The 72,089-nt window shown below is 40.6% G+C and overlaps 2 protein-coding genes and 1 non-coding gene across 3 annotated transcripts; 1 reads left to right on the top strand and 2 right to left on the bottom strand.

Moving 5' to 3' along the window:
• Positions 1-21,634: 21,634 nt before the first annotated feature.
• Positions 21,635-31,334, bottom strand: LOC139364482 (zinc finger protein 436-like). The gene is made up of 2 exons (XM_071101269.1): positions 30,741-31,334; positions 21,635-24,035 (listed from the first exon to the last, which is right to left on the bottom strand). The coding sequence occupies exons 1-2, from the start codon at positions 31,066-31,068 to the stop codon at positions 23,158-23,160; spliced, it is 1,206 nt and encodes a 401-aa protein (XP_070957370.1). The 5' UTR covers positions 31,069-31,334; the 3' UTR covers positions 21,635-23,157.
• Positions 30,138-30,210, top strand: trnak-uuu (transfer RNA lysine (anticodon UUU)). Its single transcript has one exon. It is a non-coding gene; the product is annotated as a tRNA-Lys (tRNA).
• A 6,601-nt stretch (positions 31,335-37,935) lies between the features above and the next one.
• Positions 37,936-66,607, bottom strand: LOC139364473 (zinc finger protein 180-like). Its single transcript, XM_071101258.1, has 2 exons — positions 66,081-66,607; positions 37,936-41,137 (listed from the first exon to the last, which is right to left on the bottom strand). The coding sequence occupies exons 1-2, from the start codon at positions 66,400-66,402 to the stop codon at positions 40,092-40,094; spliced, it is 1,368 nt and encodes a 455-aa protein (XP_070957359.1). The 5' UTR covers positions 66,403-66,607; the 3' UTR covers positions 37,936-40,091.
• Between the last annotated feature and the right edge of the window lie 5,482 nt (positions 66,608-72,089).

Raw genomic sequence — 72,089 nt, 5'->3', positions numbered from 1 at the left:
CTTAGTCAGTGAATATGGGGCTGAACCTCCCATTTTCCCTGACTAAGGAGGTGCAAGATTTGGGGCCGAATGTAGACCACTTAGGTCGGTTCTGACTTCCGTCAGTGTGCGGGAAGGGGTTGGAGCTGGTGTACAATGTGTGAGGTGGTGCCAAGGTGCGCCCAATTTACCTTTGACCTGGACTGAGTGTGAAGTAACCTCCTTCACTTCGTACGGACCAGTCCACCTGGGTTCCAGCCACTTTCTCTTGTGGACCTTTCCCCTTACACAGTCTCCAACTTTTACCTTCAGTGGTGGCGTGTCCCCCGGCAGCTCCCCCTCCTGGACCTTGTGAACCTGGGTAGAGAGTGCTGCAGAGAGAACCGTCAGTTTTTTCACATAATTAGACATTACAATTTATTGCACATCAAGGGCGGGCATATGACCTCCCTCCCTTGGTGGGCCAGGCATGACTCTACCAGTCATTATCTCATGAGGAGAGAGATGGGTGCCTGACCCTGGTGAGGCTCTCATGGCCATCAACGCCAGGGGCAGGGCTTCGACCCATTTCAACTTCGACCCGGCACATACGTTTGACTTGCGCGTTCCATGAGACCTTGGGACTGTGGCCTATAACCGACTTCGCATCCTCCCCCGCCGTTGGAATTGCCTCTACCCATTTGGAAAACCTATCCACCATCACTAATAGGTATTGTTTCCCATTAACCACCTTATTTGTCCCCATGTCAGTGTAATCTATGTTAATATCCTGAAATCATGCATTAGGTAATGGGTATGAGCCCATTGGTGTTCAATATGGTTTCTTTGGGTTGTGTCTGTCACAAACATTGCATTCATCACAAAATAAATCATCGCCATGAAATAAGTCAGTCATATATTTTTGTATGTGAGGGTGCCACCAGATGTGCGAGGCCTTTTGGAGGGTCTTTAGTCTGCCTTCGTGTGTGGGGCCATGTGCTTCTCATAAAAGTTCTGGGTCCATCAGTGTGGACTGCTTTATGGGCATAGGCTGAGTCTCTATAGATATTCACAGTCTTTCCTTTTCCTCTGATGAGGGCCTGCGTCAATCCGATGATTTCAGCTAATTTGGCCGATGCTGGTTGAGGGATGATGGCTGATTCAAGGGTGACATCACGAGGTGAGCTGTTTTTTCAATAGCTTTTGCTACTGCAGCAACGTATCTGGAGCATGTTGTCTGTTCTACCTCAATGTGGTCAAGTTTGAAAGAGTAGTACATCAAGACCCTTCTCTCCCCCTCTTGTTTCTGGAATAGGACGGATGAGGTGCATCCTTCCCTTTCAGAAACATCCAAATGGAACTTGTTCTTGTAGTCAGGTGCAGTCAGAGCTGCTGCCGCTGATAGATCTGTTTTCAGGAGTGCTATGGCTGTTGATGCTTCAGCCGTCCAGGCCAGGGGTGCATGGAGGTTCCTTGATCGTAAGATGACCGGTGCTGCCAACCCCTCTGGGCCACACACAATGGTACAACACCTGATAGGTGGGGTCAGGTGCATCATGTCTTCGTCCCAGTCTGCAGTGTAGAGGCAGTCATCAGTTTCTGTTGCATTGAGTGTGCAATGGATCTCAGCCTGGGGAGTCTTATATGGGTGCAGAGTGTAGAGTTGAGCTTTCAGTTGGTTGAACTTAAACTGGATGTGAGGGGTGGAAGGCCCTGTGGGTAGGCATTTTAGCCAGTACACTTCTGGGGTTTCAGACAGTGTGGGCATCTTTTATGGCCAGGGCATGGTGTTCCCTGCCATACCTTGAAACTGTGGTTGGTTGTAATCTTGCTGTTGCTGCTGCATGTGGCTGGGTCCTGGGTGGTTGTATTGTAGAGGAGGGGGTCCTCTTCTTCCTCCTCCTCATCCTGTGTTCATGGCTTTGGGTAGTAGTGTTTTCATTGCAGTTGGTGTAGCCATGTAGAGGCTCCTCCATGTAGGCTGGGCATCTGTCCCATCAAAGCGGTCTTCCAAGGCTGGTACTCAACGAAGCGTGGTTCAGCTGCTGGGCGTAGGGGAAGTTGGTAGGCCCCTTCCTGCTCCTTTCAGTGCTTGTGTCAAGCCTATAATTTCAGCTAATTGTCTGTGTTTGGAGTAGAGGAGAACTGAATAAGATCGTGGCCTTCTCTCTTTAGGAGGCCCGGTTGAGATCCACCTTCCCTTCCTTGTGGGTAGTTCGGCAGGGACCCACCTGGGCCTTGTACTGCTGTGGGGCTTGAGCAATCGGGCCTTTCTTCACAGACGAGGAGGCCTTTTTGAATCCCCACAGTCATGTTCCCTTTTAGCTGTCCTCCCTGCACCATGAAGACCGGGGCCTGTATGGCTGCTGGTGTGGTGTGGGTTTTAAATGGGTTGTGTGGGAGGTGTGAATAGGGAGGTGGCATTTCAGTCTTCTCTTCCTGTGGCAGTGGCGGGTGGGTATAGAGAGAGCGGGGCCGATGGGGTGGTCACGGTGGGCGGTGGTGTGTTGTGGTTGTTGATTGTGCCTTCTCTGACGTCATCTGAGGCCCCAGCAAGCACCCCCATCATATCAGGTTTCTTTTGTGGGCGTGTCCTTTTTGTCTCCTCTATTGCCCATGTCCCTATTTTCAGCTCCGCCTCCGCTCTCTCTCTCTCTCTCCTTCGTTCCTTTCTTCTTGAAAAAATGGCTGCTATTCCTTTCTGCCTCACTCTCTTTCCCGTGCCTGACTGCCTCCTCTAATTCTCTTTCCATAGCGCTGAGTTGTTCCCTGGATGGGGCAACTCCACTAATGTAACCTGCCTGGGTCCATCTTAGCCTAATTTCCCCCCATATCTTCTTTATTGATTTATACTCCTGTTTTCCTCCTGCCCTTTCCTGTATTCTCTGATCTAAATATTCATTGAATTTGAGTTTGGGAACGGTAATTGAGGCCATATTGACGATTCACTATGTCTGGGTCCGATAAAAAATTATGTAAAACAATTAAAAAACAACTAAATGTGCTAACAAGACATTGCACTATGGCCCTCAGCAACTATGTGCACTTAGCCCGTCACTTGGTCGAAACCAGCGATGTATCCCTGGTGCCAACACAGACTTATCTCTCGTGTCTCACCCTCGTGCACACAGAGTTTTGTAGAATTACTGTACTATACTATCGAAAAGGGATATTCGCGAGATAATTATGCGTCTAGGGTATTTTACTGGAGTAATTTTACAGGTTCACACATTTCTACTGCCTGGCGAAATGTTAGTGTCCCAAACGCCTACTTTTGGGTCAATGTCAATGCATTCAGATGCCTTCTATAATATTTGTCAAATTAATTCTAGGCAACCCCAACAGCACAAAGAGAACAGAAATCAATTCGTTACACGGCACGGCGGCCGCACAACCCCGCCCAAACTTTTGACTCGGCGGTCAAATTTAGAGCCGGTGGTCAGTATCCCTCGGTCTCATGGAACGGTGAATCAGTGACATTAATCTGGAGAGATCAGGTTTAATTCCTTCACTCCTAGTCCAATTATTTAGCTTATTAACTGATGCTCCTAGTGGGATACCTACTCCACTAGTTCCAGTCTTAAATATACGTCTCGATCAATTAACAAAACATTTCATCATCTCATTCATATTTCATTTCACTGAGTTATCGAATCCCTCACCGTAACACCTAAACGATTGCCACATCGAAAATTGCCAGACTATTTGGACCCGATTAAAACAGTGCATCACATTCCATCAAATTCTGTTATTAAATCCTTCACATCATATCACATTCTGTCCTCCAATTCCTCACCATTACACCCAGTAGATTTACATATCAACTGTTGCTGGACTATTTGAATTAGATTTTAAACAATATATCACATTCTGTCCTCCAATTCCTCACCATTACACCCAGTAGATTTACATATCAACTGTTGCTGGACTATTTGAATTAGATTTGAACAATATATTTACACAGATATCATTATGCAAATGCCTTTGGTTATCGGAACATTTTTCATAAATTTAACGGCAATTCATACTCACGCTCTCAGTACTTCTGATCATAATTTGGATACTGACTATAATATAATATGCAGATTTCGATTAAACAGGTTCTGCTTACCTTTATAGTGTCGAGCTCTTTGATCAGTTTCCTGAGGCGAGTTGAATCCCCGATGGCTCCTGTAAACAGGTCGCCCGTCCTTCTAGAATCTGTCGTCAACTTGTCTTTTCTCTCATCAAATCTATGGACCGAATTCATGGGTTTCAACCATCCTCTGGCTACCAATTTGTTAATGATTAGTTATTGGAGAAACAAGACCAAGATGAGACTCTGGACAAGGCGGATACGGTATATTAAAGGCCGTTTATTCAAGCGTAATAATATCTGGCAAAACGTGCTGCACGGCTCCTATTCGTCCACCTCTTAGGGAGATATCGGAAGAAGAGGGCTACAACATATTTGGGCAGTTCATTTATACATTGAAATGACGTAGGTAGATTCTGGTAGTCCTGGCTCCTGGTAGGTTGTTCGTAGGTGATAGACAGTCCTCTCCAGCCTGGTGTCAGTATCCCATTGGTTCTCGACAGAGTTCTTTGTCTTTGGAGCCCATCCCAAAGGGTTTTGAGTGTGTGTATATTTATGAGTTTTCAGTGTGTTCATCTTATTCCGCCACCCTGTGGGGGTTTCCCGTGCAGTTAGTATATTGAGAAACAGAGAGATGAGGAAGGTATAACACAGAGTACAAGCCAAAATTCCATGGTTAAGCCCAGGCAGACAACAGTCAGTGAATGCGTCATTACATGTTTTAATATGTTATTACAGTTTCCATAAAGCCAACATGGCTTTATGCTCATTAACGTAAGTTTCCAATCTAGAGCAGTTCTCACTTTTGTGATAATGAACTAGCTAACGTTAACTAACTAACTAAGGACGGTGACCTGTCCAGACGAGATGTTACAACGAACTGAATCGTCAATGGAGGTCTTCCTCTTTATATAGCCCGCTGCAGCATGCAATACTATTAACTCACAAGGGGGCATAACGTTACATGTACAATACTATCCTATTTTGGAAATGTTACATGTACAATACTATCGCATTTTGGAAACATTACATGTACAATACTATCCCATTTTGGAAACATTACATGGACAATACTATCCCATTTTGGAAACGTTACATGTACTCCCTCTTGTGGAGGGAAATTAATATCTTAGATGGTAGCTGTAGATGGGATTACAATGCTTAATGGTATTAATACAGTGTCTACACTACCTCTTTTGTATAAATGCCCTTCAGAATCCAAACACAGTATTGCCACGTATAATCTTTCAAGTCAGCCTGATAAAATATTGAACAATTTGTGTACCAAGATATCTTGAAATGTGATATTAGGTCTGTATGTAAGCAATTCTTCCTTTGGCCGCCTCTCCTTCCAGTTCTCTGCTGTTAATGACTGGAACGAACTACAAAAATCTCTGAAACTGGAAAAACTTATCTCCCTCACTAGCTTTAAGCACCAGCTGTCAGAGCAGCTCACAGATTACTGCACCTGTACATAGCCATCTATAATTTAGCCCAAACAACTACCTCTTCCCCTACTGTATTTATTTTGCTCCTTTGCACCCCATTATTTCTATTTCTACTTTGCACATTATTCCACTGCAAATCTACCATTCCAGTGTTTTACTTGCTATATTGTATTTACTTCGCCACCATGGCCTTTTTTTTGCCTTTACCTCCCTTATCTCACCTCACTTGCTCACATTGTATATAGACTTATTTTTCTACTATATTATTGACTGTGTGGTTGTTTTACTCCATGTGTAACTCAGTGTTGTTGTATGTGTCGTGCTATAAATTCACAGATAACACAAAGATTCCTTGATGTCCTTCCAGACTCCCTCTGTCTACCCAAGGACGCCAGAGGAACTGAGGAACTCAATATAACCTTGCGCAATACCCTAGATGCAGTTGCACCCCTAAAAACGAAAAACATTTCTCATAAGAAACTAGCTCCCTGGTATACAGAAAATACCCGAGCTCTGAAGCAAGCTTCCAGAAAATTGAAACAGAAATGGTGCCACACCAAACTGTAAGTCTTCCGACTAGCTTGGAAAGACAGTACCGTGCAGTATCGAAGAGCCCTTACTGCTGCTCGATCATCCTATTTTTCCAACTTGATTGAGGAAAATAAGAGCAATCCGAAATTCCTTTTTGATACTGTCGCAAAGCTAACTAAAAAGCAGCATTCCCCAAGAGAGGATGGCTTTCACTTCAGCAGTAATAAATTCATGAACTTCTTTGAGGAAAAGATCACGATTATTAGAAAGCAAATTACGGACTCCTCTTTAAATCTGCAGATTCCTTCAAAGCTCAGTTGTCCTGAGTCTGCACAACTCTGCCAGGACCTAGGATAAAGAGAGACACTCAAGTGTTTTAGTACTATATCTCTTGACAAATGATGAAAATAATCATGGCCTCTAAACCTTCAAGCTGCATACTGGACCCTATTCCAACTAAACTACTGAAAGAGCTGCTTCCTGTGCTTGGCCCTCCTATGTTGAACATAATAAACGACTCTCTATCCACCGGATGTGTACCAAACTCACTAAAAGTGGCAGTAAAGCCTCTCGAGGCCAAACCTTGACCCAGAAAATATAAAAAACTATCGGCCTATATCGAATCTTCCATTCCTCTCAACATTTTTAGAAAAGGCTGTTGCGCAGCAACTCACTGCCTTCCTGAAGACAAACAATGTATACGAAATGCTTCAGTCTGGTTTTAGACCACATCATAGCACTGAGACTGCACTTGTGAAGGTGGTAAAATACCTTTTAATGGCATCAGACCGAGGCTCTGCATCTGTCCTCGTGCTCCTAGACCTTAGTGCTGCTTTTGATACCATCGATCACCACATTCTTTTGGAGAGATTGGAAACCCAAATTGGTCTACACGGATAAGTTCTGGCCTGGTTTAGATCTTATCTGTCGGAAAGATATCAGTTTGTTTCTGTGAATGGTTTGTCCTCTGACAAATCAACTGTAAATTTCGGTGTTCCTCAAGGTTCCGTTTTAGGACCACTATTGTTTTCACTATATATTTTACCTCTTGGGGATGTCATTCGAAAACATAATGTTAACTTTCACTGCTATGCGGATGACACACAGCTGTACATTTCAATGAAACATGGTGAAGCCCCAAAATTGCCCTCGCTAGAAGCATGTGTTTCAGACATAAGGAAGTGGATGGCTGCAAATGTTCTACTTTTAAACTCGGACAAAACAGAGATGCTTGTTCTAGGTGCCAAGAAACAAAGAGATCTTCTGTTGAATCTGACAATTATTCTTAATGGTTGTACAGTCGTCTCAAATAAAACTGTGAAGGACCTCGACGTTACTCTGGACCTTGATCTCTCTTTTGAAGAACATATCAAGACTGTTTCAAGGACAGCTTTTTTCCATCTACGAAACATTGCGAAAATCAGAAACCGTCTGTCCAAAAATGATGCAGAAAAATTAATCCATGCTTTTGTTACTTCTAGGATAGACTACTGCAATGCTCTACTTTCTGGCTACCCGGATAAAGCACTAAATAAACTTCAGTTAGTGCTAAATACGGCTGCTAGAATCCTGACTGGAACCAAAAAATGTGATCATATTACTCCAATGCTAGCCTCTCTACACTGGCTTCATGTCAAGACAAGGGCTGATTTCAAGGTTTTACTGCTAACCTACAAAGCATTACATGGGCTTGCTCCTACCTATCTCTCTGATTTGGTCCTGCCGTACATACCTACACATACACATACAAGATGCAGGCCTCCTAATTGTCCCTAGAATTTCTAAGCAAACAGCTGGAGGCAGGGCTTTCTCCTATAGAGCTCCATTTTTATGGAACGGTCTGCCTACCCATGTCAGAGACGCAAACTCGGTCTCAACCTTTAAGTCTTTACTGAAGACTCATCTCTTCAGTGGGTCATATGATTGAGTGTAGTCTGGCCCAGGAATGTGAACGTGAACGGAAAGGCTCTGGAGCAATGAACCGCCCTTGCTGTCTCTGCCTGGCCAGTTCCCGTCTTTCCACTGGGATTCTCTGCCTCTAACCCTATTACAGGGGCTGAGTCACTGGATTACTAGGGCTCTTTCATACCGTCCCTAGGAGGGGTGCATCACTTGAGTGGGTTGAGTCACTGATGCGATCTTCCTGTCTGGGTTGGCGTTCCCCCTTGGGTTGTGCCGTGGCGGAGATCTTTGTGGGCTATACTCAGCCTTGTCTCAGGATGGTAAGTTGGTGGTTGAAGATATCCCTCTAATGGTGTGGGGGCTGTGCTTTGGCAAAGTGGGTGGGGTTATATCCTTCCTGTTTGGCCCTGTCCGGGGGTGTCATCGGATGGGGCCAGTGTCTCCTGACCCCTCCTGTCTCAGCATCCAGTATTTATGCTGCAGTAGTTTATGTGTCGGGGGGCTAGGGTCAGTTTGTTATATCTGGAATACTTCTCCTGTCCTATCCGGTGTCCTGTGTGAATTTAAGTATGCTCTCCCTAATTCTCTCTTTCTCTCTCTCGGAGGCCCTGAGCCCTAGGACCATGCCTCAGGACTACCTGACATGATGACTTATTGCTGTCCCCAGTCCACCTGGCCGTGCTGCTGCTCCAGTTTCAACTGTTCTCCCTGTGATTATTATTATTTGACCATGCTGGTCATTTATGAACATTTGAACATCTTGGCCATGTTCTGTTATAATCTACACCCGGCACAGCCAGAAGAGGACTGGCCACACCACATAGCCTGGTTCCTCTCTAGGTTTCTTCCTAGGTTTTGGCCTTTCTAGGGAGCTTTTCCTTAACACCGTGCTTCTACACCTGCATTGCTTGCTGTTTGGGGTTTTAGGCTGGGTTTCTGTACAGCACTTTGAGATATCAGCTGATGTACAAAGGGCTATATAAATACATTTGATTTGAGTCGAACTGCTTTGCTTTATCCTGGCCAGGTTAAATAAAATGTCAGTACTGTTATTGTATTGGCTATTGCTTTCTCCAATATGTTCTTCTATTTTGCATTACATTGTTGTCACGAATCCCGCTTCCTGAGTCTGTGTTTGCCTGTGTTTCTGTCCTGGAGTGTGTTTCCGGTGTCCTGGAACGCACCCTGTCTGGTTGCCGGGCGAATTAGCTTGTTGGGAGATCGATGTTCACCCGCACCTGTATCCCATTAGTAATCTGCACACCTGTCCTGATCATCACCTCTCCCCTTCAAAAGCTCTGACCTGACATCCATTCCCTGCCATGAACAGTATGTTGTGCCATAGTATCAGCCTCAAGTTGGATAGAATTTGTTTTGTTGTTTTTTTTACGTATTGCTTGCCTTAAACTTACCTCCGTTTGTTCTATCTTCAGTTACTCACCCGGATCATTTACCCCATTCCCGCCTGGTCGGAGGAGGATTCCGCTACCCCATTGGATCCACCTATTTACTCCCATCAACTCACCACCGCTGCCCGCTACGCCACCTGGATATATCTGCCCATTCACATTCACTTGTAAATAAATACTCACCTTCTTCCTACTCTCCTTGTCCTGGTCTGCTTCTGGGTTCGATTTTGAAAGAACGTGACAATTGTATGTCGATGCCATTTATCTTTCAATATTTATATAATATATATATATATATATATATATGTGTGTGTATGTGTGTGTTTTAATGCTTGTAAGACTATTCTTTGACACATTTTCTCTAACTTTGAAATTCTTATAGGACAGAACATGGACACAATGCAATTGGGATCAAGAAGAAGGTACAGATATGTTGTAGGACATCTGCATTTGAAGTGTACATTTAACCTACATAGCAGTCAATACAAACTGAAATCTATTAGCAAACAAATGTGTGCAAATTATGTTCTCAGAAATTAATCAAGTCCATGGAATGGATATAGACAAATATAATTCAAAGACTATCAGAGGTAGCGAGGCAGGGGAGAGGACATCACCCTGCTATTTTGACAGTCCCTGAAGGACAATACAGAAAAGGTATTTGCTCTTATTCCTTCCCTTTCTCTAATGTATTTTGTCCTAAACTTAGCAAGTGTAGCAAGATCATTGCTTTACTTTACTAGGACTGGAGACCACCGCAGTGATTCTGCTCTTGCCCTATCACTTCAAAGAGGACCCGAGTGGCCTTTATGTCCGTGACAAGGTATGCCTATGCACAAATCATCTGCTTCTTCATTAACATAGGTGTTCATGATTATATAAAACTACAGCTTAACATTTGTTCTTTATTAATTGTATGTGTATTAATCTTTTTTTACTTTTGTTGACACAGATTTCATCGCTCTTCACTCCTTTGCTGCACATCGGCGGAAATCCATTTCTCCATGAGAGTGAAATCTCGCTGGCCTTTGATGGGGAGAACATCCACGCCCTCGAGGACGTCCCCATGGGACTTTGGGCTCTGCTACGGCTGGATTTTTTTTTTTTTTCCCTTAAATGTCAGAAACACTTATGTTAAGTTACTGTGTTCTGGGGATAAGAGAAGTTGGGGTGAAGTTACCAGGGCCGGTCATAAAGATGGCAAACTTCCTAACATAACTAAGTGAATATGATATACACACTAAAGCTTAAAAATCTGTATTTAGCATCAAGTCTACAATATTGTTAGTTTACCTATGATTCATTTTTAATGTATGTTGTTTTTAATGTACATCATTTTTAAAAGTCATGAAAAGCACTATACAAAGTACATGTATTATTCGGTATGGTCTGACATGTCTGCAGAAATGTTGCAATTTGGTAATGTGTTTTGTTAATATTAATTCACATTTGTGGTGCCACTAAATAAATTATTATTTAAGTCAATATTGTTATTAAAATATGTTTTATAATGGAGGGTGGACAGGGAGTTTAAAAAATGAACCCCAAAAGGTTCTTCAAAGAACTTTTAAGGATACTCCAGGAACCTTTACTCTTTAGAGTGTATATTGATAAGTCACCTTGTCCGAGAGACATTTACATAATTATGCACAGCCCAATTTGGGATGACTATTTTGGGGTGAAATAGTGGCCACAACAGACAGACCTGATATCGCCCCATAATTCAATGTCCTTGGACATCACGTGCTGAGTGGGTATGATCAAAGTTATTCTATTTAGCTACACTTTGTAGTACATTTTTACACTATAATAAATGTTTCTGGTGCCACATCGCCCGTTTTCAAAGAGAGTCGTTGGTTTTTAAGGGCAGTCGCTTTTGAGTGTTTTCTCAACTGCAATACAAACTCCAGTCAGCAGATGGCGATGTGCGTCTTTCAGGTGATTCTGCCACTTTGACGTATAATCTAGTGGACGGGACGCTTGTTCAACATCAACAGCTAGTCAGCCACCTCGGTTCACTCTAACTTTATGGAAAAAGGTTTATTCAATAAGTCTAGCAACTCCTCTCATACTGGGAAGAACCCCCTAGGCATTAAGGGCAGTTTTATTTCAAATGTAGTAACCGGATAGAGAAAGTCCAATAAGCGTTTTATAGTTACATCGTTAGGGTAACTTACCCTAAAGTGGACACACTCCCATCAGTTTCTGAGACAACTGCCCAGACTTTGTAGACTGTTTAATAATGCTTAAACCCTCATCTTTATCAAATTATCCATTTAAGATACCAACTCAAAACCTACTTTTGTCTACATATGGGTTGTTTAATTTGTATCTAATTATATTCCCAGTATTACTTTGTCATATCACTAGTAATCATTATGCACACATACAATTCATCATGTTTTCATATATTCACAGAATCCATATAAAACGTAAAACATTCTCAGGTACTCACGACAACCATTCCATTTGCTTTTTCAAGGACTCTCCATAGCTACGAAACAGCTCTCCAAACATACTCCCAGCAGAACCAAAATAAACTTTTGTTTCCCGGACAATGACCATGGGATCCTCAACGGTTCTCTAACCTCCTAGAGACCACGGCAAAATCAAGCCTCCCAGCTACTTTCTAAAATATCATCCAAATTTCAATCTGATTTAGCATATTTCTATATGTTCCTATCCAAACGTCAGATTAAGACTCATTTCCACAGTCACACAACTCTCATATCAGTCACACAATGCTATTCCCAAACATACCTAATCAATTAGTTATTTTTCAACAATATTTTAACCTGCAGGAATAATTTCAAATTTCTATCTCATGGTTAGTTCCTAGGATAATGTAACTCATACATTTACATCTTTCAATACCTCTAAAATGGGGTCCAGGTTTAAAACAATTACAGGTGCACCTTTCTATCTTCTACTATATCATAAATGGTCTTAACTAGTAAACACAGATTCTAGTTTTCATCCAGTTCACACAGATAGCTGACTGGGTCCTGTTTACACCTCCACACAGGAATACACACTTCGAGCCTACGAGGCTTTTCTAAAAACTCCACTTTGCGTGTTTCGCGCACCTCTTTCTTTAAAAAAAAAACTACGTTCGAGATGTTGTATCCACTCGGCTCGCTGCCTCTCAGATCAAAGGTAGGTCCATCTGCTCCATTCCCAAAGTGTGGTCTCCCTGAGATCCCAAGTTAAAGGGATCCCTCGTGCACCATTTACCCAGGTCGTCAGGAGCGGTCGCCAAATGTGGTTAATTCCTTTAATATCAAATGAGACAAACTTATCACACAAGTCAGAGTTATTCTGAAACTAAATATTTATTCACTTATTAATAAGGGAGCAGGTCAATACAACACACACAAAGTGAATCAATTGAGTCTCTATGATAATGATGGCTGGTTGACAAATCACCCCCAGATGATTAATTGAGAGCCCCGAGACAAAAGTACAATGGTCTTTAATAGCCAAGATGCACCCCTTTCAACCTACATGACCAACAATAGATGTATAGAACGGGTCACAAGGTTAAGATTTGTATGAAAGATACCTGTAATTCTCAGCAGGCCGTATCTGCTGTAAAAACAGTACTCTCTGTGTAGAGACCAGGGTCTGGCCCTGGGGTCATCTCTCCCTGGTACCATATAGAACAGAAACATTAACTCATGCTCTGGAATGCAGTCTCTTTAGGTTTTAGTCACCCAAAAGACATTGTACATCTCCTGTCAGTGTTTTCTCCTAGAGGCCCATCCTCAGTAGAACACACAGACACAATAGTTCTAAGAACCCTCTATTCTGTTGCATAAAAAAAAACATTTGATGCAATAAAAGTATTATAACATAATCTTGCAATTTTGCCCTCAGTGTCCACTGAAAGTTGCCTAGTAACAACTGGGACATAAGACACCCACCATGAGACACACTAAATGATCCCAAGAAGAGGCAAACAAAAGAACACCCCACAACAAACTTAAAAACGGGACGCAAACCAAAACGATAGCTCAACTAAAGGTGTTGACTCTCCACATCAATCAAGACAACTGGAGCACTGGGCCAGACACTCTTAAATAGAACCTGGACCAGCTTAGGTGAAACACCTTCCCACTAACGAGATGGACAAGCCAGCACAGGTGTAACACATACTGACTAACAAGGTGACACCAAACAGTGCGTCATACATGCTAAAGAGCTAGACGTGCTAAAGAGCTAGACGTGCTAAACTATATTTTCCCCCCAATAGTTTCTAGAACTCTCGTCTTCCTAAAACTCACTAGCTTCTAGAACTCTCGTCCCCTTGGAACGAGCCCAAACAAAACTAATCTCCAATATGGAAAAACATGCAGTCAAAATAAGATCCATGGCAACTCACTGGCTAAACGCAAAACACAAAACTTTTTGACTGTCAACCTTGAGACAATCAGAAACCAAGTTGTCCTTACCATGGACACAAGCACCAATAAACTACTGATATCGATTAGCAGGGAAATCAGGTTGTATGTGATGTTGAATCTAACACAACTAAAAAAACATGGAAATGGGAGATATCTTTTACCTCGACTGATTAGAGGACAACCTGCAGAAGACAGTCAGCTACATTTTGGAGTGATGCATTTAAATGTAGGGGTCGCTAAACAAAGGAACGCAACACTTATTTGCCATAACTCATCAATATCATTCTAAAATCATTTGTGCGAGAGGAGGGAGATGAGGTTGCACGTCCTGTTAAAACTAACAGCTCAAAAACCACACGGAATCTGGGAATAATGTGTTAGAGGAAATTTGTAGAAAACAGATCACTACATTTTGAAGTAATGCATTTTGATTCAAGTGGGTCACCAACGTGGTAAGTGTAACACAACTCTTTTTTTGTTAGTCACTTTTTGTTAAATCTCATAAATAATACTCTTTCAATTCAGAGCCTGGATTTTTCCCCTGAGGCTAAAATCCATATCATGTTGAAATCAATTGATAAGGGGGCAAACGTTTAGGCTTCTACATTGTGACATTATTAAAATACTCCTACTACAGTGTCAACATTCTCCATTGTGACATTAATTAATTGATATCATAAAACAACTCCTTCGTATACATATTTTCTAATATTTGATCAGAGATCTTTAATCAAATTATCTCTGGTCACAGCTATAAGGCTTCTTTCCTGTGTGTGTTGTCTGGTGCATTGTCAGACCAGTAGATGAAACAAAACTCTTCCCACATTGATTACAGCTAAAAGACTTCTCTCCTGTGTGTGTTCTCTGGTGTACTGTCAGATCGCCAGATGGAACAAAACTCTTCCCACATTGATCACATCTGAAATGTATCTCTCCTGTGTGTGTTCTCTGGTGTATCTTCAGATGGCTAGATGTATAAAAAAACGTGGTGTGATATCAGGTTCCATAGCGGAGTAACACTCTTCCCACATTGATCATAGCTAAAGGGTTTCTCTCCTGTGTGTGTTCTCTGGTGTAGAGTCAGATTGCTAGACGTCGATAAAATCTTCCCACATTCATCACAGGTATAAGATTTCTCCCCTGTGTATGTTCTCTGGTGTGATATCAGGCTGGTTGAATGGCTAAAACTCTTCCCACATTGAGTACAGCTATAAGATTTCTCGTCTGTGTGTGTTATCAGGTTGCTTAGCTGAGTAAAACTCTTCCCATATTGATCACAGCTACAGGATTTCTCTCCTGTGTGTTCAGTCAGAAGGCCAGATGAAACAAAACTCTTCCCACATCCATCACAGCTATAAGATTTCTCTCCTGTGTGGATACTCTGATGAATTATAATGCCTCCTGAGGAGGTCAATCTCTTCCCACAGTCAGAGCAGTAGTGAGATTTCTTCCCTGTGGATCTCTGCAGGTGTTTCTTGAGGTGTTCTGATGTGGAGAGACTCTTCTCTGCTTCGTCAGCATCATGAGGTTGTTGAGGCTCCCTAGAGGACCCATGATAGTCCCAGGAGTGCTACAGGTAAACTCACATTAAGCTCTGTGTCTATTCACTAATTCACCACCGTGGGGGAAAACTCAGGGGAGTTCTCATAGGCTGACAGCAAAAATAACCTTCATTTACAGGTTGAATATGAGTGCATTTCACATAACTTTTGGATTATAATTGTAAGGTTTATTTGAATCTCCTGCTTAATATGTTTGTGTTTTTGCTGCAAATCAATTGCTTTATACTTCAACCTGTAAAATGCTGGCTTTTCCATCAGCCTTACAATGAGGGTTTGTACACTAAGTGTTTAACAAATTGGCCCATAACTTTACCTAACAATAACATAGACCTTCTGTAGGACCCATAACTTCACCTAACAACAACAGACCTACTGTAGAACCCATAACTTCACCTAACAACATAGACCTAGGACTATAAATAATCTAATATTTCAGGTGAAACATGGAAACTAAAATGTCTTTGTCATGACATTTCATAACCTGATCACCAGATAATTTTGTTAATAATCCCACTAGACTACTCTTTAATGTGTTGTCATTCTAAATGTCCTGAACGAAGGAAAATAGCTCTGTGTGTTATACAATAGCCTATACATCAAGGAACAGTTCTCTACACATTATGAGCTAAGTATCTCTGTGTCCAAACAGACAAAGAAGACGCTACTGTAAATCAAGCAGACAATAACACATTATAAACATCAATTTGTTAGGGATGTTGGATCCAACATGGAGCACAGCATTACAATCTTTACCAGAGTAATGAATGAAGAAGCACTTTAGTTGTTGTTGCATCTCGTGATGTTTGTCATTTGACTGGCAATCAGAAAATTATTTCCTGGATCAGCTGATAAAAGTTGAACATGTGACTGTAACTAAACAGCTACAGTATTAACAATGATGTATAACTGAAGAAGAACTGCGTTAATGACAGTATCCATTTGAGTGTTGTCTATAAAGTTAAGGTGACTCTCGGTTAGAACCATTGGATTTAGCAAACTCTGAAATTATTTAGGATTTCTGTGCCCATGAAAACTGTTTTCCCAGCATAACATAAGGAGACACTAAATGCGTCAGTTTTGTCAATTTATTCATTGTCTTTCATTTGAAACACTCCTGTCAATGTTGAGTAAGGATGCACACCTGATTACGCATATCTAAGTAGGATTAATCTACCTGGCCTGCACACAAATATAGGCCTATAAATGTGCCCATTTGGGGATGTCTGATAGTATTTCTGATTGTCATAACGCACCACCACTAATGAGTTGTGGAGCTTGTCAAAGCAAATTTCTCTTCACCTCTAACAGCAAGTAAACAAAGTCTAATCAAATTCAATTGCAAATGAGAATAGTTCCTTAAAGTACTTGAATTGTATAATTTTCATTTATATTTAGATAGAATGTAGTAACTTAATCACAGACAATGATTTTGAGATACCATTATAAATTAAATTAAACTGTTACAGTAAAATGTGAATATGAAAATAATAACTGGCAAGCAGATTGGTAGAAATGGTCAGATATATTTGCACTCCAAATGTAGCTTGCCGACTGCTTGTGTAGCCTATTACCAGCAACGTCAGAATTTATGAAGGCCAGCAGGAGGAGGTGGTTCAGGGTGAGTTACTTCTCTTCTGGATGGGCCATATTGATGTAATGGCATGAAAATAAATTGGCTGAATATTATACAATGACTTGTCAACAGCTCTAACAATTTGACACCCACAGGAAATCTACACTGGTCATACTAGAATATACTATATATCCTAGAAACCTGGATAAACTATCATTATGACATCATGGATGAATTCTAGAATATACTATATATCCTAGAAACCTGGTTAAACTATCATTATGACATCATGGATGGCCAGTCCTTTTATTCATATTGTAGTGAATTCAGGGGGTAGCCCTGAGCTGAACTCAAACCTGGGTCGACTGACTGTCAAGCCAACACCTTATAACTGTTACGCCATAATGTCTGAACTTCTTTGACGAGGTCCCTAGGTTTTGTGTTAAGGTTGATACAATAGCTTTCTCTATGAATGTGAGTGTGTTTACATTTATCCAGCCCCCACCCCTCAGCTGTTTACCAAACCAAGTCTCTGGGCAGCCATTTTGTTTCTGTTTAAATCCTAGGTTGTCCCTTTAAAAGAGCCACACAACAAACAATCAATCTGAAATTGAAACAATAACAAAGCTGTAATTCCACCACTGTTTTGGTAATAAGATGATGGATGGGGCAGGAGAAATGTAACTGGACTCAAATTCATAGGCAGACCTATGGATGCAAGGACTGACCATCCATGATATCAGCATTATAGTTTTAAGCATGTTGAGGCTATACAGTGTTGGTTTACATAGTTTTACCCTGTTTTTAGGATATAGGATACAGTGTTTGTTTTTGTCAACATTGCTATTGGACCAGGTCTCTCTTGGAAAATAGATGTTATCACAATGAGACAAAAACTGCATAAATAAAAGGTCAAATAAATAAATAAAAACATGTTGAGGCGATACAGTGTTGATTTACATTGTTTATAAACATTGGATAAAAAAAGCTTATTTGGGGTTCTGATGGGGTACAACAATTGAACTAAGCTCATGAGGTATGTGTTATATTCTTCAAGAATCAATGGCTATAAATAAATCATTTAAGAGTCAAAATATGGATGTAGCAATTGCAGATTTCCGCTTTAATCTTGATCCTACTTGAGACGCAGACGTCTCTATATCATATACCTTCTTCTTGATCCCAATTGCATTGTGTCCATGTTCTGTCCTAAATAATTTAAAAGGAAGAGAAAATGTGTCAAAGAATAGTCTTACAAGCATTAAAACATATATATATATATATATATATATATATATATATATATCAATTAAATATTGAAAGATAAATGGCATCGACATACAATGTAATGTAAAATAGAAGAACATATTGGAGAAAGCACTAGCCAATACAGTACTGCCATACGGTAACAGTACTGCCATACAGTAACAGTACTGCCATACAAGCCTAATATCACATTTCAAGATATCTTTGTACACAAAAGGTTCCAAATTTGATCAGGCTGACTTCAAAGATTATATGCAACATTTTGCTGGGTGGCAATACTGTGTTTGGATTCTGAAGGGCATTTATACAATAGAGGTAGTCTAGACACTGTATTAATACCATTATGCATTTGAATCCCATCTACAGCTTCCATCTAAGATATTAATTTCCCTCCAGAAGGGGGCGTACATGTAACGTTTCCAAAATGGGACAGTATTGTAAATGTGACGTTTCCAAAAAGGGATAGTATTGTCCATGTAACGTTTCCAAAATGGGATAGTATTGTACATGTAACGTTTCCAAAATGGGATGGTATTGTACATATAACGTTTCCAAAATGGGATAGTATTGTACATGTAACGTTATGCCCCCTTGTGAGTTAATAGTATTGCATGCTGTTGCAGGCTATATAAAGAGGAAGACCTCCATTGACGATTCAGTTCGTTGTAACATCTCGTCTGGACAAGTAACCGTCCTTAGTTAGTTAGTTAGCTAGTTCATTATCACAAAAGTGAGAACTGCTCAAGACTGGAAACTTACATTAATGAGTGTAAAGCCATGTTGGCTTTATTGAAACGATATACAATATATGGGAAAGAATATAGTTGAGGGAAATAATCCAAACCTAGTTGTGCCTAGTTAGAACATAACGTTATCTAGCTAGATATCGGTACTGTACTGTAGCTCAAACAACGCCGACGGTCAAACCCGGCTTTCTAATATTTACGGTAATTAACTATAGTAACGTTATGGAAGATATTCACAGAAAACCACCATTGTCTTCGTTATTCATTATTAGCATGTTATATTATTATAATAAATTATTTCGAGACATATTCAGAGCCAAACATCAACCCAATTTAACCTTTTTAACTGTTGTCACATCCAAACTTGTCACCATCATTTTCAGTTGTAATTGCGAATAAGTTTCATTGACCAAGAATCCTACGGTTCTTAGGGGATTTGAGAAAAACTCCAGTTGAACCTTTCATTTTTAGAGTGTAGTCGGCTCTATTTATTCTCAGATTCAAAACATGCTGATTAGCATCAACGATCATGTCAGCTGCTCCAATACAGTGTGAGGTGAGACGGTGAACTGATGTTGAACTGGGCAGTCAGCTGTTGCTGCTCCAATACAGTATGAGGTGAGACGGTGAACTGACGTTGAACCTGGCAGTCAGCTGCTCCAATACAGTATGAGGTGAGACGGTGAACTGACGTTGAACCTGGCAGTCAGCTGCTCCAATACAGTATGAGGTGAGACGGTGAACTGACGTTGAATCTGTCAGTCAGTCATTCATTTTGTACTATGAGTCTGGTCTAACATTGTTGGTATTGAAAAAGCCTTACTGCACATTGTGGTGGAAATTCTAACCAATTAGGAGAGATTTTGTCATTTCTTCAAACAATCAACTTTTATTTGATAAGAAGGTCAATAATGTAGCTGGTCAGCCCTACACTCTGAGGTGGAAGGCCTAGAGCTCAATGACACAAGGAGTTCTGAAGCCTTATATAGTCAAACTATCTTGTGCATATAGAAAACACGTGATCTTGGTATGTGTCCGTGTGTGGAGAACGAGACACAGACTAACTGTGAATTGGTCGTCTCGTTCTGTAGCAACAGCTAGTTATTCTAGTTTACCAGTGATGTGTCAAAACAACAGGAAATCACTCTCCACACAGTTCCTCTGAAGTAGATCAACGGTTCCCCGAATTGGGGTAAGCAAGCGCCTTTGGCCTGTCTGCCGAATGGGTGTGTCTAGAGCGAGTCTAGAGATAAATCAAACCCAGCCTGAACTGTGATGGAGTAGAGTTGTAGTTTCTCTAGAGATAAATCAGACACAGCCTGAACTGTGTGATTGAGTAGGGAGTTGTAGTTTCTCTAGAGATAAATCAGATCCAGACTGAACTGTGTGATGGAGTAGGGAGTTGTAGTTTCCAACAGGTCAATATTCTTCTTAGTTTAGCGTTAAAAAAAACATAATTAACTACAATGACCATAATCCATTGCGTGCCGACTTGTCTTGTCTGTTTATTTTACACCTGCTATGTGAAAAGAGACAGAAGAATGCATGATGGTCAATGCTATTTGAGATCCTTGGGACATCTCTACCCTAAACCCTAACCTTAACCCCTACCTTAACCATTTTAAATGTCAATTTCAACCGACTAGAGACGTCCCAAGGATATATCTACCTGAAATTACATGATCTAAGTGATTGATAGTTGGTATTCAGCAGTCATGAGCCTTATTTACTTTAATGAACTACTAAAACAGTGATTTTGTCAGACAGCAGCTCAACATTTTATTGGCTGACTGATCCATTCATCCTTCCATCCCTCCTCAGCCTTCCTCTCCTCTGAATACCCAGTGAGGGTGGAGCTCAGTCAGAGAACTGTTGAGGCACTGGTTAGGAAGAACACTTCTACAGTCAGAGAGGTGAGAGGTCACATGTGGTTTAGATGGTAAATATTTATATCCCATTAGTGGTTCATTATGTAAGATATGTTCCATCATCTATGTTTATTTACATTAGTGCAAATTGTCCACTGATATTGGTGTAATTTCTCACCCCTTTTGGCTGTATGAAAGTTACTTTCCCCTCAGGCACACACATTTGTTCTTTGATATTATGAAGGTCATTTGTGTCAAATGTACTTTTCCTCACTCATTCACCCATCTCTTTATATTGAATATTTATATTCAGTGGCCTGACTGCATCCAGACTGTCAAAGGCCCATCCTGGTAAATCTGAACCTAATGCAGCTTGGAGTGATCAGATGACACAAGTCACATTTAGGTGCCAGGTGTAACTGAGGCCATAGATGCTCCATGTCCATTACTTTGAGTGTTTTATATAATATGACTAAATGTGTTTCTGTGTTGCAGGGGCAGTCAAGAAATGGAACAGCAAGGCCACAGAACATGACATAAGCAGAGCTGTGGGAGACCACCTCAAGCCCCTGGTAGAGCCGGGGTTGGTGTTTACCACTGGTAGAGCCGGGGGCTGTGTTTACCACGCCTTCAGCAGGCTGGGAAAGTGGGATTGATCTGTTTGATCCATTTGTTTGTTTCAGGAGTTGAATCCTTTGACATGTTGATTTCAAAATGTTTCATTAACAAATGCACTGGGTTGGTTGAAAGGTGATACTAAACATACATAACAAGCACTATTTTGACAAAGTGGAAGATACTGTTTTTTCATACTAAGATGGAACAAAATATTGGGTTGCTTTTGCACATATTGGTTTGAGGAGTCAGTAAATGTGTTCATTTGTTTTACAATATGTTCAAATCAAAGCTATCTTTATTTATACAGCACATTTCAGACATGGATGCAACACAATGTCTTCACAGGAAAAAGCTAATCAAAATAAAATATTTAATACGAAACAAACATAAGGATAAAAAAAGCATGAGAAACAACTGAAAGACTAATGAACATTCTAAGGAAAAGACAATGATTAAAATATTAAGAATTGGATACAACATCCAACCCAAAATAGAAGCTTGTTTTACTCCATTGTTTGTCGTTACGTTCCCCAACAGGAAAACCAAATGTCCCTTACACAGAAGAGGGAACAAAGAGTTATTGACAACAACCAAAACTAAACAGGTGGGGTTTTGAAAGGCACTATGGGGTGTCCACTGGATGTTGACTTGTAACAACAACTGGGACCTAAAAGACACCCACCATGAGACCCACTACATCTGCCCAAGAAGAGCCAAACAAAAGAAAAACCCACACCAAACCTAAAAGACAGGAAGCAAACCAAAAACGTGGAGCAACTAAAGATGTTGACTCTCCACATCTATCAAGACAACTGAAGCACTGGGCCAGACACTCTTAAATAGAACCTGGACCAGCTCAGGTGAAACACCTTTCCACTAACGAGGTGGACAAGCCAGCACAGGTGTAACACATACTGACTAACGAGGTGACACCAATCAGTGCACCGAAGACACATTTCAGTTGTACAACAGACTATGTATCCCCCATTCCTACGTGCTAACGTCCAACCTCAAAACATAAATGGAAAAAGAGAACAATTTAAGAGAACAAATATATCCTATATTTCTGTTGGACAAGTTTGCTTACCACCAACAGAAAACAACTTCCATTTCACAAATCAACTACAATGCTTCATCAATATAAACATGGTGTCTACTGGCTGTAAACAATTAAAAACAAGAAAAATATATACTTTTTTCCCCACTAGCTTCTAGAACTCTCGTCTTCCTAAAACTCACTAGCTTCTAGAACTCTTGTCCCCTTGGAACATAAAATACAAATCTTTTTGACTGCCCACCCTTGATACAATCAGCAACCAAGTTGTCCTTATCACTTGTCTGATTTCAAGAGGAAACTTCTGCAATATCTGTAGTAACTTTCCACCTAACTGCGGAGCTTCTCTCTCTTTTCAGGGTTCACTCGATAGACATGTTGTTGGATCGGGGCCCAGTCCCCAATGTCATGCTCTTGTACATTTGGGTTGGCACATCTAAGAATGAACCTGATACATGAACCTGATATTCTAAAGTCAGGGCAACAATGTTAATATAATTGTACCCCAAAATGTCAGTTGGCTGCATAAATCACAATAAATCACTGAAATCAATTAGGGGGGAAATCCGGTTGTATGTGCTGTTGAAACTAACACAACTTTAAAAAAACATATGGAAATGGGAGATATATTCTACCTCACTGATTAGAGGACAACTTGCAGAAGACAGTCAGCTACATCTGGGAGTGATATGCATTTAAATTTACATTCTACATTGTGACATTAATTCATTGATAACAACTCCTTCATGTATGTATTTTCCAATGTTTGATCAGAGATCTTTTATCAGAGTATCTCTTGTCACATTGATCACAGCTATGAGGTTTCTCTCCTGTGTGTACTCGTTGGTGAACTATCAGGCCGTTTGGCTGAGAAAAACTTTTCCCACATTGATTACAGCTATAAGGTTTCTCTCCCGTGTGTGTTCTCTGGTGTGTAGTCAGAGTGCTAGATGTAACAAAACACTTCCCACATTGATCACAGCTATGAGGTTTCTCTCCGGTGTGTGTTCTCTGGTGTACTATCAAGCTGCTTGACTGAGTAAAACTCCTCCCACATTGAGCGCATCTATAAGGATTCTCTCCCGTGTGTGCTCTCTGGTGTAATCTTAACTGTCCTGAATAAGCAAAACTCTGTCCACAGTCAGAGCAGCTATAAGATTTCTCTCCTGTATGTATTCTCTCATGTTTTTTAAGGTCTGTTGACTGAGTGAATCTTTTCCCACATTGAGCACAGCTATAAGGTTTCTCTCCCGTGTGTGTTCTCTGGTGCGATTTTAACTGTCCTGAAAAAACAAAACTCTTTCCACAGTCAGAGCAGCTATAAGGTTTCTCTCCTGTATGTATTCTCTCATGTTTTTTAAGGTCTGTTGACTGAGTGCATCTCTTCCCACATTGAGCACAGCTATAAGGTTTTACTCCCATGTGTGTTCTCTGGTGTGATTTTAAATGTCCTGAAGAAACAAAACTCTTCCCACAGTCAGAGCAGCGATGAGTTTTCTTCCTTGTGGGTCTCTGCTGGTGTTTCTTGAGGTGTTTTGATCTGGAGAGACTTTTCTTTGCCTTGTCAGCATCATGAGGTTGTTGAGGCTCCCCAGAGGATCCTCGATAGTCACTTCTCTCTCCTGTGTGAACAAAGTCCGACAGATGGTTAAAGGCCTACAACAGCAGAAATCCACTATAAAAGGTGATGCCAACAGCGTAGCCATGATGTTGTAAACAATTGACGTCTGTAATGAATGTTACAATTGTCTTATGGCAGTCAAGTGAGCAACAATATTTTGTATTTTTTTCACATTAGTAGTAACATCGATGATTATAGACTAGAAAAAGGTTATTACAGTTGCTGAACCCCTAAGCAGTGTCCCAGGCAACTTTTGGTCACCAATATAGGCCCCTTTCTGTGTTTGCTAAAATTGCCACACAAGGGTGATACACAAACAATTTAGTTGCAGAAACTCCTCCATGCTAATGAGGAAACCACTAGTTATGGATGTAGTATACAGTGGCTTGCAAAAGTATTCAACCCCCTTGGCATTTTTCCAATTTTGTTGCCTTACACCCTGGAATTAAAATTACATTTTGGGGGGATATGTATCATTTGATTTACACAACATGCCTACCACTTTGAAGATGCAAAATGTTTTATTCTGAAAAACAATAAGACAAAAAAACATAACTATTCACCCCCCCAAAGTCAATACTTTGTAAAGCCACCTTTTGCAGCAATTACATCTGCAAGTCTCTTGGGGTATGTCTCTATAAGCTTGGCACATCTAGCCACTGGGATTTTTGCCCATTCCTCAAGGCAAAACTGCTCTAGCTCCTTCAAGTTAGATGGGATCAGCTGGTGTACAGCAATCTTTAAGTCATACCACAGATTCTCATTTAGATTGAGGTCTGGGCTTTGACTAGGCCATTCCAAGACATTTAAATGTTTCCCCTTAAACCACACAAGTGTTGCTTTAGCAGTATGCTTAGGGTCATTGTCCTGCTGGAAGGTGAACCCTTATCCCAGTCTCAAATCTCTGGAAGACTGAAACGGGTTTCCCTCAAGAATTTCCCTGTATTTAGCGCAACCCATCATTCATTAAATTCTGACCAGTTTCCCAGTACCTGCAGATGAAAAACATCCCCACAGCATGATGCTTCCACCACCATGCTTCACTGTGGGGATGGTGTTCTGGGGGTGATGAGAGGTGTTGGGTTTGCGCCAGACATAGCGTTTTCCTTTATGGCCAAAAAGCTCAATTTTAGTCTCATCTGACCAGAGTAGCTTCTTCCATATGTTTGGGTAGTCTCCCACGTGCCTTTTGGCGAACACCAAACGTGTTTGCTTATTATTTTCTTTGAGCAGGGGCTTTTTTTGGCAACTCGTCCGTAAAAACCAGCTCTGTGGAGTGTACGGCTTAAAGTGGTCCTATGGACAGATACTCCAATCTCCGCTATGGAGCTTTGCAGCTCCTTCAGGGTTATCTTTGGTCTCTTTGTTGCCTTTCTGATCAATGCCCTCCTTGCCTGGTCCGTTGGTTTTGGTGGGCGGCCCTCTCTTGGCAAGTTTGTTTTGGTGCCATATTCTTTCCATTTTTTTATAATGAATTGAATGGTGCTCCGTGGGAAGTTTCTGACATTTTTTTATAACCCAACCCTGATCTGTACTTCTCCACAACTTTGTCCCTGACCAGTTTGGAGAGCTCCTTGGTCTTCATGGTGATACTTGTTTGGTAGTGGCCCTTGCTTAGTGGTGTTGCAGATGCTGGGCCCTTTCAGAACAGGTGTATATATACTGAGATTATGTGACACTTAGATTGGACACAGGTGAACTTTATTTAACTAATTATGTGACTTCTGAAAATAATTGGTTGCACCAGATCTTATTTAGGGGCTTCATAGCAAAGGGGGTGAATACATACGCACGCACCACTTTTTCGTTTTTTAAATGAAATCCAAATAAAAATCAATTTAAATTACAGGTTGTAATGCAACAAAATAGGAAAAATGCCAAAGGAGTGAATACTTCCGCAAAGCATTGTATCTGGTTGTATAAACTCCTCCATGCTAATGAGAAAACCACTAGTTATGGATGTAGTATATCTGGTAATGAGGAAACCACTAGCTTTGGATGTAGTATATCTGCAAATGAGGAAACCACTAGTTATGGATGTAGTATATCTGGTAATGAGGAAACCACTAGTTATGGATGTAGTATATCTGGTAATGAGGAAACCACTAGTTATGGATGTAGTATATCTGGTAATGAGGAAACCACTAGTTATGGATGTAGTATATCTGGTAATGAGGAAACCACTAGTTATGGATGTAGTATATCTGGTAATGAGGAAACCACTAGTTATGGATGTAGTATATCTGGTAATGAGGAAACCACTAGTTATGGATGTAGTATATCTGCAAATGAGGAAACCACTAGTTATGGATATAGTATACCTGGTAATGAGGAAACCACTAGTTATGAATGTAGTATATCTGCTGGAGCAAAAATGGAGAGCAAAGATTTTGGTTTTTCACAATGTATTCTGAATATTACAGTGCAAGATCCGGATGCTACTCAAGGAAACTCACATTAAACTCTGTGTCTATTCACTAATTCACCACCGTGGGGGAAACCTCAGGGGATTTCTCATAGGCTGACAGCAAAAATAGTCTTCATTTCCAGGTTGCTTATGAGTATATTTCACACTACTTTGGATTATAATTGTTAGGCTCCTTTGAATGTCCTGCTTTATATAATATGTGTTGTCGCAAATCAACTGCTTTATACTTTAAAAAAAACACTTCCACCAGTAAAATGCTCTTTGGATAGCTTTGCTACAAGTCTGTCAATGAGCGTTTGTAAACTAAGTGTACGCAAATTGGCCAATAACTTCACCTAACAACAATATACTTACTGTAGGACCCATAACTTCACCTAGCAATAACATACATCAACTATAGGACCCATAACTTCACTGAACAACATAGACCTACTGTAGGACCCATAACTTAACCAAACAACAACATAGACCTACTGTAGGACCCATAACTTCACCAAACAACAACATAGACCTACTGTAGGACCCATCACTTCACCTAACAATAACATATACTTACTGTAGGACCCATAACTTCACCAAACAATAACATAGACCTACTGTAGGACCCATAACTTCACCAAACAACAACATAGACCTACTGTAGGACCCATAACTTCACCTAACAACAACATAGACCTACTGTAGGACCCATAACTTCACCTAATAACAACATAGACCTACTGTAGGACCCATAACTTCACCTAACAACAACATAGACCTACTGTAGGACCCATAACCTCACCTTTCAACAACATAGACCTCAGACTATAAATCAGTTAATATTTCAGGTGAAATATGGAAACTAAAATGTTTTGTCATGACATTTCAATACTTGATCACCAGATAATTTTGTGAATAATCCCACTAGGCTACTCTGTAATGTGTTGTCATTCTAAATATCATGAATTAAGGAAAATAGCTCTGTGTGTTGTGTAATAGCCTATCCATCAAGGAACAGTTCTCTACACATTATGAGATAAGTATCTTCTGTGTCCAAACAGACTAACGAGACCCTACTGTAAATCAAGCAGACAATAACACATTATAAACATCAATTTGTTAGGGATGTTGGATCCAACGTGGAGCACGGCATAACTGTCTTTACCAGAGTAATGAATGAAGAAGCACTTTGGTTGTTGTTGCATGTCGTGATGTTTGTCATTCAGAAAATGATTTCCTGGATCAGCTGAGGATAGTTGAACATGTGACTGTAACTGAACAGCTACAGTATTAAGAATGATGTGTAATTATTGAAGAACCGCGTTAATGACAGTATCCATTTGGGCATTGTCTATAAAGTTAAGGTGACTCTCGGTTAAAACCATTGGATTTAGAAAACTGAAATTATTTAGGATTTCTCAAAGTAATTTTTTCTTCACCTCAAACAGCAAGTAAACAAAGTCCTATTAGAATCAATTACGAATGACAATAGTTGCTCAAAGTATTTGAAAAATATTTCCAACTCTCGATAACCACTCGGCATTGAAAAGGAAATGCTCTGATCCAGTGGAAATGTCATAAAATCCCTGATTACTTTTTATTCTTTGCACAAATAGCCGACAGCTATACAAAACTCACTGGTGCGGGAAACTTGAGGGCCCAGAATATTTTATACAGTGTTGCAAGCTTGCTATTGCTAGTTTTGGAGACCCAGTTGATACAATGTTTCAAGTTGGTTGTAGACAGGCCATGTGCATCCAATAATGTGATTTATAAAGGACATTTCTTTTTAACGGATATTTAACTGCAGGCTGAAATGTTTTTATTTGCTTTATTTATGTTTACAATACAAAATGACCTTTAGATTTGTATAATTTTAATTTAGATAGTTGATTTTATTAAACACATGGTGTGTGTCTATATATGGAAAAATACACGTTATAACATTTCAACCAATCGTTTGGAAGAATGAACAGACAACTCTTGGTTGACCAAGATATATTTTAGGTGCGGTCTAAGGCACTCAACTCAGAGCTTGTGGCGTCACTACAGACACCCTGGTTCGAATCACACAGTTCAGACCCCTTCCCCTTTTCCACATTTGTTTCGGTAGTCTTATTGTAATAATTATTACAATTAAAATAAATCCTCATTAATCTACACCAAATAGCCAAAAATGAAAACAGGTTTTTAGAAATGCTTGCTTATTTATTAAAAATTAAAAACAAATACCTTGTTTACGTAAGTATTCAGACCCTTTGCTATGAGACTTCCGGTGAATCCTGTTTCCATTAATCATCCTTGAGATGTATCTACAACTTGAGTGGAGTACACCTGTGGTAAATTCAATTGATTGGACATTATTTGGAAGGCACACACCTGTCGATATAAGGTCCCACAGTTGACAGTGCATGTTAGAGCAAAAACCAAGCTATGAGGTCAAACTAATTGTCCATAGAGCCCAAGACAGGATTGTGTCGAGGCACAAATATGGGGAAGGGTACCAAAAAATGTCTGCAGCATTGAAGGTCCCCAGGAACACAATGGCCTAGAGCAACTAAGAGCTCCAAAGTTCCTCTGTGGAGATGGGAGAACCTTCCAGAAGGACAACCATCTCTGCAGCACTCCACCAATCAGACCTTGATGATAGAGTGGCCAGATGGAAACCACTCCTCAGTAAAAGGCACATGACAGCCTGCTCGGAGTTTGCCAAAAGGCACCTCAAGTACTCTCAGACCATGAGAAACAAGATTGGCCTGAATGCCAAGATTCACGTCTGGAGGAAACCTGGCACCATCCCTACGGTGGAGCATGGACGTGGTAGCATCATGCTGTGGGGGTGTTTTTCAGCAGCAGGGACTGAGAGACTAGTCAGGATCGAGGGAAATATTAACGGAGCAAGGTGCAGAGAGATCCTTGATGAAATACCTACTCCAGAGTGCACAGGACCTCAGACTGGGGGCGAAAGTTCACCATCCAACAGCACAACGACCTTAAGCACACAACCAAGACAACACAGGAGTGGCTTCGGGACAAGTCTCTGAATGCCCTTGCATGGCACAGCCAGAGCCCGGGCTTCAGCCCGATCTAACATCTCTGGAGAGACCTGAAAATAGCTGTGCAGTGATGTTCCCCATCCAACTTGACAGAGCTAGAGAGGATCTGCAGAGAAGAATGGGAGAAACTCCACAAATCCAAGCGTGCCAAATACATTAGCTAAATTCAAGTTTTAAAAAACTAATTTAAACTCCCTGTTCGAAGACTGATTTACATCTGTCAATCACACAGCATCATCTGATTTAGGAATTTGCAGTGAGCCAGGCGTTTGTGAGAGACAATTGTCATCTAAGGCAGCATTGGTTTGGTCGTTTTCGTGCGAGATTTGTACTTGTGCTGATTAATTGACTTTCGCTGTGTAAAGAAGGCAGAGATTAAACACATAAAAACCCTTACCACAACGTGATTTGAACACGCAACCTTCTGATGTGGAGTCAGCCGTGCAAACGATGCGCCACGAGGTCTTGGACAAATTGCATCTTTGGATGACATCTTGGGATGTCTAGTTCAGATTTCGTTGACTGTATCATTTGAAACGGAGGCCTGGTTCTCTGGGGAAATGTACCATCTGACAATACCCCCTCGTCAGTCCGTGCCTCTGCCCGGCAGGTTAGGTGTATGAAAATGTGTAAAGGTAGAGCCCGGATAGCTCAGTTGGAAGAGCATCAGACTTTTAATCTGTGGGTCCAGGGTTCAAGTCCCTGTTCGGGTTTTGCTTTTCTGTTCACCTTCCTTCTTTAGGTAGTCTTTCTATACTTTAATTTTCTATAACTTTAAATGACATGGTCACCTGTAGACTATACACTCCCAGAGCCAAAACAGTTTAGTTTGAAAACTTCAGGATTTTTAATCTGAACCTCCAGGTTTAACCTTTCTGGCGCAGGCGTTCCGCTATCAACCCACCTTGACAAAATTGTCAGAGAATCCTGTCACCCAAGTTATAGACTTTTCTCTGCTACTGCACGCCACTCATTAATGTATAAGTCCCAAAATGGATGTAACAACTGCTGATTGCCCCTTTAAGACTACATATTGGGCTAATCTAATAGGAGATATTGAGGACTACAGTATGTCAGGCATTGTCATTGGATGCATTTCATCAATTGTTAACGTTTTGTTGATGGTCCACTCTTGATGTTCTACACGTGTACAGTGTAGCTTCAGCCATTCCTACAGAACAACATTAAAGTGTAGAACCCCTTTACTGCATATTGGTTCAACGACTGCAGAGACGGTACTTACTGGTGTTAAACAGATCTTCAACCTCCTCTTCTTCCTTCAATGTGACAGTCATCTTCCCCTCCTCTTTCACTACAAAAACTGCATCCTCCTCTTTCTCTGCCTCCTCTTCTTTTACTGTAACATCCTCCTCCTCTTTCACTCTGAACGCGTCTTCCTCTTCTTTCACTGAAACGTCTTTCTCTTCTTCTTTCACTGTAACAGACTCACCCTCTACTTGTTTTTGTATTGTAACATCCTCCTCTTCCTCCTCCTCTTTGACGAGAGCTTCTTCCTCCGTCCAGTAGACCTCCTCTTCTTTATCAGGAGGAGAGTAGCTTAGTGAACTCATGGTCGGGGATGTTAGCTAGCTATCATTAGCGACTAGCCTAGTTCTAAGCTAACTTAGCAAACCAGCTAGCTGACAAACAACGTAAATATATAATGAAATGGGCCAAAAAGTACATACGACAGAAGTGGGTTTAATACACAGCGACTAATATACACCAAAACAGTGTAAAGAGTGTGAATGTTGTAGCTATGTTTGCTAGAAAGCTACCGAGGTGTCTGACTAGCTGTTGTTGTTGAAGGAGCGTCCCGTCCATTAGATTATACGTCACACTGGCAGCGTCGCCTGAACCTAAAAGACGCACATCGCCATCTACTGACTGGAGTGGGCAACGCAGTAGAGGAACCAAACTTAAATTTTTCATTTATTTCATAAAAGTTTAATATTATATTACGTCGTTCAAAGAGAAGCATGGGCTGATTGATTCGTGTTTAATGAGTGAGAATTTAAAACAAACTTTACACCCACTACACATTTGCATTGAACCATAATTCTGACATGGATCATTTTGACCCCAGAGGCATATCTTTTATCATAGCCAAAATGTGGTTTATTCATATCTTCCAATTTTTCATGACTTTGTCAATCAACTTGTTCTTAATAAATCTAAATAAGGTTTAGTGTTTCCAATGGTAGAAACCTCTGCCAGTGGTAGAAAAGTCTACCAGGAGTATACAGTGCATTCGTAATGTATTCAGACCCCTTCACTTTTTCCACATTTTGTTACATTACAGCCTTATTCTAAAATGGAAGATTTTTTCACTCATCAATCTACACACAATACCCCATAATGACATCACAATACCCCATAATGACATCACAATACCCCATAATGACATCACAATACCACATCATGACAAACCAAAAACAGTTGTTTTTTTACATTTATGCACGTATTCAGACCCTTTGCTATGAGACTCGAAATTGAGCTCAGATGCACCCAGATTCCATTGATCATCCTTGAGATGTTTCTACAACTTGATTGGAGTCCACCTGTTTTAAATTCAATTGATTGGACATGATTTGGAAAGGCACACACCTGTCGAAATATGGTCCCACAGGTAATCAAGCCACGAGGTCAAAGGAATTGTCCGTAGAGCTCCAAGACAGGATTGTGTCGAGGCACAGATCTGGGGAAGGGTACAAAAACATTTCTGCAGCATTGAAGGTCCCCAGGAACACAGTGACCTCCATCATACTTAATGGAAGAAGTTTGTTATAATTATTATGTGTAGTCTGAATCCGTGGAGCTGCAGGGATTTGTAGTCTTAGTGGCCTCCATCATACCTAATGGAAGAAGTTTATTATTATTATTATTTGTAGTCTTGCATGTCGTCTACTTTGATGCTAATTAGCATTATTGAAATCCGTGAATAAAGGATCCCCATTAGTTCCTGCCAAGGCAGCAGCTACTCTTCCTGGGGTCCAGCAAAATAAAGGCAGTTATACAATATTAAAAACATTACAATACATTCACAACACACGGTGTGCCCTCAGTCACCTTGTCCTAGAGAGATTTACATGGTTGTCAAAACGTCACACCAGGGTAAGCCTAAACAAAACACAGCACTATGGGAAAAATGAATGGTGGAAAAACAATTGGAGCCATTTCCCTGTTTGACCTCTAGTTGTTATGGATATTATGACTCAACAGCGCCCAACAGTGGACGTGTCAAAATGGCATTGTAGATTTTAGCGGTATATAGTATGTATTTTGGATGCTTTCAGTGTATTTTCAACGCTTTCAGACAATGGATTAATCGCAATTAAAAAATAGTGCACTAACATTACACAAAGTTATCTCAAGTCTGACAGCCCAAACAAAAACACACATTCTCAGTCAAAAACACAAGTCAGAACACAGTCTCTCTATTCTCTCATGTGTTTTCAGGTCCTCTGACTGGGAAAATGTCTTTCCATAATAAGAGCAGTGGTATGTCATCTCCTCCTGTGTATTTGTATGTATTCTTTCATGCTCTTTCAGGTACCTTAACCGGGTAAATCTCTTTCCACACTGGGAGCAGCGGTTCATCTTCTTACCTGTGTGTGTCCTCTCATGCTGGTTCAGGTTTCCTAACTGGGCAAAATGCTTTCCACAATGGGAACATTGGTAAGGCTTTTCTCCTGTGTGTATTCTCTCATGCTCCTTCAGGCTCCCTAACTGGGTACAACTCTTTCCACAATGGGAACATTGGAATGGCTTTTCTCCTGTGTGTGTCCTCTCATGCCTTTCCACGCTCCCTAACCACCTAAAACTCTTTCCACACTGGGAGCAGTGATGTCGTCCTGCTGGTTTGAACGTCTCAGGGTCTGGTTCCCCTGAAGGACTCTTCCTGCTGTCAGAAGGAGAGTCTGGTCTCTCTCCTGTCAAAGACAAACATATTTTTTAATTAAACAGAGACATGAATGAAACCTCACATGATAAACTTCCTATGACGTTTTATCTAGACTAGATCCCTCAATCACCTGACCACCACAAGGAGGCGATAGAGCACGATGGGACAAGGACGTCTCGGCCAGCCAAACCCTCCCCTAACATGGACGACACTGGGCCAATTGGGATACAGCCTGGATTAGAACCAGGGATTGTAGGGACTCCTCTTGCACTGAGATGCAGTGCCTTAGAATGCTGCCCCACTTGGGAGGCCCTGCTTAAATATTTATATTCCGCAGTGTGACATCGTTCTGATATTTCTTAATCTTTTTCTTGTTATTTTGGGGATTTGTGTGTGTATTGATTTGTATTGGTAGGTACTACTGCACTGTTGGAGCTATAAGCATCAGCATTTCGCTGCAACTCTGATAACATCTGTAAAATATGTGTAAGCAACCAAAAACATTTGATGACAAGTCTGATTTATTTGGGATTTTTTTAGGCTGTAGAGACCACTATAATAATAGATTTTGTGTACTACAGTATTTAACAGATGCGCCCGCTGACGCAGTGGAGGGAAAAGTTGTGTTTTTCCAAACAAATCGTTTTAAATGTTTTATTATTAAATAATACATTACATTGAGACTAACAGATAGATGCACGTGTTGATTAGTGCCGATTTTAAACAGTGAGAATCAAACTTTACATCAACTTGACATTGCATTTTTAAGGAAGTTTCTGATTAATTCAGTCAAACTAACAGAAAATAATAAATAAGCAGCGACGTCACAATACATCATGTAGATGTATATAATGAACAGACTAGGTCTATACTGCTCATACATGGTGTAACAATACATCATGTAGATGTATATAATGAACAGACTAGGTCTATACTGCTCCTACATGGTGCAACAATACATAATGTAGATGTATATAATGAACAGACTAGGTCTATACTGTTCCTACATGGTGTAACAATACATCATGTAGATTTATATAATGAACAGACTAGGTCTATACTGCTCCTACATGGTGTAACAATAGATCATGTAGATGTATATAATGAACAGACTAGGTCTATACTGCTCCTACGAGGTGTAACAATACATCATGTAGATGTATATAATGAACAGACTAGGTCTATACTGCTCCTACATGGTGTAACAATACATCATGTGCGGCTTTAAGGCAATGCTGTTAGTGTGAAGTCTAATCTAGTGGACGGAACGCTTCTTTCAACAGCAGCAACAGTTTATTAGACACCTCGGTTGCTTGCTAGACAAATTAGCCGACCCAATAAAGCTCTTTAGATGCTTTCGTGTATATCAGCCACCGTGTTTTAAACCCACTTCTGTCGTCTAGTTAGTTATCCGATTTAATTTCATATTTACGGGGTTGTAGTTATTAGTCAACTAGCGGGCTGGCTAAGTTAGCATTAGCCTAGCTAGCTAACATCACAGACCATGAGCTCACTAAGCTACTCTCCTCCTGCTAAAGAAGAGGAGATCTGCTGGACAGAGGAAGAGGGTCTGTGGGTGAACATTGTCGTGAAAGAGGAAGAGGAGGCTGTCACAATACAAAAACAAGTAGAGGGTGAGGCTGTTACAGTGAAAGAAGAGGAAGACGCGTTCAGAGTGAAAGAGGATGAGGATGTTACAGTAAAAGGAGAGGAGGATGCAGTTTATGGAGTGAAAGAGGAGGAGGGGGAGATGACTGTTACATCGAAAAAGGAGGAGGAAGAAGAGGAGGAAACTGGATATCTGGGCCCGGTTTCCCAAACGCATCTTAAGGCATCCAATTGTTCTAACTGTGAACTTAGCCATAAGATGGTTTTGATTAAAGACTTAGTGACTGAGTTGTAGCCACGGTTTGGTTACCTATAAGTACAAACAGTTATGTTTTTGTTTTATATTTACAAAATTAAAATGACATTTTAAATGTTTTCTTTACTCAAGTATGACAGTTGGGTACTTTTTCCACCACTGTATTTTTATAACGATCCTTTGCGTCATGCAGCCATTCCTCTGGGTAACCCTGCTGTCTGAAACACTCATCCAGACATTCCTCTGGGTAACCCCGCTGTCTGAAACACTCATCCAAACATTCCTCTGGGTAACCCCGCTGTCTGAAACACTCATCCAAACATTCCTCTGGGTAACCCCGCTGTCTGAAACACTCATCCAGACATTCCTCTGGGTAACCCCGCTGTCTGAAACACTCATCCAGACATTCCTCTGGGTAACCCCGCTGTCTGAAACACTCATCCAAACATTCCTCTGGGTAACCCCGCTGTCTGAAACACTCATCCAGACATTCCTCTGGGTAACCCCGCTGTCTGAAACACTCATCCAGACATTCCTCTGGGTAACCCCGCTGTCTGAAACACTCATCCAGCCATTCCCCTGGGTAACCCCTCTGTCTGAAACACTCATCCAGCCATTCCTCTGAGTAACCCCGCTGTCTGAAACACTCATCCAGACATTCGGCTTGTTTGTCATAGTCACTCTGTGTACTACAAATCCTGTGTATGCGACTGTATTGGCTGATGGGGAGGTTCTTTTTTTGGGGTGCAGGGTGGAAGCTGTCTCCGCGTAACAGGGAATTCCTGTCCGTCTGCTTCCTGTATAGGTCTGTGCTAAAGCCACACCCCTCCCTCTTAATCAAAATGTCCAGATAACTTCTTTAATGCTCATCAAAGGTGAGGGTGAATTTCAGATGTTCACTGCTTGTATTGATGAAGGAGTGGAATCAATTAAGTTCCTCTGCTGTGCCCTGGAATAGATGGAACACGTCACCAATGAAGCCTTTTTCAGAGCATGATGAGGTGCTAGAATGGTTTGTTAGGGCTGTAAATCACATTCTTCTCTATCAACCCCACATACAGATTGGCATAATTAGATGCTATTTTTTAAACTACAATGACCATAATGCACTGCGTGTCTACTTGCCTTGTCTGTTTATTGTTTATTTTACACCTGCTATGTAACAGAAACAGAAGAATGCATGATGGTAAATGCTCTCTGGAATCCTTCGGACATCCCTACCTTAACCCCTAACCTTAACCATTTTAAATGTCAACCGGCTAGGGACGTCCCAAGGATGTATCTACCTGAAAATACATTATCTAAGTGATTGATAGTTGGTATTCAGCAGTCATAAAGCCTTATTTACTTTAATGAACTACTAAAATAGTGATTTTGTCAGGCAGCAGCTCTACACTTTATTGACTGACTGATCCATTCATCCTTCCATCCCTCCTCAGCCTTCCTCTCCTCTGAGGACCCAGTGAGGGTGGAGCTCAGTCAGAGAACTGTTGAGGGACTGGTTAGGAAGAACACTTCTACAGCCAGAGAGGTGAGAGGTCACATGGTTTAGATGGTAAATATTTATGTCCCCTTAGTGGTTCATCACGTAACCAAAAGGGAGTATGTTCCATCCATTTTTATTTATATTAGTGCAAGTTGTCCACTGATATTGGTGTAATTTCTCACCCCTTTTGGCTGTATGAAAGTTACTTTCCCCTCAGACACAAACATTTGTTCTTTGATATTATGAAGGTAATTTGTGTAGAATGTACATTTCACCACATCTCTTTACATTGCTGATGCATATTCAGTGGCCTGAATGCATCCAGACTATGTCAAAGGCCCATCCTGGTAGATCTGAACCTAATGCAGCTTGGAGAGATCAGATGACAGAAGTCACATTTCGGTGCCAGGTGTAACTGACGCCATACATGCTCCATATCCATCACTTTGAGTGTTTTATATAATATGACTAAATGTGTTGCAGAGGCCGGGGGTGGTGTTTACCACTCCATCACGCCTTCAACAGGCTTGAAAAGTGGGATTGATCTGTTTGATCCATTCATTTGTTTCTGTTTTCAGTAGTTGAATCCTTTGACATGGGATTGCTACTGATTTTCATACTAAAGAGGGACCAAGAGTATTTCGATTGGTCGGTCATTGGGTTCATATATAAATATCTACCTCAATAACTTTAAGCGTCAGCTGTCAGAGCAGCTTACCGATCATTGCACCTGTACACAGCCCATCTGTAAATAGCCACACCCAACTACCTCATCCCCGTATTGTTATTTATTTTTGCTCCTTTGCATCCCAGTATCTCTACTTGCACATTCATCTTCTGCACATCTTTCACTCCAGTGTTTAATTGCTAAATTGTAATTATTTCGCCACTATGGCCTATTTATTGCCTTACCTCCTTACTCCATTTGCACACACTGTATATAGATTTTCTGTTGTGTTATTGACTGTACTTTTGTTTATCCCATGTGTAACTCAGTGTTGTTTTTGTCGCACTGCTTTGCTTTTTCTTGGCCAGGTCGCAGTTGTAAATTAGAACTTTGTCTCAACTGGCCTACCTGGTTAAATAAAGGTGAAATAAAAAATAACATTTTGTTGTTGAAATCATATCAAGCTTTATTTATACAGCACATTTCAGACATGGATGCAACACAATGGCTTCACAGGAAAAAAACAAATAAAATAATGAAAATAAATAAATATTTAGTACACAACAAACAGAAGACTAATAACTGAAAGACTAATGGGCACCCTAAGGAAATTCCATTGATTAAAATATTAATAGGATGCAATATCCAACTCAAAAAACGAGCTTGTTTTTTGGAGGGGTTCTGAAAGACACTATGGGGGTGTCCACTGAATGTTGACTAGTAACAACTGGGACCTAAAATACACCCACCATGAGACCCACTAAATCTGCCCAAGAAGAGGCAAACAAAAGAAAAACCCACACAAAACTTAAAGATAGGAAGTGGAGCAACTAAATGTGTTGACTCTCCACATCTATCAAGACAACTGGAGCACTGGGCCAGACACTCTTAAATAGAACCTGGATCAGCTCGGGTGAAACACCTTCCCACTAACGAGATGGACAAGCCAGCACAGGTGTAACACATACTGACTAACGAGGTGACACCAATCAGTGCTTCCTACGTGCTAACAAGCTAGACGTGCACCGTAGACACATTTCAGTTGAATGCATTCAGTTGTACAACTGACTAGGTATCCCCTTTCCAACGCGCTAAGGTCTAACCTGAAAATATAAATGGAAAAACCAAAGCCTGTAACACCTTCCCCTTTAAGACAACAAATATATCCTATATTTTTGTTGGACATGTTTGCTCACCACCAACAAAAAACAACTTGCTGTCAACAATTAAAAACAAGAAAAAAACAGTATTTCTAAATAATAACATACAATCGTATATTTTTTTCCCCCATTTTCTTTCAATAGAGTCCTAAAATTCACGAGCTTCTAGAACCCACAAGCTTCTAGAACACTTGTCTTCCTAAAACTCACTAGTTTCTAGAACTCTCGTCCCCTTGGAAGAGCCCAAACAAAACTCAAATCAAATTGTAGTCACATGCGCCGAATACAACAGGTGTAAACCTAACAGTGAAATGCTGGAATACAACAGGTGAAACGCTTACTTTACGAGCCCCCTAACCAACAGTGCAGAAAATAATAAGAGATAAAACTAATCTCCAACACGGAAAAAACATGTCAAAATAAATTGGTATCCATGGTAACCCACTGGCTAAATGCAAAACACAAATATTTTTGACTGCCCACCCTTGAGACAATCAGCAACCAAGTTGTCCTTACCAAAGACATGTCTGATTTCAAGAGGAAACTCCTGCAATACCTGTAGTAACTTTCAACCTCACTGCGGAGCTTCTCTCTCTTTTCAGGGTTCACTCGATAGGCATGTTGTTGGATCAGGGCCCAGTCCCCAATGTCATGCTCTAGTACATTTGGTTTGGCACATCTGAGAATGAACCCTGATAGTCTAAAAGCAGGATAACAATGCCAATATAATTGTTCCCAAAAATTGTCAGTTGTTTGCATAAATAATTATTACTAAATGAATTGTAAATATGAAATATCAAAACCAAAAGTACACCCCTTTGTTAATATGTGTGGGCAATAATTAACTTAATGGTGAGGCATGGAATAATAAAACATGTATCTTTTGTCAGGCTGAAGGTTTGAAATATGAGGTGATTTGAGACATGCTTCTTCAGTAGTGGAATAAAGACAATTAGCATTTGAATGTTGTAAAGAAATACTGGAGTGATGTAGGATTGTTAATAAAATTGATTATAGACCAATATATTATACTGCGTCCATGTGTTTATGCTGCAAGTATGTTGAAATTATGTTGTTTTCAAGTCATTGAAAAAACAACCCGAAAAGACATATTTTCAACAACAACCGAACATATATTGGACGTCGGGCATAGTCTTATTTTCAACATCTTTTCAAAAAATAGTTGTAACATGTCCAAATCAATAACCAATATGTAGAAACAGTTCGGGATATATTGAAAACCTAAACATGTTGAAGTGTTGCGTTTTGATTCAAGTGGGTTACCAACGTGGTAAGTGTAACACAATTTATTTTGTCCCTTTATGTAAAATCACATAAATAGTACTCTTTCAATTCAGAGCCTTGATTTTTCCGCTGAGGCTAATATCAACTGAACAGGGGGCAAACGTTTAGGGTTCATTCTACATTCTGACATTCATTCAAATACTGCTACTACAATGTTAAAACATTCTGCATTGTGACATTATTTCATTGATATCATGAAACAACTCCTTCATGTATGTATTTTCCGATGTTTAATCAGAGACCTTTTATCAGAGTATCTCTTCCCACATTGATCACAGCTATGAGATTTATCTCCTGTGTGTGTTCTCAGGTGAATAGTTAGATTGCAAGATGTAGAAAAACTCTTCCCACATTGATCACAGCTAAAAGGTTTCTCTCCTGTGTGTCCCCGCTGGTGTACTATCAGGCTGCTTGGGTGAGAAAAACTCTTCCCACATTGATTACAGCCAAAAGGTTTCTCTCCAGAATGTATTCTCTGGTGTGATTTCAGGGTTTGTAGCAGAATAAATCTCTTCCCACATTGATCACAGGCGTAAGGTTTCTCTCCTGTGTGTGTTCTCTGGTGTATAGTTAGATAGCTAGATGTCGTAAAACTCTTCCCACATTGATCACAGCTATATGGTTTCTCCCCTGTGTGTGTTCTCTGGTGTATAGTTAAATTGCTAGATGTAGTAAAACTCTTCCCACATTTATCACAGATATAAGGTTTCTCTCCAGTGTGTGTTCTCTGGTGTATAGTTAGATTGATAGATGTAGTAAAACCCTTCCCACATTGATCACAGCCAAAAGGTTTCTCTCCAGAATGTATTCTCTGGTGTGATTTCAGGGTTTGTAGCAGAATAAATCTCTTCCCACATTGATCACAGATGTAAACTTTCTCTCCTGTGTGTGTTTTCTGGTGTATAGTTAGATAGCTAGATGTAGTAAAACTCTTCCCACATTGATCACAGCTATATGGTTTCTCCCCTGTGTGTGTTCTCTGGTGTATAGTTAGATTGATAGATGTAGTAAAACTCTTCCCACATTGATCACAGCCATACGATTTCTTTCCTGTGTGAATTCTTTGATGTATTTTAAGGTTTGATGAAGAGTTGAATCTTTTCCCACAGTCAGAGCAGCAGTGAGTTCTCTTCCCTGTGGGTTTATGCTGGTGTTTTTTGAGGAGTTCTGATCTGGAGAGACTCTTCTCTGCCTCGTCAGCATCATGATGTTGTTGAGGCTCCCCAGAGGATCCACGATTGTCCCGTCTCTCTCCTGTGTGCACGACAAAGTCAGATAGATGGTTAAAGGCCCACAACAGCAGAAATCAATTGTTTATTTGAGGTAAAAGGTGTTTTCCAGAGCGTACCCATGAAGTTGTACAACAATTGACGTCTGTTCAATTTGAAAATTAAGACAGTCAAGATAGCAACAATAGTCAGATTTAGTCTTGTTTTCACATTAGTAGTAACGTCGACGAGTGTAGGCTAGAAATAAGTTATTCAAGATGTTGAAATCCTAAACAGTGTGCCAGACGACTTTTGGTCTCCAATATAGGCCCCTTTCTGTGTTTGCTAAAATTGTGGCACCAAGGCAATGCGCACACAATTTGGTTGCAGAAACTCCTCCCTGCTAATGAGGAAACCGCTAGCTTTGTATGTAGTATATCTGCCTGGAGCAAAAATGTTGAGCGAATATTTTAGATTTTCACAATGTGTTCTGAATATTAGAGTGCTACTCAAGAAAACTCACATAAAGTTCTGTGTCTATTCACTAATTCACCACCATGGGGGAAACTCACAGGAGTTCTCATAGGCTGACAGCAAAAATAGCCTCCATTTACAAGTTGCTTATGAGTGCATTTCACACTACTTTTGGATTATAATTGTAAGGCTCGCTTGAAACACCTGCTTAATCTGTTTGTGTTATTGTCGCAAATCAACTGCTTTATACTTAAAAAATACTTCAACCACTAAACATCTCTTTGGCTAGCTTTGCCATCAGCCTGACAATGAGGCACATTAAGTGTTTAACAAATTGGCCCATAACTTTACCTAACAATAACATAGACCTACTGTAGGACCCATAACTTCACCTAACATAGACCTACTGTAGAACCCATAACTTCACCTAACAACAACATAGACCTACTGTAGGACCCATAACTTCACCTAACATAGACCTACTGTAGAACCCATAACTTCACCTAACAACAACATAGACCTACTGCAGGACCCATAACTTCACCTATCCATCAAGGAACAGTTTTCTACACATTATGAGCAAAGTATCTCTGTCTCCAAACAGACTAACGAGACCCTACTATAAATCAAGCAGACAATAACACATTATAAACATACATTTGTTAGGGATGTTGGATCCAATGTGGAGCACAGCATAACGGTCTTTACCTGGATCAGCTGATGATAGCTGAACATGTGACTAACTAAACAGCTACAGTATTAAAAATGATTTGTAATTATTGAACTGCATTAATGACAGTATCCATTTGGGTGTTGTCAATAAAGTTAAGGTGACTCTCGGTTAGAACCATTGGATTTTGCAAACTCTGAAATGATTTAGGATTTAGTAGGTAGAGTGCATTTCAGAGATCTGAATACAAAAAACTGTCCTAACAGGACAATAACCTAAACCACAAGGCCAAATCTACACTGGAGGAGCTTACCAAGATTGAATGTTCCTGAGTGGCCTAGTTACAGTTTGGACTTAAATTGTCTTGAAAGTCTATGGCAAGACTTGAAAATGGCTTTCTAGAAATGATCAACAACGAACTTGACAGAACAGGAAGAATTTTAAAAAGAATAATGAATATTCACATGAAGATCAGTCGCCTATTGGATGACATCACGAATTCCCATCAAGCCAACTCCTTGAATGTCTTACTATGACATCACTCACTCCTTCTAGTTTGCAGTTGACAAAAAAAAAACACTATTTGCTCAAAACATTTATTTGTTTCCCTTTAGTGTGTTTATACTTTACTGTATTTATATATCACTTTTCAACAGGAAAAGTTTAAACATCACTGGAGGAGGTCATGAACAATTCCCCACGGTACAGAAACATATTCAAGTGAAGAATGCCCTTTTAAAAATCACATATTACTAAATTCACACATTAGTTCAACAACTGCAGAGTTTCTGTCACTGTTTTATAAGATAGTACTCACTGTATTTACTGGTGTTAATCAGTTCTCCAGTCTTCTCTTCTTCGTCCTCCTCTAATGTGACAGTAATCTCCCCCTCTTCATCCTTCATTTCAAAAACATCTTCATCTTCTTTCACTTCATCCTCCACTCCAAAAACTGCATCTTCCTCCTCTTCTTTTACTGTAACATCCTCCTCCTCTTTCACTCTGAACGCGTCTTCCTCTTCTTTCACTGAAACGTCTTTCTCTTCTTCTTTCACGGTAACAGCCTCACCCTCTACTTGTTTTTGTATTGTAACATCCTCCTCCTCCTCTTTGACGAGAGCTTCTTTCTCCGTCCAGCAGACCTCCTCTTCTTTATCAGGAGGAGAGTCGCTTAGTGAACTCATGGTCGGGGATGTTAGCTAGTTAGCATTAGCGACTAGCCTAGTTCTAAGCTAACTTAGCAAACCAGCTAGCTGACAAACAACGTAAATACATAATGAAATGGGCCAAAAAGTACATACGACAGAAGTGTGTTTAACACACTTCGAGTAATATACACCAAAAACAGTGACTAGCTGTTGTTGTTGAAGGAGCGTCCCGTCCATTAGATTATACGTCACACTGGCAGCGTCGCCTGAACCTAAAAGACGCACATCGCCATCTACTGACTGGAGTGGGCAACGCAGTTGAGGAACCAAAAGTTAATTTTTCATTTATTTGAAAAAAGTGTAATATTATATTAAGTCGTTCAAAGAGAAGCACATGTTGATTGACTCGTTTTTAATGAGTTAGGATTTAAAACAAACTTTACACCCACTACACATTTGCATTGAACCATACTTCTGACATGGATCATTTTGACCCCAGAGGCATATCTTTTATCATAGCCAAACTGTGGTTTATTCAATTCAATTTAATTAATTATTAATTTCTTCCAATTTTTCATGACTTTGTTAATCAACTTGTTCTTAATAAATCTAAAACATGGATTAGTGTTTCTGTATCAAAATGGACATTTAACCAATTAAAATCCCTTGGAATCAACCTTTGATAAATAGGATGTTTATTTCAAATCAAAATGAAATCACATTTTATTACTAATTTTCCACCATAATTTGCAAATAACTTCATGAAAAATCCTACAAAGTGATATTCTGGATTTTATTTTCTCATTTTGTCTGTCATAGTTGAAGTGTACCTATGATGAAAATTACAGGCCTCTCTCATCTTTTTAAGTGGGAGAACTTGCACAATTGGTGGCTGACTAAATACTTTTTTGCCTCACTGTATAATAATGACAAAAAGGCTATGCTGCTACGGTGTGGGAAGTCCTCTATAATAATGACATAAAGGCTATGCTGCTACGGTGTGGGATGTCATCTATAATAATGACATAAAAATTATGCTGCTACGTGCAACGTTGTAGGATGTCGTCTATAATAATGACATAAAGGTTATGCTGCTACGTGCAAGGGTGAAGGATGTCATCTATAATAATGACATAAAGGCTATGCTGCTACATGCTACGGTGTAGGATGTCGCCTATAATAATTACATAAAGGCTATGCTGCAACGTGCTACGGTGTGGGATGTCATCTATAATAATGACATAACGGCTATGCTGCTTCGTGCTACGGTGTAGGATGTCATCTATAATAATGACATGAAGGCTATGCTGTTACGTGCTATGGTGTAGGATGTCATTTATAATAATGACATAAAGGCTATACTGCAACGGTTTGGGATGTCATCTATAATAATGACATAAAGGCTATGCTGAAACAGTGTGGGATGCTATCTATAATAATGACATAAAGGCTATGCTGCTACGGTGTGGGATGTCATCTATAATAATGACATAAAGGCTATGCTGCTTTGTGCTACGGTGTAGGATGTCATCTATTTTAATGACATAAAGGCATTGCTGCTACGTGCAATGGTGTAGGATGTCATCTATAATAATGACATAAAGGCTATGCTGCTACGTTTTAGCATGTCATCTATAATAATTACATAAAGGCTATGTATCTTAGGTGTGGGACGCTATCTATAATAATGATATAAAGGCTATGCTGCTACGGTGTGTGGGATGTCATCTACAATAATGACATAAAGGCTATGCTGCTACGTGCAACGTTGTAGGATGTCATCTATAATAATGACATAAAGGCTATGCTGCTACGGTGTGGGATGTCCTCTATAATAATGACAAAGGTTATGCTGCTACGTTGTGGGATGTCATCTATAATAATGACATAAAAATTATGCTGCTACGTGCAACGTTGTAGGATGTCATCTATAATAATGACAAAGGTTATGCTGCTACGTGCAAGGGTGAAGGATGTCATCTATAATAATGACATAAAGGCTATGCTGCTACATGCTACGGTGTAGGATGTCACCTATAATAATGACATAAAGGCTATGCTGCAACGTGCTACGGTGTGGGATGTCATCTATAATAATGACATAAAGGCTATGCTGCTATGTTGTGTGGGATGTCCTCTATAATAATGACATAAAGGCTATGCTGCTATGGTGTTTGGGATACCATCTATAATAATGACATAAAGGTTATACTGCTACGGTGTGGGATGTCATTTATAATAATGACATAAAAATTATGCTGCTACGTGCAACGGTGTAGGATGTCATCTATAATAATGACATAAAGGCTATGCTGCTACGTGCTACGGTGTAGGAAGTAATCTATAATAATGACATAAAGGCTATGCTGCTACGGTGAGGGATGTCCTCTATAATAATGACAAAGGTTATGCTGCTACATTGTGGGATGTCATCTATAATAATGACATAAAAATTATGCTGCTACGTGCAACGTTGTAGGATGTCATCTATAATAATGACATAAAGGTTATGCTGCTACGTGCAAGGGTGAAGGATGTCATCTATAATAATGACATAAAGGCTATGCTGCTACATGCTACGGTGTAGGATGTCGCCTATAATAATGACATAACGGCTATGCTGCAACGTGCTACGGTGTGGGATGTCATCTATAATAATGACATAAAGGCTATGCTGCTATGTTGTGTGGGATGTCCTCTATAATAATGACATAAAGGCTATGCTGCTTCGTGCTAAGGTGTAGGATGTCATCTATTTTACTGACAAAGGCTTTGCTGCTACGTGCAACGGTGTAGGATGTCATCTATAATAATGACATAAAGGCTATGCTGCTACGTGCTACAGTGTAGGATGTCATCTATAATAATGACATAAAGGCTATGCTGCTATGGTGTTTGGGATACCATCTATAATAATGACAAAGGCTATGCTGCTTCGTGCTACGGTGTAGGATGTCATCAATTTTAATGACATAACGGCTTTGCTGCTACTTGCAACGGTGTAGGATGTCATCTATAATAATGACATAAAGGCTATGCTGCTATGGTGTGTGGGACACCATCTATAATAATGACATAAAGGCTATGCTTCTACGTGCTACAGTGTGGGACATTATCTACAATAATGAAATAAAGACTATGAAGCTACGGTGTGAGATGTTATCTATAATAATGACATAAAGGCTCTTCTGCTACGTGCTACGGTGTGGGATGTCATCTATAATAATGACATAAAAGCTATGCTGCTACGGTGTGGGATGTCATCTATAATAATGACATAAAGGCTATGCTGCTATGTGCTAAGGTGTGGGATGTCATCTATAATAATGACATAAAGGCTATGCTGCTACGTGCTACGATGTAGGATGTCATCTATAATAATGACATAAAGGCTATGCTGCTACGGTTTGGGATGTCATCTATAATAATTACATAAAGGCTATGTATCTAAGGTGTGGGACGCTATCTATAATAATGATATAAAGGCTATGCTGCTAGGGTGTGGGACGTCATCTATAATAATGGCATAAAAGCTATGCTGCTACGTGTTAGGTTGTGGGATGTCATCTGTAATAGTGACATAAAGGCTATGCTGCTATGGTGTGTGGGATATCATCTATAATAATGACATAAAGGCTATGCTGCAACGTGCTACGGTGTGGGATGTCATCTATAATAATGACATAAATGCTATGCTGCAACATGCTACGGTGTGGGATGTCATCTATAATAATGACATAAAGGCTATGCTGCTAGGGTGTTTGGGATGTCATCTATAATAATGACATAAAGGCTATGCTGATACGTGCTACGGTGTAGGATGTCACCTATAATAATGACATAAATGCTATGCTGCAACATGCTACGGTGTGGGATGTCATCTATAATAATGACATAAAGGCTACGCTGCTATGGTGTGTGGGATGTTATCTATAATAATGACATAAAAGCTATGCTGCTACGGTGTGGGATGTCATCTATAATAACGACATATAAGCTATGCTGCTACGGTGTGGGATGTCATCTATAATAATGACATAAAGGCTATGCTGCTATGTGCTAAGATGTGGGATGTGATCTATAATAATGACATAAAGGTTATGCTGCTACGTGCAAGGGTGAAGGATGTCATCTATAATAATGACATAAAGGCTATGCTGCAACATGCTACGGTGTAGGATGTCGCCTATAATAATGACATAAAGGCTATGCTGCAACGTGCTACGGTGTGGGATGTCATATATAATAATGACATAAAGGCTATGCTGCTTCGTGCTAAGGTGTAGGATGTCATCTATTTTACTGACAAAGGCTTTGCTGCTACGTGCAACGTTGTAGGATGTCATATATAATAATGACATAAAGGCTATGCTGCTACGTGCTACGGTGTAGGATGTCATCTATAATAATGACATAAAGGCTATGCTGCTACGTGCAAGGGTGAAGGATGTCATCTATAATAATGACATAAAGGCTATGGTGCTACATGCTACGGTGTAGGATGTCATCTATAATAATGACATAAAGGCTATGCTGCTATGGTGTTTGGGATACCATCTATAATAATGACATAAAGGCTATGCTGCTTCGTGCTACGGTGTAGGAAGTCATCTATAATGACATAAAGGTTATACTGCTACGGTGTGGGATGTCATTTATAATAATGACATAAAAATTATGCTGCTACGTGCAACGGTGTAGGATGTCATCTATAATAATGACATAAAGGCTATGCTGCTACATGCTACGGTGTAGGATCTCATCTATAATAATGACATAAAGGCTATGCTACTATGGTGTTTGGGATACCATCTATAACAATGACATAAAGGCTATGCTGCTTCGTGCTACGGTGTAGGATGTCATCAATTTTAATGACATAACGGCTTTGCTGCTACGTGCAACGGTGTAGGATGTCACCTATAATAATGACATAAATGCTATGCTGCAACGTGCTACGGTGTGGGATGTCATCTATAATAATGACATAAAGGCTATGCTGCTAAGTGCTACGGTGTGGGATGTCGTCTATTATAATGACAAAAAGGCTATGCTGCAACGATGTGGGATGTCGTCTATAATAATGATATAAAGGCTATGCTGTTACGTGCTACGGTGTGGGATGTCATCTATAATAGTGACATAAAAGCTATGCTGCTATGTGCTAAGGTGTGGGATGTCATCTATAATAATGACATAAAGGATATGCTGCTACGTGCTACGTTGTAGGATGTCATCTATAATAATTACATAAAGGCTATGTATCTAAGGTGTGGGACGCTATCTATAATAATGATATAAAGGCTATGCTGCTAGGGTGTGGGACATCATCTATAATAATGACATAAAAGCTATGCTGCTACTTGTTACGGTGTGGGATGTCATCTGTAATAGTGACATAAAGGCTATGCTGCTACGGTGTGGGACGTCATCTATAATAAAGAAATAAAGGCTATGCTGCTATGGTGTAGGATGTCATCTATAATAATGACATAAAGGCTATGCTGCTACGGTGTAGGATGTCATCTATAATAATGACATAAAGGCTATGCTGCTACGGTTTGGGATGTCAGCTATAATAATGACATAAAGGCTATGCTCCTACGGTGTGTGGGATGTCATCTATAATAATGACATAAAGGCTATGCTGCTTCGTGCTACGGTGTAGGATGTCATCTATAATAATGACATAAAGGCTATGCTGCTACATGCTACGGTGTGGGATGTCATCTACAATTTTGACATAAAGGCTATGCTCCTACGGTGTGTGGGATGTCATCTATTTTAATGACATAAAGGCTTTGCTGCTACGTGCAACGGGGTAGGATGTCATCTATAATAATGACATAAAGGCTATGCTGCTATGGTGTGGGATGTCCTCTTAAATAATGACATCAAGGCTATGCTGCTATGGTGTGTGAGATACCATCTATAATAATGACATAAAGGCTATGCTGCTACGTGCTACGGTGTGGGACGTGATCTACAATAATGATATATAGGCTATGCTTCTATGGTGTGCGATGTCATCTGTAATAATGACATATAGGCTATGCTGCAACGTGCTACGTTGTGGGACATCATCTATAATAATGACATAAATGCTATGATGCTATGGTGTGTGGGATACCATCTATAATAATGACATAAAGGATATGCTGCTACGTGCTACAGTGTGGGACGTTATCTACAATAATGAAATAAAGGCTATGCTGCTACGGTGTGGGATGTTATCTATAATAATGACATAAAGGCTCTTCTGCTACGTGCTACGGTGTGGGATGTCATCTATAATAATGACATAAAGGCAATGCTCTTACGTGCTACGGTGTGGGATGTCATCTATAATAATGACATAAAGGCTATGCTGCTACATGCTACGGTGTGGGATGTCATCTACAATTTTGACATAAAGGCTATGCTGCTACGGTGTGGGATATCATCTATAAAAATGACAAAGGCTACACTGATATGTGCAACAGTGTGGGATGTCATCTATAAAAATGATATAAAGGCTACGTGCTACGGTGTGGGATGTCATCTATAATAATGACATAAAGGCTATGCTGCTAAGTGCTACGGTGAGGGATGTCATCTATAATAGTGACATAAAAGCTATGCTGCTACGGTGTGGGATGTCATCTAAAATAATGATATAAAGGCTACACTGATAAGTGCAACAGTGTGGGATGTCATCTATAAAAATGATATAAAGGCTACGTGCTACGGTGTGGGATGTCATCTATAATAATGACATAAAAGCTATGCTGCTACGGTGTGGGATGTCATCTATAATAATGACATAAAGGCTATGCTGCTATGTGCTAAGGTGTGGGATGTCATCTATAATAATGACATAAAGGATATGCTGCTACGTGCTACGTTGTAGGATGTCATCTATAATAATTACATAAAGGCTATGTATCTAAGGTGTGGGACGCTATCTATAATAATGATATAAAGGCTATGCTGCTAGGGTGTGGGACATCATCTATAATAAAGAAATAAAGGCTATGCTGCTATGGTGTGTGGGATACCATCTATAATAATGACATAAAGGCTATGCTGCTACGGTGTAGGATGTCATCTATAATAATGACATAAAGACTATGCTGCTACGGTTTGGGATGTCAGCTATAATAATGACATAAAGGCTATGCTCCTACGGTGTGTGGGATGTCATCTATAATAATGACATAAAGGCTATGCTGCTTCGTGCTACGGTGTAGGATGTCATCTATTTTAATGACATAAAGGCTTTGCTGCTACGTGCAACGGGGTAGGATGTCATCTATAATAATGACATAAAGGCTATGCTGCTATGGTGTGGGATGTCCTCTTAAATAATGACATCAAGGCTATGCTGCTATGGTGTGTGAGATACCATCTATAATAATGACATAAAGGCTATGCTGCTACGTGCTACGGTGTGGGACGTGATCTACAATAATGATATATAGGCTATGCTTCTATGGTGTGCGATGTCATCTGTAATAATGACATAAAGGCTATGCTGCAACGTGCTACGTTGTGGGACATCATCTATAATAATGACATAAATGCTATGCTGCTATGGTGTGTGGGATACCATCTATAATAATGACATAAAGGATATGCTGTTACGTGCTACGGTGTGGGACGTTATCTACAATAATGAAATAAAGGCTATGCTGCTACGGTGTGGGATGTTATCTATAATAATGACATAAAGGCTCTTCTGCTACGTGCTACGGTGTGGGATGTCATCTATAATAATGACATAAAGGCAATGCTCTTACGTGCTACGGTGTGGGATGTCATCTATAATAATGACATAAAGGCTATGCAGCTACGGTGTGGGATATCATCTATAATAATGACATAAAGGCTATGCTGTTACGTGCTACGGTGTGGGATGTCATCTATAATAATGACATAAAGGCTATGCTGCTACATGCTACGGTGTGGGATGTCATCTACAATTTTGACATAAAGGCTATGCTGCTACGGTGTGGGATATCATCTATAAAAATGACATAAAGGCTACACTGATATGTGCAACAGTGTGGGATGTCATCTATAAAAATGATATAAAGGCTACGTGCTACGGTGTGGGATGTCATCTATAATAATGACATAAAGGCTATGCTGCTAAGTGCTACGGTGTGGGATGTCGTCTATTATAATGACAAAAAGGATATGCTGCTACGATGTGGGATGTCGTCTATAATAATGATATAAAGGCTATGCTGTTACGTGCTACGGTGTGGGATGTCATCTATAATAGTGACATAAAAGCTATGCTGCTACGGTGTGGGATGTCATCTAAAATAATGATATAAAGGCTACACTGATATGTGCAACAGTGTGGGATGTCATCTATAAAAATGATATAAAGGCTACGTGCTACGGTGTGGGATGTCATCTATAATAATGACATAAAAGCTATGCTGCTACGGTGTGGGATGTCATCTATAATAATGACATAAAAGCTATGCTGCTACGGTGTGGGATGTCATCTATAATAATGACATAAAGGCTATGCTGCTATGTGCTAAGGTGTGGGATGTCATCTATAATAATGACATAAAGGATATGCTGCTACGTGCTACGGTGTAGGATGTCATCTATAATAATTACATAAAGGCTATGTATCTAAGGTGTAGGACGCAATCTATAATAATGATATAAAGGCTATGCTGCTAGGGTGTGGGACATCATCTATAATAATGACATAAAAGCTATGCTGCTACTTGTTACGGTGTGGGATGTCATCTGTAATAGTGACATAAAGGCTATGCTGCTACGGTGTGGGACGTCATCTATAATAAAGAAATAAAGGCTATGCTGCTATGGTGTGTGGGATACCATCTATAATAATGACATAAAGGCTATGCTGCTACGGTGTAGGATGTCATCTATAATAATGACATAAAGGCTATGCTGCTACGATTTGGGATGTCATCTATAATAATGACATAAAGGCTCTGCTGCTACGGTGTGTGGGATGTCATGTATAACAATGACATAAAAGTTATGCTGCTACGTGCAACGGTGTAGGATGTCATCTATAATAATGACATAAAGGCTATGCTGCTACGGTGTAGGATGTCACCTATAATAATGACATAAAGGCTATGCTGCTACGTGCTACGGTGTGGGAGGTGATCTACAATAATGATATATAGGCTATGCTTCTACGGTGTGCGATGTCATCTATAATAATGACATAAAGGCTATGCTGCAACGTGCTACGGTGTGGGACATCATCTATAATAATGACCTAAAGGCTATGCTGCTACGGTGTGGGACATCATCTACAATAATGACATATAGGCTAGGCTAATACGTCCAACAGTGTGGGATGTCATCTATAATGATGACCTAAAGGCTATGCTGCTACGGTGTGGGATGTCATCTATAATAATGACATAAAGGCTAAACTGCTATGTGCAACAGTGTGGGATGTCATCTATAAAAATGACATGAATGCTATGTGTTACGGTGTGGGATGTCACCTATAATAATGACATAAAGGCTATGCTGCTACCAGCTACGGTGTGGGACGTAATCTACAATAATGACATAAAGGCTATGCTGCTACGGTGTGGGATGTCCTCTATAATAATGACCTAAAGGCTATGCTGTTTTGGTGTTTGATGTCATCTATAAAAATGACATAAAGGCTATGGTGCTACGTGCTACGGTGTAGGATGTCATCTATAATAATGACATAAAGGCTATGCTGCTACGTACTACGGTGTAGGATGTCATCTATAATAATGACATAAAGGCTATGCTACTACGGTGTGGGATGTCATCTAAAATAATGATATAAAGATTATGCTGCTACGGTGTTTGATGTCATCTATAATGATGACCGAAAGGCTATGCTGCTACGTGCTACGGTGTGGTACGTGATCTACAATATTGAGATAAAGGCTATGCCGCTACGGTGTAGGATGTCATCTACAATAATGACATAAAGGCTATGCTGCTACGGTGTGGGATGTAATCTATAATAATGACACAAAGGCTATGCTGCTACGTGCTACGGTGTGGGACATGATCAACAATAATGACATGAAGGCTATGCTGCTATGGTGTGGGATGTCCTCTATAATAATGACATAAAGGCTATGCTGCTATGTGCTAAGGTGTGGGATGTCATCTATAATAATGACATAATGGCTATGCTGCTACCGTGTGGGATGTCATCTATAATAATGACCTAAAGGTTACGCTGCGATGTGCTACGGTGTAGGATATCATCTATAATAATAACATAAAGGCTACACTGCTATGTGCAACAGTGTGGGATGTCATCTATAAAAATGACATAAATGCTACGTGCTACGGTGTGGGATGTCATCTACAATAATGACATAAAAGCTATGCTGTGACGGTGTGGGATTTCATCTATAAAAATGACATAAAGGCTATGCTGCTACGTGCTACGGTGTAGGATGTAATCTATAATAATGACATAAAGGCTATGCTGCTACGGTGTGGGATGTCATCTATAATAATGACACAAAGGTTATGCTGCTACGTGCTACGGTGTGGGATGTCATCTATAATAATGACATAAAGGCTATGCTGCTACGGTGTGGGATGTCATCTATAATAATGACATAAAGGTTATGCTACTACGGTTTGGGATGTCCTCTATAATAATGACATAAAGGCAATGCTGCTACGGTGTGGGAGATCATCAAAAATAATGACATAATGAATATGCTGTAACGTGCTACAGTGTGGGATGTCATCTATAATAATGACCTAAAGGCTATGCTGCTACAGTGTGGGATGTCATCTATAATAATGACATAAAGGCTATGCTTCTACGGTGTGGGATGTCATCTATAATAATGACATAAATGCAATGCTAATATGTGCTACGGTGTGGGACGTCATCTATTATAATGACATAAAGGCTATGCTACTACGGTGTGGGATGTCATTTACAATAATGACATAAAGGCTATGCTGCTACGGTGTGGGATGTCATCTATAATAATGACACAAAGGTTATGCTGCTACGTGCTACGGTGAGGGATGTCATCTATAATAATGACATAAAGGCTATGCTGCTACGGTGTGGGATGTCATCTATAATAATGACATAAAGGTTATGCTACTACGGTTTGGGATGTCCTCTATAATAATGACATAAAGGCAATGCTGCTACGGTGTGGGAGATCATCAAAAATAATGACATAATGAATATGCTGTAACGTGCTACAGTGTGGGATGTCATCTATAATAATGACCTAAAGGCTATGCTGCTACAGTGTGGGATGTCATCTATAATAATGACATAAAGGCTATGCTTCTACGGTGTGGGATGTCATCTATAATAATGACATAAATGCAATGCTAATATGTGCTACGGTGTGGGACGTCATCTATTATAATGACATAAAGGCTATGCTACTACGGTGTGGGATGTCATTTACAATAATGACATAAAGGCTATGCTGCTACGGTGTGGGATGTCATCTATAATAATGACACAAAGGTTATGCTGCTACGTGCTACGGTGAGGGATGTCATCTATAATAATGACATAAAGGCTATGCTGCTACGGTGTGGGATGTCATCTATAATAATGACATAAAGGTTATGCTACTACGGTTTGGGATGTCCTCTATAATAATGACATAAAGGCAATGCTGCTACGGTGTGGGAGATCATCAAAAATAATGACATAATGAATATGCTGTAACGTGCTACAGTGTGGGATGTCATCTATAATAATGACCTAAAGGCTATGCTGCTACAGTGTGGGATGTCATCTATAATAATGACATAAAGGCTATGCTTCTACGGTGTGGGATGTCATCTATAATAATGACATAAATGCAATGCTAATATGTGCTACGGTGTGGGACGTAATCTATAATAATGACATAAAGGCTATGCTGCTACAGTGTGGGATATCATCTACAACAATGACATAAAGAACATGCTGTAACGTGCTACAGTGTGGGATGTTATCTATAATATTGAAATAAAGGCAATAAAATAATGTTTAAATGTATATGAATTAAATACCCACAACATTCATTCTGTGGGTACTAGATTAACTCAGTTCACAGACTGTCAGCCAGACAGTGAGTGTGCAATATCATCAGACTAAATTAGAGTAACAACCAAATAAAACAAAGAATGTTCAATGACCCAAAAAGACACTATACTTCATTCTGTGAATCACCACTTTATTTTCTATCATAAAGAACACCTGTGGAAATGGGCAGTGGGTTTAGACTGTGTTAGACTTAGATCTGTGTGCAAACAGACTAACAATTTTTTTTAAACAAGTAATTTTTTTCATTTTACTTCACCAATTTGGACTATTTTGTGTATGTCCATTAAATGAAATCCCCCAAAAAATCCATTTAAATTACAGGTTCTAATGCAACAAAATAGGAAAAATGCCAAGGGAGTAAATGCAATGCTTTGCTGGAAGTATCTGGTTGTATAAACTCCTCCATGATAATGAGGAAACCACTAGTTATGGATGTAGTATATCTGGTAATGAGGAAACCACTAGTTATGGATCTAGTGTATCTGGTAATGAGGAAATCACTAGTTACGGATGTAGCATATCTGGTAATGAGGAAACCACTATTTATGGATCTAGTATATCTGCTAATGGGGAAACCACTAGTTATGGATGTAGTATATCTGCTAATGAGGAAACCACTAGTTATGGATGTAGTATACAGTGGGGCAAAAAAATACTTAGCCAGCGACCAATTGTGCAAGTTCTCCCACTTAAAAAGATGAGGCCTGTAATTTTCATCATAGGTACACTTCAACTATGACAGACGAAATAAGAAAAAAAACAGAAAATCACATTGTAGGATTTTTAATGAATTTATTTGCAAATTATGGTGGAAAATAAGTATTTGGTCACCTACAAACAAGCAAGATTTCTGGCTCTCACAGACCTGTAACTTCTTTAAGAGGCTCCTCTGTCCTCCACTCATTACCTGTATTAATGGCACCTGTTTGAACTTATAACTTAGTATAAAAGACACACCTGTCCACAACCCCAAACAGTCACACTCCAAACTCCACCACGGCCAAGACCAAAGAGCTGTCAAAGGACACCAGAAACAAAATTGTAGACCTGCACCAGGCTGGGAAGACTGAATCTGCAATAGGTAAGCAGCTTGGTTTGAAGAAATCAACTGTGGGAGCAATTATTAGGAAATGGAAGACATACAAGACCACTGATAATCTCCCTCGATCTGGGGCTCCACGCAAGATCTCACCCCGTGGGGTCAAAATGATCACAAGAACGGTGAGCAAAAATCCCAGAACCACACGGGGGTCCTAGTGAATGACCTGCAGAGAGCTGGGACCAAAGTAACAAAGCCTACCATAAGTAACACACTACGCCGCCAGGGACTCAAATCCTGCAGTGCCAGACGTGTCCCCCTGCTTAAGCCAGTACATGTCCAGGCCCGTCTGAAGTTTGCTAGAGAGCATTTGGATGATCCAGAAGAAGATTGGGAGAATGTCATATGGTCAGATGAAACCAAAATATAACTTTTTGGTATAAACTCAACTCGTCGTGTTTGGAGGACAAAGAATGCTGAGTTGCATCCAAAGAACACCATACCTACTGTGAAGCATGGGGGTGGAAACATCATGCTTTGGGGCTGTTTTTCTACAAAATGACCAAGACGACTGATCCGTTTAAAGGAAAGAATGAAAATCTTTGGAGGGAGTTGAAAGTCTGTGTTGCCCAGCAACAGCCCCAAAACATCACTGCTCTAGAGGAGATCTGCATGGAGGAATGGGCCAAAATACCAGCAACAGTGTGTGAAAAACTTGTGAAGACTTACAGAAAATGTTTGACCTCTGTCATTGCCAACAAAGGGTATATAACAAAGTATTGAGATAAACTTTTGTTATTGACCAAATACTTATTTTCCACCATAATTTTCAAATAAATTCATTAAAAATCCTACAATGTGATTTTCTGGATTTTTTTTCTCATTTTGTCTTTTATAGTTTAAGTGTACCTATGATGAAAATTCCAGGCCTCTCTCATCTTTTTAAGTGGGAGAACTTGCACAATTGGTGGCTGACTAAATACTTTTTTGCCCCACTGTATCTGGTAATGAGGAAACCACTAGTTATGGATTTAGTATATCTGGTAATGAGGAAACCACTAGTTATGGGTGTAGTATGTCTGGTAATGAGGAAACCACTAGTTATGGACGTAGTATATCTGGTAATGAGGAAACCACTAGTTATGGATCTAGTATATCTGGTAATGAGGAAAACACTAGTTATGGATCTAGTATATCTGGTAATGAGGAAACCACTAGTTATGGATGTAGTATGTCTGGTAATGAGGAAACCACTAGTTATGGACGTAGTATATCTGGTAATGAGGAAACCACTAGTTATGGATGTAGTATATCTGGTAATGAGGAAACCACTAGTTATGGACGTAGTATATCTGCTAATGAGGAAACCACTAGTTATGGACGTAGTATATCTGGTAATGAGGAAACCACTAGTTATGGATGTAGTATATCTGGTAATGAGGAAACCACTAGTTATGGATGTAGCATATCTGGTAATGAGGAAACCACTAGTTATGGATCTAGTATATCTGGTAATGAGGAAACAACTAGTTATGGATGTAGCATATCTGGTAATGAGGAAACCACTAGTTATGGATCTAGTATATCTGGTAATGAGGAAACCACTAGTTATGGATGTAGTATATCTGGTAATGAGGAAACAACTAGTTATGGATGTAGTATATCTGGTAATGAGGAAACCACTAGTTATGGATGTAGTATATCTGCTAGTGAGGAAACCACTAGTTATGGATGTAATATATCTGCCTGTGAGCAAAGATTTTAGTTTTTCACAATGTATTCTGGATATTACAGTGCAAGATCATGAGTGCTACTCAAGGAAACTCACATTAAACTCTGTGTCTATTCACTAATTCACCACCATGTGGGAAAAGTCAGGGGATTTCTCATAGGCTGACAGCAAAAATAGTCTTCATTTCCAGGTTGCTTATGAGTATATTTCACACTACTTTGGATTAAAATTGTAAGGCTCCTTTGAATGTCCTGCTTAATATAATATGTGTTGTCGCAAATCAACTGCTGTATACTTTAAAAAAACACTTCCACCAGTAAAATGCTCTTTGGATAGCTTTGCTACAAGTCTGTCAATGAGCGTTTGTAAACTAAGTGTACGCAAATTGGCCAATAACTTCAGCTAACAATAACATATACTTACTGTAGGACCCATAACTTCACCTAGCAATAACATACATCAACTATAGGACCCATAACTTCACTGAACAACATAGACCTACTGTAGGACCCATACTACACCTAACAATAACATAGACCTACTGTAGGACCCATAACATCACTGAACAACATAGAACTACTGTAGGACCCATAACTTCAACTAACAACAACATAGACCTACTGTAGGACCCATAACTTCACCTAACAATAACATAGACCTACTGTAGGACCCATAACTTCACCTAACAACAACGTAGACCTCAGACTATAAATCATTTAATATTTCAGGTGAAATATGGAAACTAAAATGTCTTTGTCATTACATTTCAAAACCTGATCATCAGATAATTTTGTGAATAATCCCACTAGGTTACTCTGTAATGTTTTGTCATTCTAAATGTTCTGAATTAAGGAAAATAGCTCTGTGTGTTGTGTAATAGCCTATCCATCAAGGAACAGTTCTCTACACATTATGAGTTAAGTATCTCTGTGTCCAAACAGACTAATGAGACCCTACTGTAAATCAAGCAGACAATAACACATTATAAACATCAATTTGTTAGGGATGTTGGATCCAATGTGGAGCATATCATAATGGTCTTTACCAGAGTAATGAATGCTTCTACACCTGCATTGCTTGCTGTTTGTTGTTTTAGGCTGGGTTTCTGTACAGCACTTTGAGATATCAGCTGATGTAAGAAGGGCTTTATAAATACATTTGATTTGAAGTACTTTGGTTGTTGTTGCATGTCGTGATGTTTGTCATGTGACTGTCATTCAGAAAATGATTTCCTGGATCAGCTGACGATAGTTGAACATGTGACTGTAACTAAATTGCTACAGTATTAAGAATGATGTGTAATTATTGAAGAACCGCGTAAATGACAGTATCCATTTGGGTGTTGTCAATAAAGTTAAGGTGACTCTCGGTTAGAAACATTGGATTTTGCTAATCCTGAAATGATTTAGGATTTCTGTGCCCATGAAAACTGTTTTCCCAGCGTAACATAAGGAGCCACTAAATGTTACATAGTTAGAGAGCATTTCAGAATACCAAAAACTGTCCGACAGCAAGATCCCGTATTTAAGTTGAAGTTCATCATATGACTACAACTACTGTTCCCTGAAGGAGGGAAAAGAGGTAAAACATACTATTAAATCCACACGTTATGAATATAACTACTGTTCCTTGAAGGAGGTAAACTAGGTACAACATACTATTAAATCCACATGTTATGATTATAACTACTGTTCCCTGAAGGGGGGAAACGAGGTACAACATACTATTAAATCCACATGTTATGACTATAACTACTGTTCCCTGAATGAGGGAAACTAGGTACAACATACTATTAAATTCACACCTCGCTGGAAGCCCCGCCTTCAACAGGTGATGAGCGTGAGGCTCGGATTTATTCCTTAAATGTAATACCGCTCTTCACCGTCCCAGGAAAGGGAGGGGCCAAACAGGTGTTGTACCTCATTTCCCTCCATCAGTGAAGAGTAAATATAATCAAAGTTACACTCCGTTTCAGTCGGTCAACCTCGTTACAACATACTATGGGGAAATACAATCATTCCCAATGCCGACCCAAACAGATACTAAACAAAACGGCCCCTGGCAGACCACCCAGACCTGACCCTTCAAGGCGCGTCAGTTTTGTCAATTTATTAATTGTCTTTTGATTGAAACACTCCTGTCAATGTTGAGTAAGGACGGGCACCCGATTACACATATAGAAGTAGGACTAGACTACCTGTCCTGCGTGCTTATGTAGGCCTATAAATGTGCACATTTGGGGATGTCTGATAGTATTTCTGATTGTCTTAACGCACCACCACTAATGAGTTGTGGAGCTTCTCAAAGTATTTTTTTCTTCACCTCAAACAGCAAGTAAACAAAGTCTAATCAAAATCAATTGCTAATGACAATAGTTCCTCAAAGTATTTTCGTAAAATATTTCCAACTCTCACCACTTGGTTACCACTCGGCATAAAAGGGAAAAATGTAGTGCTCTGATGCAGTGGAAATGTCATAAAATACCTGATTACTTCTTATCCTTTGCACAAATAGCCGACAGCTGTGTCTGTCCCGAACTCAATGGCGAGGGAAACTAAGGGCCCAGAATATTTTATACAATGTTGCAAGCTTGCAAACTCAAGTTGTGGGACGACCCAGTTGATAATTGATACAATGTTTCAAGTTCGTTGTAGACAGGCCATGTGCAGCCAATTTGAGTTAAGATATTTATTTTTATTAGGATATTTTCAACCTGCAGGCTGCAATGTTAGCATTTTTTAGCTTTATGTAGGTTATTTAAATTTAGCAATGGAAATAAAAAATGTATTTATAATTTTCATTTAAATAGAATGTAGATTAACCACAGAGAATGATGTTGAGATAAAGACTATTATAATTATTATTATTATTATAAATTAAATTAAAATGTTCCAGTAAAATGTGAATATGAAAATCATAACTGGCACCAGATCAGTAGAAATGGTCAGATAAATTGGCACTACAAATGGAAAAGGTTGCTGACTGCTGGTGTAGTCTATTACCAGAAACTATAGGAGCATAACGACTGCTGGTGTAGTCTATTGACAGAAACTATAGGAGCATAACATCAGAATTTACAAAGGCCAGCAGCAGTGGGAGGAGTAGGCTAAGGAAGAGTTTTTTCTGATGGTTAGGCTATCTGGTTTTAGAGGGGTGTCATCAATAGCCCATAATGACAAAGTGAAAACAGTTAATAAACAGAAATACCTTATTTACATAAGTATTCGGACCCTTTGCAATTAGACTCGAAATTGCTTTCAGGTGCATCTTGTTTCCACTAATCTTCCTTGAGATGTATTTCCAACTTGTTCAGAGTCCACCTGTGGTAAATTCAATTGATTGGATATGATTTGGAAGGCACACACTTGTCTATATATGGTCCCACAGTTGACAGTGCATGTCAGAGCAAAAAACAAGCCATGAGGTCGAAAGAACTGTCCTTAAGAGCTCCAAGACAGGATTGTGTCGAGGCACAGATCTGGGGAAGGGTACCCCAAAAAATTCTGCAGCATTGAAGATCTCCAAGAACACAGTGGCCTCCATCATTCTTAAATGGAATACTCTTTCTAGAGCTGGTCACCTGGCCAAACTGAGCGATTGGGGGAGAAGGGCCTTGGTCAGGGAGGTGACCAAAAACCTGATGGTCAATCTGCCAGAGCTTCAAAGTTATTCTGTGGAGATGGGAGAACCTTCCAGAAGGACAATCATCTCTGCAGCACTCCACCAATCAGACCTTTATTGTAGAGTGGCCAGACGGAAACCACTACCCTATCAACCAGTCATAGGTACTGGTGACAAAGCGCCTCGTAACCTAGCTGGGAATGGGACAGGGGGAACCCTTCTGTAGTAACAGACAAGGGAGATTTGTAATCAAATCTAATTCCCATGAATGGGGTTCATATGAACCACAGAGACTGTGTGGGGATAATAACGTGGCCGTGTCCAACCCTGCTTGTTCCCTTGACTCCGCTACCAACCACCAATCTCCAACAGGGCCCTTAACCTGTATCACTACACACCTCACTGTGAGCTACAGGTAGAAATCAGCAATGAATCCCAATAATGAGACACGTCTGGGGAGGGTTGTCAAACATTTAAAAAAAAAAATATATATATATATATATATATATATATATATACACACAGTGGGGAGAACAAGTATTTGATACACTGCCGATTTTGCAGGTTTTCCTACTTACAAAATATGTAGAGGTCTGTAATTTTTATCATAGGTACACTTCAACTGCGAGAGACGGAATCTAAAACAAAAATCCACATTGTATGATTTTTAAGAAATTCAATTGCATTTTATTGCATGACATAAGTATTTGATACATCAGAAAAGCAGAACTTAATATTTGATACAGAAACCTTTGTTTGCAATTACAGAGATCATACGTTTCCTGTAGTTCTTGACCAGGTTTGCACACACTGCAGCAGGGATTTTGGCCCACTCCTCCATACAGACCTTCTCCAGATCCTTCAGGTTTCGGGGGTGTCGCTGGGCAATACGGACTTTCAGCTCCCTTCAAAGATTTTCTATTGGGTTCAGGTCTGGAGACTGGCTAGGCCACTCCAGGACCTTGAGATGCTTCTTACGGAGCCACTCCTTAGTTGCCCTGGCTGTGTGTTTGGGGTCGTTGTCATGCTAGAAGACCCAGCCACGACCCATCTTCAATGCTCTTACTGAGGGAAGGATGTTGTTGGCCAAGATCTCGCGATACATGGCCCCATCCATACTCCCCTCAATACGGTGCAGTCGTCCTGTCCCCTTTGCAGAAAAGCATCCCCAAAGAATGATGTTTCCACCTCCATGCTTCACGGTTGGGATGGTGTTCTTGGGGTTGTACTCATCCTTCTTCTTCCTTCTTCCAGGTCCTGCCGTGTAGTTCTGGGCTGATCCCTCACCTTCCTCATGATCAAGGTGAGATCTTGCATGGAGCCCCAGACCGAGTGTGATTGACCATCATCTTGAACTTCTTCCATTTTCTAATAATTGCGCCAACAGTTGTTGCCTTCTCACCAAGCTGCTTGCCTATTGTCCTGTAGCCCATCCCAGCATTGTGCAGGTCTACAATTTTATCCCTGATGTCCTTACACAGCTCTCTGGTCTTGGCCATTGTGGAGAGGTTGGAGTCTGTTTGATTGAGTGTGTGGACAGGTGTCTTTTATACAGGTAACGAGTTCAAACAGGTGCAGTTAACCTCTAGTGACACCCCATCCCGTGAACAGGACTGTTGTCATCATCTGACACTAATTAGCATAACGCAACAGACATAAATCTTCCTAGAAAATATTCCTATTCATGAAAATCACAAGTGAAATATATTGGAACACAGCTTAGCCTTTTGTTAATCACCCTGTCATCTCAGATTTTCTAAATATGCTTTACAGCCAAAGCTAGACAAGCATTTGTGTAAGTTTATCGATAGCCTAGCATAGCATTATGCCTTGCTAGCAGCAGGCAACCTTGTCACAAAAATCAGAAAAGCAATCAAATTAAATCGTTTACCTTTGATGAACTTCAGATGTTTTCACATCACTCACTCCCTGGTAGATAGCCAAAGTTCATTTTTTCCCAAAAGTTTATTTTTGTAGGCGAAATAGCTTCGTTTGTTCTTCACGTTTGGCTGAGAAATTGACCGGAAATTGCGGCCACGACAACGCCGAAAAATATTCAAAATTAGCTCCATAATATCGACAGAAACATGGCAAACGTTGTTTAGAATCAATCCTCAAGGTGTTTTTCAAATATCTATTTGATAATATATCCACCGGGACAATTGGTTTCTCAGTAGAAGCGATTTGAATAATGGCTACCTCTGTACTTTACGCAAGATTTTCTCTCAGGGAGCATCGTGTGACCACTTGCGCAATGTAGCCCCCTACGGGTATTCTTCAACATAAATGCGTAAAACTACGTCACAATGCTGTAGACACCTTGGGGAATACGTAGAAAGCATAACCTGGTTCATAGCACATTCACAGCTGAATGGGGACTCACTGGCACGCAGCGCTTTCAAAACCTGGGGCACTTCCGGATTGGATTTTTCTCAGGTTTTCGCCTGCAACATCAGTTCTGTTATACTCACAGACAATATCTTTACAGTTTTGGAAGCGTTAGAGTGTTTTCTATTCAAAGCTGTCAATTATATGCATATTCTAGCATCTTGTCCTGAAAAAATATCCAGTTTAAAACGGGAAATCTTTTCACAAATCCGTCAAGACACCAACTTAGACTTTACTGTGAAATTATTTACTTACAAGCCCTTAACCAACAGTGCAGTTCAAGAAGAAAAGGTTTACCAAGTAGACTAAAATAAAAAGTAGTAATAAAAAGTAGCACAATGAGAATAACAATAACGAGGCTATATACAGGGGGCACCGGTACCGAGTCAGTGTGCTGGGGTACAGGCTAGTTGAGGTAATCTGTACATGAAGGTGGGGGAGTAGTGACTATGCATAGGTAACAAACAACCAGTGAGTATCAGCATTGCACAAAAGGGAGGGGGTGGGGGGGGGGGGGTCAATGTAAATTGTCCAGTGGCGATTTTATTAATTGTTCAGCAGTCTTATGGCTTGGGGGGGTAGTAGCTGTTTAGGAGACTATTGGTCCAAGACTTGGTGCTCCGGTACCGCTTGTTGTTTCCTCTGACACAGCCTATTAAATAGGTCCTGGACGGCAGGAAGCTTGGCCACAGTGATGTACTGGGCAGTTCGCACTACCCTCTGTAGCACCTTACGTTCAGATGCCGAGCAGTTGCCATACCAGGCGGTGATGCAACCGGTCAGGATGCTCTCGATGGTGCAGCTGATTACCTTTTGAGGATCTGGGGACCCATGCCAAATATTTTCAGTCTCCTGAGTGGGAAAAGGTTTTGTTGTGCCCTCTTCATGACTGTCTTGGTATATACCCACGTGGGTGATTGAAAGATGAACTGAGGTCCACACTCCAGTCCAATTGATGGTGGTAATGCACCTTAAAGTTGGTTGCCAACCGCCATAAAAGTGCAAAGAAGAAAAATAAGCTTGAAGGAAGGAGAAATGAGGAGAAAATAATTTGGTTTACCTTTTGGGGCTTCGCGACTGGTTACCTATTTTGATGTAATTTGAAACTATTGTGTGGAATTATTTTGATGTGATATGAAAGTAATGTGTGAACTTATGTTGACGTGACATGAAAGTACAGCAATTTATGTTTCCAGAAACGTATCACAATTGAGAATCGATTCACATTTAGGTGGATTATTTGACTATTTTACCTGCCAGAGCCAGTCTACCTCTGAAAAACATACAGTCCTTGGAACTTGAGGAGTAACGGGGGCAGCAATCAGCAGTAGAAACAATAACAAAGCATACGACCTTTACCGTTTCGGTAAAAAGCTGAGGGATGGGGCTGGAGAAATGCAACCCTCCATGATATGAAGGGTTGCATTCTAGTTCTAGTTTTGACCATGTTTTGAGGATATAAAGTGTTTGTTTATATTTAATGACAAACGTTCGAATAAAAAAATCTTATATTTGGGGTTCTGCTGGGGTATGACAGTTTAACTAAGCTCCTAAGGCATTTATAAGAGAATTCTTCACGAAACAGATGGTACATATCATTAATGTACAAGTCCCAAAATGGATGTAACAACTGCTGATTGCCCCTCTGAGACTACATCTTGGGCTAATATAATAGGAGATAATGAGGACTTCAGTATTTCAGGCATTGTCATTGGATGCATTTGATCAATTGTTAACGTTTTGTTGATAGTTTTGTAGTGTAGCTTCAGCCGTTCCTATAGAACAACATTAAAGAGTAGAACCCCTTTACTGCATATTGGTTCAACGACTGCAGAGACGGTACTTACTGGTGTTAAACTGATCTCCAACCTCCTCTTCTTCCTCCAATGTGACAGTCATCTCCCCCTCCTCCTCTTTCACTCCAAAAACTGCATCTTCCTCTTTCTCTTCTTTTACTGTAACATCCTCCTCCTCTTTCACTCTGAACGTGTCTTCCTCTTCTTTCACTGAAATGTATTTATCTTCTTCTTTCACGGTAACAGCCTCACCCTCTACTTGTTTTTGATTTGTAACAGCCCCCTCTTCCTCCTCCTCTTTGACAAGAGCTTCTTCCTCCGTCCAGCAGACCCCCTCTTCTTTATCAGGAGGAGAGTAGCTTAGTGAACTCATGGTCGGGGATGTTAGCTAGCTAGCATTAGCGACTAGCCTAGTTCTAAGCTAACTTAGCAAACCAGCTAGCTGACAAACAACGTAAATATATAATTAAATGGGCCAACAAGTACATACGACAGAAGTGTATTTAATACACAGCGACTAATATACACCAAAACAGTGTAAAGAGCTTGAATGTTGTAGCTATGTTTGCTAGAAAGCTACCGAGGTGTCTGACTAGCTGTTGTTGTTGAAGGAGCGTCCCGTCCACTAGATTATACGTCACACTGGCAGCTTCGCCTGAACCTAAAAGACGCACATCGCCATCTGCTGACTGGAGTGGAGTTGAGGAACCAAACGTTTATTTTTCATTTATTTCATAAAAGTTTAATATTATATTAAGTCGTTCGAAGAGAAGCATGTGTTAAGCATTCGTGTTTAATGAGTGAGAATTTAAAACAAACTTTACACCCACTACACATTTGCATTGAACCATACTTCTGACATCATTTTGACCCCAGAGGTGTAACAGGGTTATATTGGTGATTCCCCTTGCCACTTTATTGTTAAGCCAATGGGTTTTTGGTTTGAGTTTGTTTTGCCTTCACCTACTCAACATGGCATCTTATTGGCTGGTTTGCGTAGCTTGCATACGAGGGGGGATGTTCCAGTTAGAATCGTCCCAGTGAACAAGCACCAAACCAGCGGTAAGTTGTTGGTTGCAAAGCACTGTACATCAAAGTGATTTTTATACTCTCAAGTGATTATTTAAATGTACAATTTATATCAAATTGTTTGTAAATGTTATTCGAACATCACACATAAGATGCAGCGGATTTTGGAGAATATTTGTTGTGCATTTTGTTGTAGAGAATTCCCGCCAGTATTAGCTAGCAACTTACTGTGTCTGGTGGGGGGGTTCATATATTTTGTACAGTGCGTGAGTGCAGAGTTGGATGGTGAGACGTGCATTGCATGACGTGCAATTTTGTGTCGTTCTTATCAGGTACATTGTTAAAGATATTATATTGTATATTGTAATTGTATTATTTTGGTAACTACCCCAGTGAACAAGCACCAAACCAGCGTGCGTGTGAGTGCAGAGTTGGATGGTGAGACGTGCATTGCATGACGTGCAATTTTGTGTCGTTCTTATCAGAATAAAGCTACATGACTGGTGCTACATGTTGGAGTTCCATGTAGATGACTGATTGTACACAACGCAAGACGAGTACTGTTACAGTGGTGCCATGACCGTTCTTCTGGATCGGATCATCCTTCGCTGGATTTCCATCTCAGAACTTCGCCGTGGTTGCTGTTGAAGAATCAGATAAGACGTTGCTGGTGCAGTTCATGGCGATATCGCATTTTGCCTCAAGAGGGCGCCACTAGAACGTTTTATTATCGAAATTGATGATTTCTCTGGCTGAGGCTCTTCAAAGATAAATGATATCTTTTGTGTTACTAGTTTATTTGCAATTCTAATGTATATCTGATATAAGTAGGGTGAGTTTTACCAGTGTACTAGATATAGGTTAGATTTTGACGTGAGGTTTAAAATATATATATATATATACACATGTTTTGCTATTTACATTTTTATTAGGGTGTTGATTTCCCATTGTTAAAATGGAAGGTGTTGGGAGAGGTAGGGGTTTCCTGTCATTTAATCTGTCACCATCTGTTGGTAGGGGTTCGGCCAAAATTCCAGTTACTTCTACACCTATGCCCAAACTGGAGGGTTTTGATGATAGTTTACCCATGGACACGCCCAAGGATGTGTATGAAAGAGTTTTGCCAAATACAGGGATTGGGGAGGTCTCCATGGATTTCATAGCAGACATAGTACAGCAGATTGGTCATTCCATTGGGGAGAACATTGCCTCCTGTTTGGAGTCAAAGGCAATTGTTGGACATGTTGGGGACAATGTTATGGGGAGTGTATGCAGCTCGAGGGGTATGGATGTGTCAGGCCTGAACCTGGTATTGAAGTCTGATATCAGGGAACCGGTGTACTTTCGGGGGGATGGCTCTGAAAAGTGCACAGTGCATGAGTGGGAGGATATGGTAATGGTTTACATGCGTAAGAGGGGCGTGTCTGTGATGGACCAAGCAGTTGAGGTTATGGGCAGGCTTATGGGAATGGCCCGCGATGTTGTTAAAGTTGGCATACGCAGCAATCCCTCCATTGAAATATCTAAAGGCCCGAGTCCCATCGTGGACATACTGAAACAACATTTTAATGACACTGTTTTTTCAAGCATGCCCCTTGCTGACTTTTATGCCACATTACCTCTGACTGATGAACAACCATTTGAATATTGGCTCAGACTGAACAGGGCTATGGAGGTTGCTGAAGATTGTCTAAAGAGACAGGAAAAAAGTGTTGAAGACCCATCTCGTGAGCTCACAGCCATGTTCATCAGACATTGCCCTAATGCTGAACTGTCGCTTATCTTTAAGTGCAAGCCATTACAGCAGTGGACTGCTGCAGATGTTCATGAGAGGCTGGATGAATACAGGAGGGAGCGGAGGTACTCTCACTTATCTAAGTTGACCCCAGCCATCGCAACAATGAAGCAGGAAGTTGGTGCTGTCATGCCGATCACCATGCCTGCTGTGAGAACCCACATGCAAGCACCCAATACGTTGCCTTACCCAGCCCAGACTATTCAGGGCTCAGCTGAGCCGATGGAACGTATCCTTGCAATGCTGGAGCGTGTGCTGGAGCAGAGGCCACAATAGTCTGACCATAAGTTCCAAAAAGGGAATAGGAGCAAAGTGAAGTCTAATGGGCCATGTAACGTGTGCGGGGATGCTGGACATGATACTTACTTTCACTGCAGGGCCAATCACCTCTGCTTTCTTTGTCATGTAGCTGGCCACGCACGCTCTCAGTGCCCCAAGGCCGCAGCTCTGAGCACAGCTGGTGGAGTCCCTACAGTAATCACTGCTCAGCTCCCGGAAAACTAGTAGGCCTGCATGTAGAATGGGAGAGTGTTGGGCCTTTTGTAGAGTCCCCATCAGTGAGAGCTGTTGATTTGGAGTCTGTATATAAAAGTGTTTGTGACGAAATGGAGACTGAGAAGAGTATCATAATGCAGAACACACAGAGACTTACCCCGTATGATGATTTATTCTATGCCAAGGTGTTAATAGGAGGAGAAGTAAAAGTGAGAGCTATGCTTGACAGTGGATCCATGGCTTGTACCTTGAGCTCTAGGGTCTTACCTGAACTGTTGCATGCAGGAGTGTTGAAAAGTCCATCATTGAGTCTTACAGAGGTAGTCTTGGTTGGTTGTGGTGGGTTGAAGACGAGGCCTTTGGGAGTATGTGAGCTGGAGATGGAGGTTTACGGATGTAGAGTTGCTGTTCCTACACTGGTGGTGGAAGGCCAGAGTGATGACCTCATCTTGGGCAGCAATCTCCTAAAGCACTTGATTCGCCACCTGAAGACGGATGGAGATCTCTGGAAGAGGGTTTATACTCCTGTGTGTGACGTGGGTGAGGAGAGCAAGCTAATCGATATGATGGCTAATGTGGAGAGATGGAGAGACAGTGAAGTACCTGACAAAGTTGGAACTGTGAGACTAAAAGGGGCTGTGACTCTAGAGCTTATGCAGGAGCACTTAGTCTGGGGCAGACTACGAAACACTCAGAATCTATCAGCTGGCAGTGCTGTTGTCATTGAGCCCAGCAGTTCAAGGTCAACACCAAGGTCAATACTGGTAGGGAGGACAGCAGCTCTATTGCGGGGGGATGGGTGACTCCCTGTTAGAGTGATAAACCCTTCTCAGAAGACAGTGACATTGAGACGAAACGCCACTTTAGCCGATGTCTTTCCTTGCATGGCTCTAGAGGACTTTGACTGTTTGTGTGTGAATGATGATTCATCAGCAGCTTTCCAGCAGCAAGTGCAGAGAACGGCTGATATACTCACTGACTGCCAAGATAACTTGACACTGACTGACGGTTCCAGCCAACTTCACGATACTGACGGACCTGACAGTTCAAGCGATCCTGAGGTCTTACGTGACTTAGGTTTGACTGATATTGATGTCTCCTCCTGTCAAGCGTATCCTGCTGGTAAGAAGAAACTCATCCAGCTCATAGCTGAGTACCAGTCTATTTTTTCCAGGCGCAAGTTGGATTGTGGAAAAGCTTCCGGATGTCTTCACCGCATTCAACTGAGTGATGAGAAACCCTTTCGGATGCCCTACCGACGCCTTTCACCAAATAATTATGAGAAGCTCAAACAAGCATTGAATGAGATGGAAGAACTTGATATCATAAGGAAGTCAAGTAGTGAGTTTGCCTCTCCCCTTGTCCTTGTATGGAAGAAGTCTGGAGACCTGAGACTCTGTACTGATTTTCGTTTGCTCAATGCTCACACCATCAAAGACGCCCACCCACTCCCTCACCAGGCTGACGCGCTGGCTGCGTTAGGTGGAAATGCCTTTTTCTCGACAATGGACCTTACCTCTGGCTACTACAATGTGGAAGTGCATGAGGATGACCGGCGATTCACAGCTTTTACGTCGCCATTTGGATTGTACGAATACAATCGAATGCCACAGGGGTTATGTAATAGTCCGGCAACCTTTATGAGGATGATGCTAAACATCTTTGGGGATCAGAACTTTCTTAGCCTGCTGTGTTACCTTGACAATGTCTTGGTCTATGCGCCCACTGAAGATCTGGCTATAGAGCCTGGAAATGTTTTTTGAGCGTCTCAAGGCTCACAACCTGAAGTTGGCGCCAAAAAAGTGTAACTTTCTGCAGAGGTCTGTGAAGTTTCTGGGGCATATCATTAGTGTGGATGGTGTAGCTACAGACCCTGAGAAGGTGAGGGCCATTACAGGAGTAACAGAAGCTGATCTGATGAAAGATGGCACTGACATTCCATCTCAGAAGAAATTGAGGTCATTCCTTGGGATGGTGGTGTATTATCAACAGTTCATTGAAGGTTGCTCGACCATTGCAAAGCCTCTCTTTGGATTGACTACTGGACACAAGGCTCCACGCTGGAAAAAGAAGCGAAGCTCACCTGTCAGGAAGTTGACGGCTGCCGACTGGACAACAGAATGCAGACAGGCCTTATTCCAGCTAAAGCAAGCCTTACTGGACCAGGTTTTGTTGGCTCACCCCAACTTCGAAAAACCCTTTCTACTCTCGGTGGATGCATCCAGCAATGGCTTAGGTGCTGTGCTTTCTCAGGTGCAGGAACCGGGAACTACAGCGAGACCTATAGCCTTCGCGAGCAAGTCCCTCAGTTATGCACAGTCAAGGTATCCTGCGCACAGGCTCGTGTTCTTTGCCATGAAATGGGCTATCTGTGACAAGTTCCACCACTGGCTACGGGGACAGCAGTTCACGGTATGGACGGATAATAATCCCTTGACATACATTCTGACCAAAGCTAAGCTTGATGCTTGTGAACAGAGATGGGTCGCCAAGCTGGCACCGTACGAGTTTGACATCAAGTACATCCCTGGAAAAATAAATGTTGTTGCAGATGCTTTGAGCAGAGAGCCCTTCGTACGAGCCAGTGCACTCCATCGCCTGACAAGGGTCCCATACGAGACCTTACTAGCTGAAGCCGACGCTGTGCGCACAGACAGAGTGCAAGATGTGTTTCGCTGGTCCAGCCACCCCTTTGACAAAGCCTCTGATTCCAACGAAGTGGTCATTAGCTGTCAGGCTAC

The sequence above is a fragment of the Oncorhynchus clarkii genome, chromosome 13 (genome assembly GCF_045791955.1).
Source record: "Oncorhynchus clarkii lewisi isolate Uvic-CL-2024 chromosome 13, UVic_Ocla_1.0, whole genome shotgun sequence".
Classification (NCBI taxonomy): Eukaryota; Metazoa; Chordata; class Actinopteri; order Salmoniformes; family Salmonidae; genus Oncorhynchus; species Oncorhynchus clarkii.
The sequence above is the reverse complement of the archived record's forward strand: the minus strand, read 5'-3'. Positions and strand labels throughout refer to the sequence as shown.

Coding starts and splice junctions, on each gene's coding strand:
- LOC139364482 (XM_071101269.1), bottom strand. CDS start 31,068: ATGAGTTCACTAAGCTACTCTCCTCCTGATAAAGAAGAGGAGGTCTAC. Junction 24,036..30,740: donor TGAAGATCTGTTTAACACCA/GTAAGTACCGTC, acceptor TTGTTCACACAG/GAGAGAGAAGTGACTATCGA.
- LOC139364473 (XM_071101258.1), bottom strand. CDS start 66,402: ATGAGTTCACTAAGCTACTCTCCTCCTGATAAAGAAGAGGGGGTCTGC. Junction 41,138..66,080: donor TGGAGATCAGTTTAACACCA/GTAAGTACCGTC, acceptor TCGTGCACACAG/GAGAGAGACGGGACAATCGT.